Source organism: Sphaeramia orbicularis, chromosome 17 (genome assembly GCF_902148855.1).
Source record: "Sphaeramia orbicularis chromosome 17, fSphaOr1.1, whole genome shotgun sequence".
NCBI classification, from domain to species: domain Eukaryota; kingdom Metazoa; phylum Chordata; class Actinopteri; order Kurtiformes; family Apogonidae; genus Sphaeramia; species Sphaeramia orbicularis.
In genome coordinates this window covers 43,959,291-44,031,379 of record NC_043973.1, presented here as the reverse complement: position 1 = coordinate 44,031,379, position 72,089 = coordinate 43,959,291, and the positions used below count along the sequence as shown (strand labels likewise).

Genomic DNA, 72,089 nt, shown 5'->3' with positions numbered 1-72,089 from the left:
TCCCCTGCCTTGTGACTTTGTGTGCCAAAACCAGTGTTTTTCAACCTTGGGTTTGGGACCCCACGTGGGGTCGCCTGGAATTCAAATGGGGTCGCCTGAAATTTCTAGTAATTGATAAAAATAATATTCTCTTTGTTTTAGTACAAAAAAAACCATTAAAATATTACAATATTTACATTAACAAACTATCCCTTAACAATAAAATGTGAATAACCTCGACAAATAACCTGAGTGTATAAGTGTAATTTTAACAATATAATGCCTGTTTTGTACTTTTGTGGATCCAGTCCATAATGCATATTTATAAATTATATTCTGAGGCATAATTTTGTTAAAATTGCACTCATTTGTCAGTTTTTTGAGGTTGAATTGTCATTATTTATAGCCTATTATGCTATTATTTTACTGGTCCGGCCCATTTGAAATCAAACTGGGCTGAATGTGGCCCTTTAAATAAAATAAGTTTGACACCCCTGTTTAATCTGTTATCTGAATGATGTGATCTGATGTTTTGTCTGTTTTTTTAACCTGTGTTTTTAAATTTATTTTATTTGTTGCTTGCTTGCTTGTTTTTAAATGGACTCCTGAGTCTGGAAATAAAGGTGATGATGATGATGATGATGATGATGATGATGATGATGATGATGATGATGATGATGATGATGAAGATGATGGTGATGGTGATGAAGATGATGGTGTTCTTTTCAAACATAATCATTTGAGTTTGAGGGAAAACTCTTGTCTACGTCAGACCGTCAGTGCATCGGCCCCTCATCCCTCCATCCCCTCACAGGAACTATTCAGTGGAGATGGATGGAGGTGATCCTTCCTTCCCATCAACCACCTCATTAGTCCCTCTCAGCCATAAAGCCGTCCCATCAGGCCACGCTGTCATAACTCACTTTACCGCATTGATTTTAATCACGGCAAATGTAAACATACGTATTATCAATATCAATGCACAAAATAACGCTGTAATATGCAATTACCCAGTGGCATTGATTTTTCTTCCCCTCTCTTCCTTTTGCCCCCCCCCCCACTTCTCCCCACTTCAATGTAATCATGGGATCGTCCTACTTTGAACTGATTTAATAAGGTTGTTATATATAAATATATATAGCAGGGAGGCAGGCATGGCTGAATATTACAGAGATGATTTTCATAAATTTCAATGCAGGGATTGGAGTGTGAGTGTTTAGCCTGGAGGGAGGTGAAACCAGGACAAAGCAGGAGGACTTTATTGTGGCCAACAGGAGGACATGACAATCTCTGCATGCAATTTTCATTTTCTTTGTACTTTCACCTTTTGCATATATTGCAGTCTGTGTACACCATTATGTAAAATTAAGGTAAGATCAGCTGGATCACACAGTGATATGCAGATAAGTCAGTACATAGGAAGTAGCATGAGGCGATATTTAAGGCTAATAAAAAGCAGATAGGATAACAGTGAGTGTCTTTGTTTTAAATACAGAGCTGATTGATATTCAAAAGCTCGCTGGCAGTGACTGAGGATTACTTTTGGTTTTTGTTTATTTTCTGTTTTATTTTATTTCTCTTTAGGATTACTCTCCTTTGTCTTAATGTGCTAAGATGTTGACATACATCTTTTCATACAACTTGTCTGTCACAACTGAACACCTGTGCACTATGTTCTGGAAAACAAATAAAAATGCGTGTTTATCTAAAACAAAACAATAAAACAAAAAATATGGAGCTGATTTTCATTATAGAAAGTTCCAATGTGTTCTTACAGGTAGATTAGTCATTATTTGCATCCTCAGAGTTATCTAAAGAAAACAATTTAATTCGTATGTCGTAAATGTCAGTAGAAATTCAGTCTTTGCACTTTTGCTACTTTTGTGACATTTTTTTCTCTATATTTAACCTTTCTGAAGTGATTTATCACTATTTATTGTAATATTATCTTCTGTGTTTTGCATTGTGTTCGTGGAAAGACTAATATTTTCCTATATTTAATTCACTGATCATGTAGATGTTCATAAAAGCTCAGATTAAAGTTTAGGGTTATTAAATCAAAAACTTATTAAATTCAAAGAATTAAATTCAAAAAAATTAAATTCAAAAAGCAAAATCTACCATTAACTGAACATAAACCTAGTGTCTCCATCCATTATTACCTCCACTGAGGAGGTTATGTTTTCATCAGGGTTTGTCTATTTATCTGTTTGTTTGTTTGTTGTTTGTTTCTCTGTCTGTTAGCAAGATAACTCAAAAAGTTATGGAAGGATTTTGATGAAATTTTCAGAAAATGTTGATACTGGCACAAGGAACAGCTGATTAAATTTTAGTGGTAATCGAGGGGATGAGTGATCTGCCTTGGTGGAGGTCTGCACTCTGAGTGCTTTTGTACTTATATTATTTATTATACTTGTCCGTAATTTAGTGTCTACAACGTATAATACCTCAAATTTTGTATTAGTAAAGATTTGCTTTCAGGATTATGTTCATCATTTCAACAAGATGCCACATTTATTTATTTATTTATTTATTTGTTTGTTTGTTTGTTTGTTTGTTTGTTTGTTAATGTACTGTTTATTCATCAGGGACAGTGCACTACACATATATAAAACATACCAGACATGCATTTATGGTCCAGGTGAAAAGCAGGTTATGGAGACACCACAATATTTATAGAAACTTAAAACCTTCCACACAGAGATGTTACACATACATTGATGTATATGTCAGGGTAGAGACTGCGATCTGGTAGGATCGGCGATTCTACCAGTAGAAACTCCGATCAGAGTCTCTACTGGTAGAAACTCCAATCCGAACCCTAACCCTAACCCCTAACACTAACCCTTCTACTGGCAGGATCGGAGTTTCTACCAGTAGAGACTCTGATCGGAGTTTCTACTGGTAGAGACTACGATCGGAGTCTCTACTGGTAGAATCGCCGATCCTACCAGATCGCAGTCTCTACCCTTACATACATATAAGACACCAGTTACTGTCCCAGCAGCAGCAACGTGAATTAAAGCCAATTTCCAAATAGGAAACACACTATTAGCAATCCATAAGAATCAAATAATTCATCCCATGTGAAGTGATGTGTTCAAAAACAATCCTGATTATTTGACAATATATAAGGAAGAGATAGCATAAATTGATTATAGCAACTAGTGCCATCTGATCAAATTATCATGCATTTCACAATATTGATCCTACATCATACAAAGGGCAAAATTATTATAGACAAGTCAAAACCATGAGCTTTGGACAGGGTAAACATAAAACTGTTCTGTAAGTTACTGTATGTAATTTAAACACCTCAAATTTCTGATTAGTGACGAACATTTTTATTCATTTCGTTCATCATTTCAACTAGATGCCACATGAGAAACGACATGTTCAAACACAGTCTGGATCATCTGAAGGAATGACTGTGATCAAATTATTGTACATTTGGCATTATTAATCCTACATCATAAAAGGGCAAAATTATTATATAAATATAATTATTATTGAACATGTGGCAACACTGTCATCACCCCTGAAACACAATGGGCTTTATTTCCAATCCTCTTGAATTATACATTTATTTATTGTATTTTTTGATTTAATATTTTTAAATTTTGCTTTAATTTCTATTTCTGCACAGACATGGACTTACTGGCCACTTTATTAGGTACACCCCATACTAGCAAGTATCTGTACCTAATAAAGTGGCCATTGTGTGCAATTGCAACAATCACAGTTCATGTTCTTGTTGAAATACTCTTACTACTACTATTATTTACCACTTATTATTTTCTTTGATCGTCATATGATCATGAGGTGTTTGTGTGGACTATTTTGTCATTTGGTTCACAGACAAGGAAACATCAAACACGGTGAATCCACCTCACTCTGTGGATTGTAGTGGACTCTGAGTGGATCAATCTGTCACTATTTGTCACCGACCACTATCCAGTCCAGTCTGGTGTGTGTGTGTGTGTGTGTGTGTGTGTGTGTGTGTGTGTGTGTGTGTGTGTGTGTGTGTGTGTGCGTGCGTGCGTGTGTGTGCGTGTGTGGACAGACACTGTAAAACAACCTTTGACAGGTGTATTGAGATTTCGGTCTCCATTTCATTGTGCACGGTCTCTTCAAGTAAAGGCCCGATTGTTTCCTGTATCAGAAAAGAAAAAAGCGAATGAATGAACAAATTTATTTATTTATTTGTTTGTTTGTTTGTTTGCTTGTTTGTTTATTTGTTTATTTTGAACAAACATGTCTAAAATTAAGAAAAAAAAATCCGCCTGAGACCCGGAAAAGTGAAATTTTTTTTGCTTTTGTACATTAAACAATTGTCGTGATTGGAAACTGCATGATGCAACTGTTTTTTTCAGATACATTTTAAAAATAATTCTTATTTATTTATTTTAATGGAATGCCCTTTGCAATGGAAAGCATTTTTTAAGTAAAATTGTCAAACTTTGGTCCCTACAGAGGACAGAAATGCATTGCTGGGTCTCAAGAGGATACAAAAAACAAAAATAAAATAAAATAATAATATAAAAATCATCAAATCATAATATGAAGAAGTTTGAAAAAGGAGTGGGCAGAAGTATGCACTTTAAAAAAAAAAAAATTCCCACCACTTTCTACTCATCATGGTTTATATAGTATCTATCTATTTACTAGTAGTAGTAGTAGTAGTAGCAATTTATTCATCCATTTAACAGAACATGATATTTACATCCAAACAGTTTGGATTTCCATATTAAACATGGATGAAAAGGCACAGGCTGAAGCAACAGCTTATTTATACCTACCCTATTTACAAGAAGGAAAGTTGCAGAAACAAAACAAGATGACAAGATGGCATAGTTTTAAACAATAATACAAATAAAACAAATAATATAATTGAATCAAAGTCTTAGATTTATACTGGTAATTGGCTTACTTTATCCTAATATTTTATATTTCTTGAATACCTTAGTTTTTAACAAATGTAATGACTGATGTCCATGTTTTGAATTCTTCAATCAGCCTAAAAAGGCACATGTCACCCCCTCGCTCACTGATTTACACTGGCTACCCACTGCTGCCCGCATCAAATTCAAATCATAAATGCTAGCCTACAAAGTTCTCAATAGGTGAGAATGACTGGTGGTTGGTGGAACGATCTACCGAGCACTACCAGAACAAGGGCGTCCCTGCCTATCTTCAACAAGCTCTTGAAGACCCAACTCTTCAGAGAGCACCTCCTGTCCTAGCACTTTCAAACATTCCATTTTAAATGTAATATTATTGTTTATTCTATTGTGTTACTTGGTATTTTTATGTCACTGTTTTTGATTTTACAGCTGTTTTTATGTCGTTTGAATTTATTCTTGTATTTTAGTCTATCATTTTGCTTGTTTATTCTTCTGTACGACACTGTTTTTAATTGTACAGCTGTTTTATGTCTTTAATCTATTCTTGTATTTTATTCTTTTAGTTTGGTTTTTCCCTTGTAAATCACTTTGGAAAAATGCATCTGCCAAATACATGAATGTATATGTAATTCTTTACAAAGGTTATTCCCTAAATTACTCCAATTTCAGCCATGCATTTGCCACACTATATAACTATAGTATACTACATAATTATCCATATTGATATATATACTTCATACATATCCATATCAATAAACATACATGGCCTTTGCAGGGAGGATGAGGAAAAAATGGGAAAACAACAGAAGAGAAGTGAAGAAAACACAAAAAAAGGTGCACACATATAACTAGAAATGAAGATGCTAGCTGAATAAATGATTAACTACATCACAGATGCGGTTTTTATATGACCAATACATCTCTGCCTCGCTCAGAGCAAAATCCCGCACTTATGGAATGTGCCTAATCCATAACCATAACGGCGGCATGGCAGCATAGACTTATATATCAAGACATTTGCTCCGTATGATAATGCTCAATGTAGCTCACATATCACCAGGTCTACTGATCCCATACATATAAACAGATGCTCATGTCACAGCTTGGGTACTTCCTCTATGTCGTTTCATTTCTCCTCTTCTTTTCTCTTCTTTCCTCAGATTTATCCCCTTCCTTGCTTTGTTCTGCACAGTTCTAATGAGGACAAACTGCTCCCCGGTTGAGCCACAATGGCTCCGCCGACTCCGAAAAAGAAGTAAAATGGCTGAATGGAAATGAGAGGGGCAGAGGAGGTCAGACCTCAGCATCAATTCTCATATTACCACACGTACACACCACACGCAAACGCACACATCCACACATGCACAAATGACTATTGCACATTGAGGTGTCACGGACGCATAACGGTGACAGCAGCCATCTCTCTAACCATCCCTCTCGTCTAATATCATCATTTGAGCCCCTCTCTCTCCTTCTCTCTCATCTCTTAATATTATCATCTGAATAGCCAGCAGGTGATGGGATGTTGGACCACGGATCAAATTGAGAAAACGTATTAGGAAAAGTGGAATAACTGACCGGTAACCTTATTAGCATATCCCTGACAATGGCAGGCAAATGGTAATTTATTTATTCATAATTCTATTTACGCATTTCGCTGCTACATAAGATTGATAAGATGAACTTCACATTACAATTTACAGAGCAATAAGATACTTAATGTATATATATGCAGTAATATGTCACTGTCAAATTGCTAAATAGTATGACTGCATTTGAGACCAGTGTCAGTGTATTTTAGTCTGATTTTTCTCAAAAATGTATGTTTACTCTTGGTTTAATATGTGACATTTTTTTTTGGTGTAATTGAGCAAAAATTCCATCATTTTCTTTCAACATCTTGTAATTCCAGTGGTCCCAGAGGAAAAAAAAAAAGACTTCCACACCTTGTCGTGGCTCTGTTTATAATTATTTCCACCCTGTGATGGATGATTTTAGGGAGATTTTAGTAGATCACATGTTTTAGAGAAGTGGAGGTAGAATATGGTGACAGATTTATGACCTATTCACACTAAAATGTATTTTTTTCCCCCTTTATTTGGGTTTATGTTTTCTTCTCACAAATTATTTCCGTACAAACAAAAACAGGAAAAAATAACTGCAAATGCTCAGATACACCACTGTTTCTTCTATACTTTACACTGCAAACACTGTGGATCATATAATATCAGATATAACAGATAAGCAGAGGCAAAAATGACAAGTCAACTTAAAAAAGTTGAATCAGAAGTGTTCATTCAGGTTATTTGATGCGTAGTCTTGGCATTATGTAGATTTTGAAATACTGACAGCAGCAAGATTTGATCTGATTTGGACAAAACACGACTTAAATGGAATATATTCATCATATTCTGAAGATGGAAGTGAATAAATATTCATGTCTGAAGGGAAGTAGATTGAAGTCATAGTAGTTTTTTGTAATCCTAAATAATTCAAATGAATGTTTTTATGGTAATGTTATTTACATTTATATTATCATTCGACAGATGCTTCTCCAACAATCAGTTTATGTTGTACATGTTTACCATATTGAAAGGTAAATCCAGTTCCACTCAAGTCACTGACATTTGATATAGTTCATTTCAATTTAGTGTATATAGTACTGATCAAAATAATCAATTATCTTGAGGCAATTTAGAATAGAGGCAAATGAATAGTAATAGAAATAGAAAAAATAAATAGGTCACTTTATTTTCATTCAGACAAATTACATCAGAAATACACTGCAGAACGAAATGATGATGCAGGATCAGCAATAAATGGAAATGGAAATAGCAATAGAAATAGAAATCGAGATACTTTAATGTCTAATTTGTCTTGGCCCATGTGCAAATATCCATCAGGCACAAGGAAACACAAAGAGGAAAGGGAAGTTCATTGCACATGAAAACATGAAAATATAATCCATAGAAACATGAAAAACATGACCCATAACATGATGATGTCATTTTGCTACTTAACTAGAAAAACATCTAATTTCACCATAAAATAAAATCCATCCATCCATTCATTATCTTCCGCTTATCCGGGCCTGGGTCGCAGGGGCAACAGTCTAAGCAGGGATGCCCAGGCTTCCCTCTCCCCAGACACCTCCTCCAGCTCTTCCGGGGGTACCCCGAGGCGTTCCCAGGCCAACTGAAAGACATAGTCTCTCCAACGTGTCCTAGGTCTTCCCCGAGGTCTCCTCCCTAAAATAAAATAAAATAAATAAATAAATAAATAAAACAAAACGAAACAAAACATTTCATTTTGTATAAGTTAACCCTTTCATGCATAGTGGTCACTCCAGTGGACAGTTGTTCTCCAGATGTTCTTTTGTATATTCATGGGTTTTGTTGTTTTAGTTCCATATCAGCCAACAGAGTGGACACTTACGCACCATCCCAAACACTGCAGTTCATACAATTATTGTAACTTTGCTGTTGTCTTGATAAACCTGATCTGCACTATTTACTGATCTGCCTGATTCTACACTTTTTATCCCTGGGCTATAAGGCTTTTAAACAAGTAAACTTGGGGTACTACTTTTTTAAAAACTTTTAAACTTTTAAAGCTTTTAAGTTTTAACTGTCTTGCCTAAATATTTATTTTAAGATTTTTATTATCACTATACTTTTTTTTTTTTTTTTTTAGGTCTTATTTATATACTACTGTGTTTTTATCTTGTTTATGCTGAATTGCACTGGGGGGGCGCCTGCACAATTTCATTGTAACATGGAGTACAATGACAATAAAGTTTATTCTATTCTATTCTATTCTATTCTATTCTATTCTATTCTATTCTATTCTATTCTATTCTATTCTACTAACATGTTTTAGTGTAAATCAGTTGCTAATTGTTATTAGACTGTAATTAACAGTTTTCTGAAACAAAAAGTTTATTTTATTTATTTATTTATTTATTTATTTATGCATATCCTCCTGAGACCCAGCAATGCGTTTTGTCTTCTGTAGGGGACAAAAGTTTGACAGTTTTACTTAAAAAATACTGTGCATTACAAAGGACATTCCATTAAAAAAATCAATCAATAAATAAAAATTATTTAAAAAATGTATCTGAAAAAACTGTTGCATTATGTAGTTTCCAATCAAGACCATTTTTTAATGTAAAAAAAAAAAAAACTAAAACTGTAAAATTCCTGTGTCTCAGGAGGATATTATCTCCATGAAATGAGTAATAACTAATATTAGAGTATGATAAAATGTGAGAAAACCTTAGTGATTTGGCAATTAAACTTGTTTGGCATTTATGTGGCATTAAAAATGTTTTTATTTCATAGTTTTCACACAGTATATAACATTCTGATGATGAGTTTTAAATACATGTTTCTTTGCTTCAAAACTTAAATACATAGTGTCCAGCTGATGGGACATTTTTGTGACTCCACGAAAAATAGGTTCATAAAAAAAAAAAAAAAAAAAAAAAAAAAAGTCATTTGCATTGTTTTTTTCATGCCTAAAGAGGAATAACAACTCTAAAGAAAAAAATATTGACTAAGGTTCTCATAATTCATGCATGAAAGGGTTAATCATATATGCGTATTCATGTCGTGCTGAGTTTTTTGGGGTGAAACAGCGCCCCTCTGTGTTTTAATGTGTTCTCATCGCCTGTCAATCTATGTGGTGACAGATGGTATTGCACAGCGGAAAGTTAAATTTTCAGCTCGTCTCTGATTGGCCCAAAGTGAACCAGGTGACTTTATTAATTAGTTGGCAGTATTACACACCTGAGATAGTTTGACGAGACAAGAAATGTAGGAGTTATGAGGGCGGAAAACACGTTCGTAATAGAGAAGAAGCTGTTTGTGTTTTGAGGATAACCCTTATTAGATAACCACAACATACGAACACAGCACAACTGCTGCATGGAAAGGGAAATAATCAAAATGTGGGCGCTTCTGAGAAGAATTCCCCGAAATATAAGTGGATGTTTTCGATGGACAGTGGTGAAGAAGCGACTGTGGACGTAGGTGAGTCTGACATAACACAACCCTTCTGTTTGTATTCTTAATGTGTTTACTTTTTAGTAATCTTTATTTCTGTGAATGTTCCTCTTAGTTGTAATAGTGTTTGTTACAGTGTTTATTATGTATTTATCAAATACAAACACTCCATGAACAAGGCCTGCAGGGGTTTTGAAAGAATCAGAATATTCCCTATTTGACGTTTATTATTAACATTAACCCTTTCATGCACGAATTATGAGAACCTTAATCAACATTTATTTTCTGAGTATTTTTATTCCTCTTTAGGCATGAAAAAAACAATGTGACTGAAAATTTTCTTATGAACCTATTTTTCATGGAGTTAAAAAAAAAAATTCAGCTAGACGCCATGTGTTTAATTGTGGAAGCAAAGAAACATGAATTTACTGATTTATCATGTGAAAACTATGAAATAAAAACCTTTTTAATGCTGCTAATTGCTGTTTTCTCACATTTTAACATACTCTAATACTAGTCATTACTCACTTCATGGAAATAATACGCAAAAAAACAAACAAACAAGAGAACAAATTTTGTTAAAAAACAAAAACAAAAAAACTGTGAATTGCAGTTTAGTAACAATAACAAGCAGTTTATTTATTTATTTATTTATTTATTTTTAGTTTAGTTTATTTTGAATATGCAACAAGACAAAGTAATCTTACTCCGTCCTTAGGAAAAAAAAAAAAACAGGTAATAAGAGGTCATGGAAGAAAACAAAAAACCAAAAACAAAACTTATACATATACATGTCTTCTTTTGCACATTCTAAAAGGAGTGGAGGAAGTAAAATTTATTTAATCCTACCCCTTCAACACTCAAACATGTTAGTGCAGATCAGGTTTATCTAGAACAGTAAAGTTACACTAATGGTATAAATTTTAGTGTATGGGATGATGCGTAATGGGATGATGATATGGAACTAAAACAATAAAATCCATGAATATACAAGAGAGCAGCTGGAGAAGAACTGTCTACTGGGGTGACCACTGTGCATGAAAGGGTTAATAATGAATTTAATCAGTTAAGCTGTGGTGTGTAATTTGTTGTGGACTGTGTGTAAAAATATGTTTTAAAGGGCGTCCAAAGCCCCAGTTTTCATAGAATTGTAGTGTTTTCAGTTGTGTCGATTGTGTTTGATATGCATGATATTCGTTTGTGTGAATGAATATTTTCCAGTCTGTTCTAGTTAAGTCTTATGTCTTTCTAGTTTTCTGAGATATGTATCTGTATGTAGATGTATCTGGTGTTAAACCTCTTCTCCAAGTTTTTGTTAGACTTCTGAGTATGGATGGAGCCAGCAAAAATAATGCTTTTTCCCTCAAAACCAGGGGTGTCAAACTCATTTTTAGTTTAGGGGCAACATTCAGCAAAATTTGATCTGCAGTGGGCCGAACCAGTGGAAAAGTAACATAATAATATATAAATAATGTCAGCTCCAAACTTTCCTCTATGTTTTACGGTGAAAAAAGTAAAATTACATGATGAAATTGTTTATATCTACAAACTACCCTTTCAAACAAAGTGAATAACATGAACAAACTGAAAAAAAATTGTAATTTTAACAATATTATGGTTTAGTTTATCATTTCCACATGTACATTATAACTTACAGATCTCTGTGGATACACAAAAAAGGTAAAATTACACTTCTTTTAAGACATCAGATTGTTCATAGTTCAGATTATTCACTTTTTTTTTTTTTTTTTTACTAAAATATAGTTTGCAAATGTAAATATTTTCATGTAATTTTGCTTTTTTCACGCTAAAACAAACAGAAAAATTCAGATATTCTGATATTATTATTATTATTATTAAAATAGTATTTTACTGGTCTGACCCACTTTAGATTGAATTGGTCTGCATGTGGAACCTGAGTTAAAACTATTTTAATTCCATTGATTTTTCAGTATCTTCAGTGTAACGTTAACATTATTATGCTTTAGTTTATCATTTCCACATGTACATTATAGCTTCCAGATCACAGTGGATTTACAGATACACAAAATATTTAGTAAAAGGTGGAATATTATTAAAATTGCCCTTCTCTTAAGACATTTCAGGTTGTATTTACATTTACAAAGAGAAAAATTTGAGTTGAGAGAATGTCTGAATATGGAACCTGAACTAAGATGATTGTTAATATCTTAAGTGTAATTTTTGCATTTCACAAATTCATCCCAGGGGCCGTACTGGACCCTTTGGCGGGCTGGATTTGGCCCCCGGGCTGCATGTTTGACATCCCTGCTCTAAATCAATACAGCTTCACATTATTTTAGACAAATAGTGTCACCTCATTGTGTAGTAAAGGTGGAAAAGCTAGAGCAGATTTAAAACAAACCTCATCCAAATAAAAGTGGAATAAAACTTGCTAAATGCAACCATTAGATCTTGGAAGTCTTTTTTTTTTTATTTTTTAGTTTTGACGTTTATTATTAACATTAATAATGAATTTAATTTGTTAAAGCTGTGATGTGTGGTTTGTTGTGGACTGTGTGTAAAAATGAGTTTTAAAGGGTGTCCAAAGCCCCAGTTTTCATAGAATTATACTGTTTTCAATGAGAATTAGTGTTGTGTTTGATATGCTATATATATGTCAGGGTAGAGACTGCGATCTGGTAGGATCGGTGATTCTACCAGTAGAGACTCCGATCGTTGTCTCTACCAGTAGAAACTCCGATCGGAGTCTCTACTGGTAGAAACTCTGATCCTACCAAACATTTAATAGGATCGGAGTTTCTACTGGTAGAAACTCCGATCCTACTGGTAGAAACTCCGATCGGAGTCTCTACTGATAGAAACTCCGATCTTACCAATAGAATTGCCAAATGCAAAGTTAATGTTGAAATTCCAAAGGTTTTGAGAAAATTGTTGTCATTGTATATTTCACAAATGGTTTTAATATTTGGTGCTTTCCATAAATTATTTATATATTATGTGAGCGTGCTGAGACTAACTAAAAAGTCCAGATGTGGGTTAGGGTTAGGGTTAGGGTTAGGTAGGTCGGATCAGAGTTTCTACCAGTAGAGACTCTGATCGGAGTTTCTACTGGTAGAATCGCCGATCCTACCAGATCGCAGTCTCTACCCTGACACACACACATACATATATATATATATATATATATATATATATTTTTTTTTTTTTTTTTTTTTTTTTTTTTTCCCAGTCTTTTCTGGTTAAGTCTTATGTCTTTCTAGTTTTATGAGATATGTATAAGTCATGTATGTGCAGGTTGTTCTGAGGGCTTAGCCTATGCATTATGTGGTGTTCAACCATTTCTCCAACTTGTGAGTACAAATGGGGCAAGCAAATCATGCTTTTCCCCTATAAACCAATACAGCTTCACATTATTTTAGACAAATAGTCTCACCTCATTGTTAGTGAAGATGGAAAAGTGAGAGCAGATTAAAAAACAAACATCCCCACAAATAAAAGATGAACCAAAACTTGCTAAATACAACCATTAGATCTTGGAAAAGTCAGTTAGTTTTTATTTTTATTTTGGTTTAGGTGCTTAGAATGCCTTGTGTGCTACATAAGACGCTTTATAAAAAACCCTGTATCTTTATAAAATGTGCACCGCTTATTCTGAAGTGAACATCACCCATGGTAAAGATTTGACTGTTAGTACATGAAATATGCAACTTATATTTCTCTTGCAAAATGAATGCTATTGTCTTTTTGCATGTAGACTCCATGCACTTCTGGGTTTGAAGCTTATCTAAAGTCATGCCTTTCTCAGTAAATGAACTGTGCTAAAGTTGTTATTTGATCTAACGTGTTGTTTTGCTGCAGGCGAAGAAATAATGATAAAAATGACTATAAGTCCATTAGCTGCAGGTCTGGTGGACTGATGTGGAGTGGGTCTTATTTATACAGATGCGTGAGCGTTATGTTACAGTGTAAAATGTTTGTGATTCATTACAAAACTTCTCTACCACAACAGTCTGTGCAAGTAATGGACACTGCAGCTGTATATACACGAAACTGTGGACGAGTGTTTACATCATTTAGATATTAAACTACTAATATCGTAGTAATAATTTCAGTCTAAAATGGTGCAGAAATTCAGAATTTTTAGTCACATACACATAACAAAAGTCCATCACACACAGGCTAAACCTCAAAAATAGAGACAACTACAAAGAAAATGTATATTGTGGTTGTAACATACCACAATTTATCAGAGGTCAGAATATGGTGATCGAAATCATTGGGATTGTACCTCAAAATATCATCATATGATCCTGGCTTTTATAATTTTTGCTTTATAGAAGATGTCTAAAACGTTTGGCCCATTTTTTACATACATGTCTGACTTATTGCTTGTCTTATAAGATAAGATATTACTTTATCATACCATGGGGAAATTTCACAGTTAATAGCAGCAACATAAAATAGGCAAGTGCAGAGAAAGACGAGTAGAAATCAACAAATAAGTCAAAAATCAAATATAAACCCTGGTATATGGTGTTCATATAAATATTTATATAAAGTTGGATATATGGTCATGAGCTTTGGGTCATGACCGAAAGGACAAGATCCCAGATACAAGCGATTGAAATGAGTTTCCTCCGCAGGGTGGCTGGGCGCACCCTTAGGGATAGGGTGAGGAGCTCAGCCACCAGGGAGGAGCTCGTAGTAGAGCCGCTGCTCCTCCACATTGAGAGGGGCCAGCTGAGGTGGCTCGGGCATCTGTTTCGGATGCCTCCTGGACGTCTCCCTGGGGAGGTGTTCCGGGCATGTCCCACCGAGAGGAGACCTCGGGGAAGACCTCGGGGAAGACCCAGGACATGTTGGAGAGACTATGTCTCTTGGCTGGCCTGGGAACACCTTGGGGTCCCCCCGGAAGAGCTGGAGGAGGTGTCTGGGGAGAGGGAAGTCTAGGCATCCTTGCTTAGACTGTTGCCCCCGCGACCCGGCCCTGGATAAGCGGTGAATAATGGATGGATGGATGGATAGATATAGATTTTAAACTTAATGTTGGTTGAACACTGCTTTAGCAGACATGTTATACCACAAATTACAAGGTTTTAACAAGTCCTATTAAATTTCTAAATATCTGTTTCCATTCACATTTTACTTTTCTCAGATTCCACAGTCATTAATTTAACAGCAGCTGTATTTCTACCATGTAGAGCCCAAATAGTGGATGTAAAATGCAGCATGTCATCTAATAAAGGAATCCAGTTGTGTCAGTGAGTGAATAAAAGACCCCAAAGGTAATGATTGCAGTGCAGTAATGATTCACAGAAGTAAAAATAGTTCATACAGCTCCTTGAAAAACTTCTTGGACGGTTCATATCTGGGAAAAAGAACCTGCTTCAGGCTCTAATACCCTTAGGCTCCCTGTGTTTTCTCCATTTACGCTGGTCAGTGTTTCCTCGGCCTCTCTCTCATCTGTTGTTTCCTCTGAGGAGTGCTCGCGAGCGGCAGAGGAATCATAGAGCCATCAAAGGCTGCGAGGTGGAGGAAATGTCTTCATTTGCAGCGTGCGATCCTGACACCTGAGCTCCAGCTCCGGCATGTGCCTGCTTACATGTGTGTATCTGCATGTATGTGTGTTAGACTGATAGTCAGCCATCCCAGCTCCCAGCAGGTCTGTCTTTAAATTGTTTCCGTGTGTTTTATAGCTCTGAGTGTGTGTGCGCGAGTGTGTTGCTGTGGGCCTGTGCCCCATCCATCAGCATTAAGATGGCACATTACTGTTAATGAATGATATTTGTGTTCAGCGTGTATGTCAGGAGGGAGGACCAGGGAAGCAAAACAAGCTCTCCCCAATCACCTCAACTACAGCCTCTCATTTTCTTTGTCAGCCTCTGGCCTGTTTTGCATTTTAGGAATGGATTCAGCTGAGTCTCAGACTAACTTATCTGAGCTGTTGCACTGAAACAGACATTTCAGTGTTTTTCCTGTGAGAATCCTAAGGTATCAGGGCTGTTCATGTAGAGTAGATAGTTCCCCTCAGAAACAAGAGTTTTAAAGGGACACACCGGTGGTTCTGCATAACACACCCCATGTGCAGGTAATTTTAGAACGATAAGTCGTAGATCTATCCCCTTCTCCTGTCAGTTCTTGACACTTTGTCCATAAAAAACACACAATATTCAACAGTTGTGGGCACTTAACTGAGATTTTGGACACTTAAGGCCATTAGACTTAAGTCTGATTCGGACGGGATTAGTTTTACATAGCAGTGTTCCCTGTGGAATTGATCTCTTACATACGGGGCGAGTGCACGGGGTGGTGCGGTCCGTGTCATGCGTACCTCACAATGAGTACTCGCAAAGTGAAAGTGAAACTCCTCTACATCTCCCGCTGTTGTGAAGCTCATTTACCGTTTCCTTACCTCCTGAAACTTTGCAAACTTTCATTTGAGAGGGCAGGACTTTTGTTTATGGGGGCACTACCCCTCTCTAGAACCGGCCTCGAGGCCTATTATATATTATACATATGTATAATAAGTCTAATGCGACAGTGATGATTTTTTTGTATCAAAGTAATAAGTAAGGGTAAAGTAATAGTTGCCAGGGATTTTAGTCCCGTCCAAATGTGCTACGTCAGTAATCATTACTGCACAATGTCAGTAAAGATTACAGCAACTTTTACCTTCTGTAAAAAGGGTCCAGAAAGTGACCCCAGGTAATACTTTCCTGTGCAAATAGACCAGTAGTTAAAGGTGCGGGAGGCTTTCATGACCAATTTTTCATCAGATCTGTAAAACCTCAGTCATATCCTCAGTATCACGAATCTGTAAGTCTTTCTGTGATTACTCACCTGAATCTCTTGCATTACGGTGAACAATTTAGAAGTGCCATCCACCATAAACAAACCGTGTGTTTACATTCAGAGTCGGGAGGTCACTCGGGCATCTTCAGAATTTTTTCACGATGTGCATTGTGGGAAAGGGAAGCTCGCACAGCCACCTGACAGCAGCAGCTGCTAAAGAGACGATGCAGAAACGGCAGGAGCCCCCTTCCCTCTATGCATATTCAGCTGTTTCTGGGTGTTTGTTTCATCCATATAATATATGGTCATGCTGCCACTGTAGGTGGCTGCGCGAACCTCCCTTTCCCACAATGCACATCGCGACAAAATTCCGAAGATGCCTGAGTTACCTCCCGACTCTGTTTGTAAACACATGGTTTGTTTATAGTGGATGGCACTTCGAAATTGTTCACCGTCATGCAAGAGATTCAGGTGAGTAATCACAGAAAGACTTACAGATTCATGATACTTTGGCTGTGACTGAGGTTTTACAGATTTGATGAAAAATTGGTCACGGTAGTCTCCTGCACCTTTAATATGTGTGTAGATATTCCATCATATCCTGTTTACAAGTGGTTTTTAGCAGATTTTCAAGCATGGAGGCTCTTGATGAAGCACTCAGTTTTCCAGTAGGCAGTCGGACAAGTGCATGTGAAACCTCGTGTACTTTCAGAATCGGTGTACGACAAACTTGATTCAGAAGTCAAAGAAGGTCGAAAGCACTTGTTAGAGGCACGGGACTTCTGATTGCTTTAGGTAAGCTATGCAGCGTAGCAGGGCTATGTGGCTACTAAAAAAAATGTTAGTAGCTTAATCATCCGGTTGCTGGACAATATTAATATTAAGGAAGTAACGTCATGCACATGATGACAGGAGGGGACGGCGGTGCTTGAATGGATTTACCCCTCCTACTTGTAGTTTTACTGATATTTCTTATCCCATTGCAAATTGGCCATTAATATTACAGATGTCCTGTGGTAAAGTGGCATTACCCCACATGCCCATGTCAAACGAATCCAGTCCGAATAGTGCTTTAGAGATGAGGGAATGTTGTGCATCTAAACTATTCATACCAGCAGCGTTGCAAGATTTTCACAGCAACATCTTGTGAGATTGGAATAGATTTACAACAGCTGTCTTCTTGATAACGATAACGATAAACCTTATTTTGAACATAAGTAGGACTAAAATGTAAAGGTGGCCAAAAATGGAACACTCCAGAATACTGACGAGAATAAGTTAACCAAAAGAGAAAAAAAAGTCACACAATGTACAACTATTTCATTGTGGCTCTTTAACAGCACTTTCTGTTCTTGCTCTTGTCTTGGTTAAAGTAGTCTACAGGTGGTGGACTACAGTCTTCAAAATGTCCACTATATTCTGGGTAATGTACTGAGTGATTTTGGCCCTAGTCCTTGACTATTTTTATCCTCCATCTCTGCTTCTCCTATAGAGTTTTTGTCCTTTCACTTTGGCAGGTTTCCATCCCAGTCTATTGGACATTTTAACCACATCTCAGTGCTTTCCACTAGGGCTGTGCAATTAATTGAAATTCAATTACGATTTCGATTATTACACGCAACGATTACAAAAATTATGTAATCGAGAAAAAACGATTATTAATTCGGAGTTGTTTTAATTCACGCGCACGCAAGCTACCATGAGCTGCTCTGCCCCGCCCCCCTCTAAGCTACTGCTGCCAGCTAGCCGGCAGGTCCACCCCAAGAGGAAAGTTGTACCTAGCGGTCTGGAAAAACGGCAGGAGAATCACAGCAGAAGTGCTTGGTAAACAAAAAAGGCAAGTCAAATTCAATTGTATGGAATCACTTTGGGTTTGATGAAGAAGACGAAGAACAAAAACACATCACATGCAAAAAGTGTTTCGTAGTTGTGTCCGCACTTACCGGTAACACAACAAACCTTTTCAACCATCTAAAGTTTAACCACCGCCACCTTTATCATAATCTTATGAAAAACTAAAACACATAAAAACAACTCCGTCTACAACTTCGTCCGCAATGCAATCTTCAGTCTCCGAATCTCTTTACGCTGCAACTCCCGTATTAACCTAACCCTAACCCGTATAACCCTAACGTACGTATTCTAGATGGCTGATGTATACAGAAGGCCTCAACTGAAACCTCACGGCACGCCACTGAATGTACTATGTTTCATACTACATTGAACATACTTGAATTTATAATTTGCACTTTACGTGAGTTTTTTTTTCATTGCTACAGTTCTATGGCAAGTCTATAGCAGTTTAATTACAGTGCACTATTTGTTTACAAAAGGAAACATACTTGAATTTACAGTACACTTATTTGCATTCAAAGATTTTTTGTTTCGTACAAAAGTGAACATACTTTGTTTTAGTGGTTAAAGCTTTATTTATGTTTAAAGAGTATATTTTACATTGTTTTGCAAGAAAAAATAAACAACTTTAAGGTTAACAAATAATCGTTTTTAATAATCGTGATTTCAATTATTGCTAAAATAATCGTGATTATTTTTTTTTCTATAGTCGAGCAGCCCTACTTTCCACTGAGTTCTGCTCTATTTATGGCGCCGGGCGAGGAGGAACATGGGCCGGTTTCTGTCATTGTATTAGACACAGACTCAGACGGAACACCTGTCGCCTTGGGAACTTGTTTACTGATTGGCTGTTGTGACTTTGTCTGTGGAAAGACAAACACAAACATTAGTAATGCTACTGTTTTTGTTTGCCAACTATAGGAGGAACCGCTCAGTTCACAGTAGGACTAGTTTCATACTGTAACATGGAAACAGAGGTTTGACAGAGGTTATTTTGATATGTGTAATACTGCTGTGAAATGGACGAGTTTATTGTTGATATGTGTAATATTTTGAGTTTTGTGCAGGCTTGGGCAGAATTTATTTTAATATGTGAAATAAGATTTTTGAGGTTATTTTGTGGAGCTGGCGTGGGACTTTGTGGTCAGTAGAGGAAGACGTGGTAAAGGGGCGGGAGTATGTAAGTTGCATTTCATCACACTCCTTTTTCGAATATGATTTTTTTGGGTTGTTTTTTGTTTTGGTGATATTGAAAAAAATCAATATATCGCCAAGCCTCTAGCTATGAAGTATGCAAAGATAAAGGTAATAGTAGAAGTTGCATTTGATTCATGCAGCCTCCATTAAAGTAGCCTATGTAATGCAAGGGTGTCAAACGTACGGCGCGCAGGTCAAAACCAGGCCCCCAAATAGTCCAATGGGACCCATGAGACAAGGATGTTGAATTGATTTTAGTTCAGGAGCCCAATATGGTGTCAAGTAAAATAATAGCATAATATCCGATAAATAATGACAACTTAAAATACTCTACTTGCTTTAATGCGATTACACAAAAAAAATTGCATGATGAAAATATTTACATTTTTCACAATAAAATATGAATAACCTGAACAAATATGAACAACCTGAAATTTGTAAAGAAAAAAGGTGCAATTTTAACAATATTCTGCCTTTTACTAAATGTTGTGTGCATTTGTAGATCTGCTATGATCTCTAAGTTGTGTTAATAATAAGCTGAAATTGCACTTATTTCTCTGAATACATTTCAGGTTGTACATAATAGTTCAGGTTATTAAAATTTTCTTTCTTTTTTTTGTTACTTTATTCTTATTGTTTGAATTCTGTACTATACAAACATGAGGGACATTTGGGATACATTCACAATTGTTGGTTCTAGTAATGTGACGTTGAAATGCAGGTTATTCACATTTTCATTGTGCAATTTTACTTGTTTTTCATTCTAAAGCAGAACTAAAATGAGTTTGACACCCCTGATGTAAAGTAAATGTTATGTTTATTAGGTAAAATATGAGGTTTCAGATTTTACAGAATTTTATGGACAATGAAATAGCCAGCCTTTCCCATCAGTCAGTTGAGTTAAGGAGTTTCAAATAAGGACAAGATCACAATAATGTGGTGTTTTACTGATGGGAAAATGCTTTCTGTACTGAGAGGTCATAGGTCAGGATTGGCTGTAGGGTATCAGCTGTGGACCTGCTGGTTTATTCATCAGTTACGTCACGAGGAGCTGGTACAAATATTACTTTAGTAGAAGAAATCCAGAAAAAGACATTTCCCTATTAGATAAAATTAAAATTCCAGTTCATAAAACGGGCATTTGGCAGTTGGGTACAAAGTGTTATCAGTCATTTTGTAGTAGAACTCACATTTACTCCTAATTTTGAGAATCTTGCTTTAATGTGGAGGAAAGTATATGAGAGGTAGGTCTATATTGCAGCGAGGAGAGATTAATGTCACAAACCTTGTTTTTCCAAGACGCAAATGAACGGTGATAAATCGGTGACAATTTGCATTATCAAAATTTTTGGTGCAGCGCCGACATTGTCACCCATTAAGCGGCGAAAAGAGGGGAAAGTGGAGATATCAGGTGTCAGGAGGCACCAGTGGGAGTGTTACTGTGGGAAGAAGCTCATAATCCACTGCTCACAAATTGTTATGAGGTTGAGTGCTGATGTAAGCAGAAGCACTGGGACTTTATGAGTGAAATGGGTGAGTGAGACGTCTCATACTGGGTGTATTGGGTATTATTCTGCTAATTACTCCATCCCCAAGCAATTATAGATAGAGAAAATACAAAAAAAAAAAAAAACTATGGATGGAATTATTATTTTTACACCTCATTGCCTATTTCAGCTTTTAGAAGTTGTAGGAATTTGTCTCTGATGTGACTTATTGTCGATTACAACTCACCTGCTGCTGGGCTATTAGTGGAGGTCAGAGGCAGGATGGATGGATGAATGAAGAGACGTCTTTTCCGAGTGTCAGCCGGGGTGACAGCGCTCTGTCACACGGGCCCCCAGCAGATGTCACTCACTCATTAGTGAATGACGGCCGAGCCACAGCCAGCCAGCCATGACAGAGGAGTCAGAGCGAGCAAACATTTCCTCCCACCTAACTGATAATATTAACTGTATCTGTCATTTTTTTTTAGTTTTTTATTTAATGACGCTCCTTTTTTTACTTTATAAGATACAGTGACTGATAACTGTCAGCGGTATGGATGTTTTCCTTTTGTTTTGTTAAACCCTGAGACAATATTTCAGTTCGGCTGTAGAAGCGTCATAAAAGCTGCTGTGGGTGCATGCTTGTGTTCTGCTTTAACCTCCTAAGACCCAGGAAATGTCAGCAAAGTACCAGCTTTTTTTGGTTTTTATTAAATAAGTGCCTATATTGGAAACATCATGATGCAACAGTTTTTTCGGTTTTTAAAATTTTTATAGAATGTCCTTTGTGATGGACAGTTTTCTTTTTTTTTATGTAAAGCTGGGAAACTCTTAGACCCATGACCCATAGCTGGGTCTTAGGAGGTTAAAGATCTGGCAGTTGTTTTGCTTTACTGCAGTGGTTCCCAGCCTTTTTTGACTTGTGAGCCCATTTTAACATCACAAATTTCTGGCGACCACAGACGTTCAAAATGGAGACATTTTTTTGCTAAAATTAATTTGTTTTTGTTTGTAATTTGTTTCTGTTTATCTTTCAAATGTTCATTGTAGTCGGTTTCAGATGCTGCAGCTCTTTCATAATTCATATTTTGAGTTCTTGTTTGTTCAGTATTAATTGTCAGCCTTGTAAATCCAAGCTGGACTGACTGTACATATCCTGACCAAGGAAAATCAAATTCTTGTTATGCCCCGGCCTAGGAGTTCACCAGGGCGAACATAATATGCTCACTTTTGTCCCCTCCCAGCTCCCAAGCACTCACGTCAGTCGAAACTCACAATATTTATTATTATTATTTTTTTTAAACAACTAAAGGAAGGTTAGGGAGGACACGGCTAAAACAACAAACAAAATATCTTCTTTACAGTTCAAACTAACTTACCTAATCAAAAATAAATGCACAAAATAAAATACAGAAAACTAACCTAACTCTCTAACCAAAAACAGGAGAAAACGGGAAAAACAAAAGAGCCGACCTCCCCTACCAGAAAAAGATCAATTTCCAAAAACTATTTACAACTATATACAAACTCGAATTAACACAATCACACGCAGGCTGACAGTCACACATGCAGGAACACAGGGTTGGACGCTGGCAGGAGGCAAAGGAGAGGATGAACTGAAGATCAGTGCCATTTTTAAAGGGGCCGGGCAATCATGCTCCACCAATCAGCGTCCTGCAACACAAACAGACACAAAAAGGGCACAACACACCTACAGGACGGGGGAGAACACACAGACTAAACAGAAAACATATACATGTCGAGGCCCAAAACGGAATCTGTCCTGATTCAGAATCGGGCCGGCCCGATTCTGAAGCGGGCCGGCCCAAAATGGAATTCTATTTTAGGCCGGCCTAGAATGGAATCTCTATAGGATTCCATTCTGGGCCAGGTTGAGTTAGGATTCCATTCTGGGCCGGCCCAATTCAGAATCAGGCCAGAGCTGTGGGAGCTGTATTTTGAATAAATGCCACTGCAAGAAAGCTGGACTCAAGTGTTCTACCAAGTGCCACGTGAACAACCAGGGATGCCAGAACAAGTTCTAAGACTTCAGTGCAAGTTTGATTGCATATTCAACAATGTGACAGTTTTGGTCTATTAGTGCTGATTTACATTTTCAGTCTTACATACCTTGAGTAACTATTGTCAATTTCAGTCGATTTCACTGTACCATATATTGGCTGGGAGTACCACTAGGTTCTATTTGTAAATAAAGTGTATTATAGTTTACAATTAAAATGTTGTTTCATTTTTTTTTCACATATTTGCAAATTCCATGTATTGATTTTTGTAATAATTTAGATCATTTGCATTAAACATGGTATAAAAATAACATTATAGCAGCAGGATTCCATTCTAGGCCAGCCCAGAATAGAATTCCAATCTGGGCCGGCCTGATTCTGAATTGGGCCGGCCCAGAATGGAATTCCAGGTTGAGTTAGGATTCCATTCTGGGCCGGCCCAGTAATCTACACCTGGCTTTTTTGCCTCCGTCCATAACAACATAGATTATATAGACTAAATGTCATCTAAAATTAACATTTATTTGCAACATAGTATAGCAAACTATTACATGATCAAAAAAATAATAATTTTAGCAAAGAAATGTCTCTGTTCTGGGGTCACCTGAAATTTGTGATGTTAAAATGGGGTCATGAGCCAAAAAAGGCTGGAAACCACTGGGCTAAAGGGTTCAAACTAGTGGAATGTAAGATCAGTCATATTTCCACTTTATTCACAGTCATACAGCAGAAACGGACAGGAAAACAACAGAACGGGAGGAAATGACAAGTGGTTGACTACATTTTGACTCGTGCCATTGTCAGGAATGAACACATGGATGTGCTTTTTACCCTCTGTGAGCTGCAGCGCAACCTCTTGTTAACCCCCGATGTCCACGTCCTGCTCCGTCCGCCCATGTTTACGGGTTTCACCTTGACCAGCGTCAAAACATTGTCTGAATGTGTCAGATAGGAAGCTGACATTACGTCATGCGACTTCCTAAGACCGCAGAGAACCGTTAACAAGCCCAATAAGGCGGCTTGAATATAGCTGGGAAAGTTGTGGAGAAGGGGGAGAGACGAAGGTGAGGATGATCAAAGAAGGAGAGCAGAGGTGCATGTCTGAGGAGAGGTAGAGGAGGAGGAGGAGGAGGAAGAGGAAGAGGCAGGGAAAGCAGTGGAGAGAGTGTGTAATGGCTGAGGTAAAGTAGATGGTGTAAACATCCTGCGGAGTTCTGTGTCCGTGTTTGTCTTTGTCAGTATCAAGCAGCTGGACATCTGAGCAACAACAGCGGAACAGTGTTGATTCACTGTCTGGAAACATTTCTGGTGTATGAGAGAGAGAGGAAGAGAGCGAGAGAGAGAGAGAGAGATAGGAGAAAAGAGAGAGAGATGTCTTCCTAAACCTACTCATGTACTAGGTGTCGCACTGTGATCTACACACTATGTATAGATATAGGTCTGTGATGATAGATAGATAGATAGATAGATAGATAGATAGATAGATAGATAGATAGATAGATAGATAGATAGAAACACATAAAAAATTCTAAATCTGTTACTAAAATTTTAAATTGTTACTACCTTCAAATCCCATCTTAAAACTCATTTATTCAGACAGACTTACTCAATTCTGTAATTTCACTTTAATCTGCTGCCATTTTATGTACCTTTGTGTTTTATATATGTACATGTGTAATTTTAATTGTGTTTTATTTTAACAACTTTGAACGGTGACCTTGAGTATCCTGAAAGGTGCCTGTAAATAAAATGTATTATTATTATTATTATTATTATTATTATTATTATTATTATTATTATTATTAGATAGATAGATAGACTTTATTGATTCCAAACTGGGAAATTTATTAATAATAGTAATAATAATATTAATATGGCAATTTTGTTATGTGTTTAAGCAGGTTTTAAATGTTGTTGTGATTGTTACTGATAAAAGAACAATAGAAATAGCCTAGAAAACAAGTGGTACAATAGGTAATCTAAACTTAGCATGGTTCAGACTTTTATTAGTTCAAGTTTCCTTTCATGTTTGTCTATTAAATTAAATTGTTTATGTCAGAACAGCCTGTTACATGCAGCTAAAGAGGCTAAAACAATGAAATGAAAGTAAAGATTGAGACACTTGAATATCAGCAGAAAATAATGTTTACATAGGTGGATCAAAAAATTCATGACAAAATTAGTCTTTACCAATAAAGCCAATGTTAATTATTTTGATCATATTGCTCTAAAAGTAGCTCCTATGATATTGGATGTTGCAGAGACTATGAGGAACACTAAGTCCTGCTGTTATTTAAAAAAAAGTACATTTAAATTCTTTAAACTTTTATTCCTGTAGCGTTTTTTTTTGTCTATTTCAGCAGATTTTACAATATAATCACATTATATTTCCTCGTATACGTGATTGTAATAAGTCACAAATATTGAGTCATTACCCCTGTATCATATGCATTACCTTTCTGATATAAAGCCCTAGAGGTTTAGCTTTTTTTAAAATTTCCTTTCCATTGTGACCAAAGTCATATTGAAATTTCAAGCTGAAATATACAGTAATATTTATTGACAGTTTTAATTCCTGTTGATATTTAAGGTCTAACACAGGATTTGAATTAAACCTTAAGATAGGCTATAGCTCTTCAGTTGCTCCAAAACGTAAAGAAATAAACTCATTTGTTAAATGACAGAAGTACAGATTCAGAAAAAAGTAGCTCCTTCAGCAAACTTCTTTATTTTTTCAATCCAGAATTCTTTTACAGAAAGAAGGTGGAGGTAGATAAAAATACAATATGTGCAAAAACTAGTACAAATAAGAATAAATACACAAAAACTGACAAAAACCAGAACACAATAATAGAATAAACAGCATCGAAAACACAAGCAGAACAGTAAATAAAAGTCACACGCTTGTATTAAAAGCCGGTGCAAATAGGTGCGTCTTTAAAATACATTTAAAGTGCAAGAAAACAATGTTCTTCTGTGCTTGTATCAAGAGGGAAAAGTCACTTTATGGCCTGTAAACACACATTTACTGGAGTGTGTGACATGCCAGTTGAGTTTTCTCCGGGGCCTGATTCCACGTGGCTCAGCGGGCAGGAAGTAGCGGAGTCAGAAACAGGAAACAGGAAGTTATTAGCCAGGATGATCTGAACACACTGGACTGTGGAGTACATCAAGAGAACAACAACAGATGCACACACTGCACCTGGCCTGGTGTGTGTGTGTGTGTGTGTGTGTGTGTGCGCAAACGGAGGAAGAGGAAGGCATTAGATATAGACGCAGATCTTTGACCAGGCTATCCTGATACCCAAGAACCGGTGTGTTTTATGTGTGTGTGTGTGTGTGTGTTCTGGGATGACAAATATCGTGAGAAGTTTAGAGGATCTGACCTACAAAGTGAGGACGTTTTTGGCTCGTCCTCACTTTAGGATGGACGTTCAGGCGGCTGTTGGAGGCTCTCAGCTCTGAGGGTTAATTTAGGGCGTGCATTATGTCATCACAGTGCTGTTTGGATCATAACTTCAGTGTCAGTGCTGGGACACCTGCAGAATCAAAGTCCTCCCAACACTTCCTCAAAACATCGCGACACACAGGTAACATCCGAAATGTAGGAAATAAAGGAAGCACCTGAATAAATACTAGAATCACAGTGTTGAACATTTTCGAGCATTATTGTCCTGTTAAATGTGGAATAGTAATGTACAACTAGTAGATATGATAGGGCTTAAGCTAAGACAAAACATGGCTATGTCCTGGGAGGAACAGTGAGGAAAAATCTGACATAATCTGCTTTAAACATGTTATTCAAAAATCTGTTAGATTAGATTAGATAGAACCTTATTGATCCCTTAGACAGAGCCCTCAGGAAATTGCGGAATATAAAGTTGAAAATATAAAAATAGTAAAACAACAGGCAATTCTAAATTAGAAAGTAGTAGTGGAACAACAAATAATAAAGTAGTAATTATAATAATATATTTTTTGTTTATTTGTCTCAAACTTTGAAGTAAAAAAAAAAAAGAACAAAAGAAAAAAAGAAAAACAAGAAGTCAATTACATATGCACCCATCAATGGTCATTAATCACAAAAAAAGTAACAAAATACAATAATTTTAACATAAATGTACATATGAATCAACTCATAAGCACAGTTTGAGAAGGGACAGAAATAATAATAATAATAATAATAATAATAATAATAATAAATAATGACAAATAACTAATTATGTTACAAGACTATATATAGTATGTAGTTTAATAATCACAGGATAAAAGTTATGATGAAGTGATAATAGTAAAAGTAGTCGTAACGATAATTTTTAAGTAATAAGTTATTAGTAATTGTAATAAAGGTAAGTATGTAAATAATAATGATAATGATCATAAGCAATAAGTAAAATTAATTGACAACAATTAAAAAAAGCATTCCACACTGGATAGACCATGTTAATTTATGACTCAGGATGCAGAGTAAAGCCTTAACACCAAGAGTGAAAAGATTTCTTTTCATCTTGACCTATAAAGACCCAAACAGCCACCGACGACCAAAACCAACTACTAATCTGAAATGTTTCATACATTCTGATTCACTAATCCTATCAATACATGTAAATAATTGGTGTAAAATACAGTTTTTCATCTTTTCATGGTCATCAGATATGACCCATTTAGACGTTCAGAGGCTCTTTAGTGAGTGTGAAAACACCATCATCTTCTACAGCATTGATTCACCAGTAAAACATGGAGTTGGATCAATGACAGTGGATGAACACACTTGGTTTATGTTCAGTTAATAATAGATTTGACTGAAAAACTCACTTTTTCTTTAGTTTTCTCTGTTTCTGATGTAATAACCCTCAACTTTAATCTTTGTTTTTATGACTATCTACATGATCAGTGAATTAAATATAGGAAAATACCTGATGTTCATTGAAAAAACGCAAAATATAGAGGACAATGTTATGATAAATGCTGTTAAATCACTTAAGAAAAGTTAAATGTAGAGAAAAATTTTTTTAGAACTGCCACAAAAGTAACACTGGGTCTTTATGGGTTAACAAAGATTGTAAATTATTTTAGGAAAGTGACGAAATACAACAAGTCATTTTTTCAGATTTTTCAGAAAACACAAAAAATCAATTCAGTATTTGATGATTTAGGCAAAAAAAAAATTTCCTCAAAAAATTGCAATTATTTTTAAGAAAGTGCTGATTTGATAGGATGTACCTGTACTTGTTTAACTAAAGTTTGTTTTGTGGTGACTTGTACATGAACTTAATGGTTGCAATTAAAAAAAAAGAAAAAAAAAAAAAAGAAGTGGAAATTCCAACTGAAAATTGGGTGTTTATCTGCCAAATGAGTATTGCTGAAAGTTATTAATATCCTATTGGATGAATAAAACCAGACCTCGAACAAAAACGACATCAAGAAGTAATGCAGTGATCTCACTGGGGGTGAAATTCTACAACAATAATATTAAGAACAAACAAACTGACTCATGGGTTTCATTGTGCGTCTGGGTGGTGGTCTGTTGCCTAATGTCTGACTGATCAGCTGGCTTTTAAGTAATGCTTACACAACTGTTTCACTGTTCTTTCAGATGACATATAGATAGACCTTGAAATAATATGCACATACACAGCGACTCAATGGGATCCTGGACATTCCCACTTTCTTTAAATAGATTTCTATCAGGCAGGTGTTTCCCTCGATGGAAAGATGGGAAAGCAGACTTGGACTGGACTTGCACTAAATGTGTGTTTGTGTATCCAACGGGGCCTGCAGCCAACACACACCTGCGTCCTCTGGCTTCGGCTTGTTGTTTATCTGTGTGTTAGCTGGCTGTAACTTCCTGTTAACACGTGTCTGTTTGACCGGCAAAAACAAAAACAATCCGTGTATCATTCATTCTTTTCATATTCAATTGAGAATCCACAACTGGAAAACGAAAAAAATGACTCGTTTCGTTATTCATGTACAAATCAAAAAACGAGTTGTTTTTCATTCTTTCGATTGTATGCACAAATTTAAAAACTTGAAATAAGCAAATGACATATGCAAGCATACTTTGAGAACTTTGAGAACAACTGGAATGCATTCATAACTTTTTAAAAACATAGTTGAAGACCACATATATCATCAGAACAGAACTGTCTGACTCAGCATCCAACTTCCACACCTCACTCTTACTCATTAACATAATAATTATACACACACACACACACACACACACACACACACACACACACACACACTTATGCCAATGCAATACATCTGATCAAAATAAATATCTCCAACAGCAACCACTTAGTTTGTCTGTCCCACTGTCTTGTGTCTGTCACTTTGTTACATCCTGTCCCTGTACAGGGTGGGGAAGCAAAATTTACAATAAACATTTAGTTGTTTTTTCTCAGCAGGCACTACGTCAATTGTTTTGAAACCAAACATATATTGATGTCATAATCATACCTAACACTATTATCCATACCTTTTCAGAAACTTTTGCCCATATGAGTAATCAGGAAAGCAAACGTCAAAGAGTGTGTGATTTGCTGAATGCACTCGTCACACCAAAGGAGATTTCAAAAATTACGAGAAAGTCTGGAAGTGGAGGAAGCAACAAAAAACGTACCAAAGCTTTTATTAAAGCTCTCAAATCCAAAATCCTAAAGGATCCAACCAAATCCATGAGAAAAATGGCAATTGAACTTGAGGCAGACAACAAGACCGTTAGAAATGCAGTAAAATATGATTTGAAGATTTAAATTCTCATGACTTTCAATAAACTAATTGGTCAAACACTGTCTTCCAATCCTTGCCTCAAAATATTGTAAATTTTGCTTCCCCACCCTGTACACTTGTCTATATGACCCCTCCCTCTATGTATATGTGTACTAGCAAGGAATGGATGACAATATGAGTGTAAAACTTGAAAATGTTACTTGTTACGTGTTAAGCACAAGCTGTAATTAAAAATAAAGTTGTCCTCTGAAGAAGGTGGTAGTGGTGGGTTAAAAAAAAGAAAAAACTAGAAGCACTCGGAGAGCGTAGACCTCTGCCAAGGCAGAGCAGTGCCCTGGATTTGGATGAAAATTTCAGCAAATGTTGATACTGGCACAAGGAACAAATGATTAAATTTTGGTGGTGATCGGGGTGGGGGGGCCACTGATCTGCCTTGGCGGAGGTCTGTGCTGTCTTCACTAGAAAAGGACTCGTAGAGTGCAGACCTCTGCCAAGGCAGATCAGTGGCCCCCCCCACCCCCCACCCCTGATCACCACCAAAATTTAATCATTTGTTCCTTGTGCCAGTATCAACATTTGCTGAAATTTTCATCCAAATCCGTCCATAACTTTTTGAGTTATCTTGCACACAGACAAACAGACAGACAGACAAACCAACGCCGACAAAAACATAACCTCCTTGGCGGAGGTAAAAAGGAAATAAGCAAATGGACAAAATGTTGACATTTTTGATATCCGATTTTGGTATGACCTGGAAGTTACTGACTTCTTCGTGTGTTAAACAAAGTGTCTTCTACTTAGATTGTCTGCCATGGACGCACTGTATTAGACAAAACAACAATACCTGGAAGATCCTGCTGATTTTTTTCAGTTGTCATGTCGTCCTTCTTCAGAGTAACACGTTTGCTGCCTCTGAAAACACAAAATTGTCCATTACTGTAGAATGCATTGGACAGAATACTAGCAAACCTATGATTGTCCAGCTCAAAACATGAAGAAGTCAGTAACTTCTGGCTCATACCAAATTGGATATCAAAAATGTCAACATGAAACCTGACATTTGGTCCATTTGCTTATTTCCATTGTTTAATTTGTGCGTACAATTGAAAGAATGAAGAACAACTCATTTTTTGATTTTTGATTTGTACATGAATAACGAAATAAGTCATTTTTTCGTTTTCCGATTATGGATTCTCAATTGAATATGAAAAGAACATATGACACACGGATTAAAAACGTCCAATGCTCACAGCTGTAACCAGGCTAATGTGGGGCAACTAACACAAGCCTGTCATGTTTTGCTCATCGCAAGTAACTCCCCATCTCACTTCACTTTGCTCTTAAATTGCAAAAAAAAAGCTTCGACCACTGCTAGTCCCTTCAACTCTCACGTGAGATAGACACCGAAACGATCGAAAATCCAGACCTTGAGAGTAGGTGTCATGGATAGTCCTTCTCTCCCCTCCATCTTTTTCTCCCTCGCTGCCATCCCTCTATCCATCCCCTCTAATCCTGATGGTGTTAATTGAAAGTCAGGAGAGGGCACTCTTGCGGTTTCATTATTAATTTAACACTCAGGGTAACTTAAAGTGCAATTTTCACCCACATGTGGAACAGAAAAATCAATGGCCACAACAGCAGCAAGCATCAAGGTTGATTACTGATGCACAGGGAGAGACGGCCAAGACACCAGCTCCTCGAAAAGAAGGAGTGACGTGTGTGTTGGGTGTCTGGGTGGTTTTTGCTAAGTGTTTCAGATGCGTCAACCCTGTTTTGACACCTCTTTCAGTAACACAATGCACTGTGTAAACACAAAGACATTATCAGCTGATTAAAAACGGCATCTGATGGTTGTGTGTGTTTGTGTGTGTGTGTGTTTTCATCACACCGACAGCGAGGGGTGTAAGAAAATATTTCATTTCACAGTACTGCATCGATATTAAAAAGTACCGTATTGATATTTTTAGGTATTTATTCAAATGAAGATATGGCAGAGGTTCATTTTTGTTTTTTTATTTTTCTTTATTGTTTTTATCTTACTTATTATTATTTAACACTGTTTTATTAGATAATGGTAGTCCCTTTGTTGCGATTGCAAAAAAATAATGTTATGTTGTTAGTTCTGAACTAATAGAATATGAACATTTAAGCAGGATCTTAATCTGTAATGTCTGTAAAACATAATTTAAGTTTTAACACTGTTAAATTTGGTGATACTGCATTAGATCCTGTTGGGATCAAATAAAAATGTGTTTAGTATTTGTGCATATTTCTGGTGTAAATCAGTTCTTCCAGGAAATAATCATTTTTAAAAAAGAAACAAACAAAAAAATTGCCTTTTTAACAATATCATGATATATCATGATGTATTGTGTCGTGATTTGTATCGTATCGCCAGATTCTTGCCAATACACACCCCTACCGACAGCACACGGGCCATAAATTGGAATCGCACTTGCATGTATTTGTCCATTTTTAATTGCGCACATACATGACTTGTGTGTTATTACCTCTCTTGCTGTGCTCTGGTCGGCCCCTGCGCTGAGGATTAAATGGAAGAAATAAAGGTATATTGCTCAGTAATGCAATCTGTCCTACAAGTTGAGAGATGAGCAGCCTGCCCTTTACGCTGAGCGGACTTGCAGATGATTTAGAGCAAGCAGATGGAAAATTCTAATATGTTAGCCTAACCCCGAATGGCTAAGAGCTAATTTATTTCAAACCCCCTGCTCAAGAATTACAGTTTCTTCCCGAGATGCCTCATTTTTTCCCCCGCTCTGTGCACTCACTTTGCATCCTTTTCATTCTTAAACGCGAGGGAGAAAGCACAAAAAGAGCACGAAGTCGGCCACAAGTTAAGTGTAAAACCAAAGTGTGTTTAACCCACAGCGAAGCACTATGTTGTAGAATTTATGTCTCCACTGAAGTCAGAATTAAACTCCATTTATGGCGCAGCAATTAATTGAAAGTATGCCACTCTGAGGTGAGCTAAAAACACTGCAGAAAAGGGATAAAATGACAATTTACAGTGAGTAGATTCTCTGCCAGGAACATTACTCTCCTCATCCACCCATGATGTATGCCTGTACTTTATTTTAGGCAATTTCAAGTACTTTGCACGTTAATTTGGTTATTCTAAATTATGACCGGGACATTACGGAGCTGATAGCCAATTTTCTTTTTGATGGAGGACCACTAATAACCCCTCTCTTGCCGCATGTAAACTCAAACATGCCTGGTCTCACCAAAACAACATACAGAGTACAGTCACAGATGCATGCCAGGACATGTGCACACACATAATTTTTGCAATAATTAAGATAAAACGCACAGGCTGAGGTGCACATATATCCACAGCTGACCCCTCCCCCTCGTTTGCATCCAGCTAGATGAGGAATTTCAGTGTGATCACCCCTAAGTGGACATGTCTGTCTTGATAAACACTTTATGCAGATCAGCTTCCACTTGTTTTCTCTTTTTTAAGAGCGGGAGAGAGAAAGAGAGAAATAATACCTCTCTAATTGACCCATTTGGCTGCTTCTTTGCCCACAGGAGGGGGCCTCGGCTTTTAATGTTTGATCGGCCTAATTTCCCCAACACATCATTAGTGGCCATCTTCAGCCCTGACTCTTAATAACCTCTTTATGAGGCGAATGGATGCTGTTAAAAGTCTTTGTCTCTCTCATCTCTCTCATTCCTCTCCCCGACCCTCCTCGTCTTCCTAATTAAGTCAGATGTTTCAAAATATGGTAATGGGTCCTGAACCTGTTTGAATTGAATAAGCGAGCATCTCCTGGACTCTTGCACCATTTACATAATTTCATTATCAGGTAAAACACACTAATTGTTGAGTGGGCCTGCTTGTGTGAGTGAGCGCCTGGACAGGGTGAGCCAGCGGTTCTTGGCAAAAATGCAGCACTAATTACAAAGCAAGTGGCTTTGCTCCAGAGCCAGGCAGCATAAAAGCAACAAGCCATTTACACAGAGGCTAATAGATTCCTGAGCCCTGGCCAGGCCATTCCAACGGTGTAGGGCAGCATTTTCAATGCAAAGCTGGTGGTTTATTACACATTGTATCCTAATAATAGGTCAGCGCTTAGAATCTAATGTGCAAAGCAACACACCACTTATTCCCATTCATTTAACAACAGTGGCAACATCATATGCTGATTGCAAAGCAGCTCAGAAAAGTCAGTGACTGTGGATCGACTGCTTCTTTCATCATGTCGCTCAAGAATACGTAGAAAAACACAAGTGACAAATAAAAGCAAAGACATCTTCCTGGATGATGATACTCTGCCCATAGTTCATGAGGGCTTACTTAATGGTTTGAGGACTATTAAAACTAGATACATCATATATTTTTACAGCCACAATCATCATTAAAACACTAAATGAGGAAGAATGCTGTTCATTCCTCCACTATACAGTAGCGCTTTGAATGCCCAAAAAAGCGCGATAGAAATCTATTATTATTATTATTGTTGTTGTTGTTGTTGTTGTTATTATTATTATTATTATTATTATTATTATTATTATTATTATTATTATTATTATTATTATTATAAGACCAAGCAGCACTGAATTTGCTCTGTTGGCTCTATGTTTGCATTTTCTTTATTTCTTCATCCATCTGTTCATGAAAAAGCGTCAAGTGGCAGCATTTGCATGGATCATTTTACACATGACAAACCTCAAATCGTATGTTTTGAGTAGTTATTTCATGGTTTACACTAGGGGTGTAACGGTGCACTCATTTGTACCAAACCGTTTGGTTTCGGGGCCTTCGATACAATACAGAGGTGTACCAAATGAATACATGTAGCCTATGTGAAGAGCGCAAACACTGGGGAAGCAGAATGGACACAAGCAGAACCAATGTGCAGGGTTTCCTCTATATACATTCAGCAGCGCCGTTGCAAAAACAAAACAAAACATGACAACAGAGAGTATAAAAGAGGCACAGAAGCATGTTCGAAGCATGTGAAGTGTCATTTTCAGTTTTCAGTTTGTTGCAGCTTTGTGGCACAAGAGTCCACGGGTTCCTTTATAGCAAAAAGGTTTTTATTTTTTAACTCAAGTTGGCAAAATCTAATAAACCTGCTCCTCTTCTCCTTCACCGTGCCTCCGCTGTGGTGTTACTGTGAGGTCATGTTCACAGCACCTCAGGGAATACTGTGAGGCGTTCAAAGACACTCAGTAAATTACAGTGTTTGCCATTTGTAAACATTGAACTCTCAAAAATACAAAAATACAAAACATGGGGGGTGCCTGTCAACGCACAAATGACTGAACAATATTTTGTAGAAATGTCCTGTGCCCCACAGGTAGTTACGGAGCGCACCCCCCCCAATACCCCCCCCTACACTGGTCTCCTTCACTGTACCGAAAACATATCAAAAGTGTATCGAACCGAAGACCTCTGTACCAAAAACATACCCAAATTTTTCTATACCATTACACCCCTTGTTTACACACAAAAATCTCAATCAGATGCAACGTGATATCATGTATTGTGTACAGATAATACGCCTTTTAATTGGCGCATTATAAGCTTTTAGCATGTATAATTATGCCGTTTAAAATAGCAGTTAGGGTTAGTGTTTAGGGTTAGGTTTAGGGTTAGGTTTAAGGGTTAGCGATTAGCGCAATTAACAGTTAGGGTTAGCGATTAGCAGTTAGGGTTAGCGGTTAGTGATTAGCGCGATTCGCAGCTAGCGCATTGACACGCCATCAAATGGCGTTGAATAACACGCAAAATGATGAAAATGCTTACGTATAGCACACCAAATGCAATAAACTGGCGTCACATGCAACGCGATTTCATGAGATTAGTCTGTCAGATGACAAAATGAAAGTAGAATATTAGCGTATCGACTGAATCATTTCCTGAATCCAAATAACAAACACAAATGTCCACATAGAATTGTAACCTCAATGTTGATATTATCCTCAGAGACATATTCACACGACTCAATGAGCAGTAACACTGTTTGTAAAAAAACACATTAGATGGTGTCTGGTCAACTGCCATCTAATAACAACATGTTGACATCCTGCTTATGTTGTGTGTTTGAGTGCATATATATGTGTGTGTGTGTGTGTGTGTGTGAACCGTGCGCTTCCTTTGTCGTGTCTCCTGCCGAGCAAGATCACACACAGCTGTGACCTCTCCCTGTATCACGCTACCGAACTTCCCTTACGTGCCGAACAACATAATCTGGCTTGTTTTAGACCTTCAGCTGATAATTACTGACACAGAGTCCCCAGGATACAGCTGTGTAAAGGGATGACGGCCACACTCTGCATACAAAGGCCTACAATGAGGCTGGACAGTGCAGGGTTGAACAACAATATGGAACGCTTGGTTGAGTCGAGAGAAGACAGTTTCAACCTCAGATGATTCCCCAGTTAGTCGTGCAGGTCAGACATCTACAGGGGTTGGACAAAATAATGGAAACACCTTAAAAAATCAACAAAATATAATTTAATATGGTGTAGGTCCGCCTTTTGCGGCAATTACAGCCTCATTTCTCCGAGGTATTGATTCATACAACTTGTGAATTGTTTCCAAAGGAATTTTAAGCCATTCTTCAGTTAGAATACCCTCCAACTCTTTTAGAGACGATGGCGGTAGAAATCGACGTCTTATTTGAATCTCTAAAACTGACCATAAATGCTCAATAATGTTGAGGTCTGGGGACTGTGCCGGCCATACGAGATGCTCAACTTCATTAGAATGTTCCTCATGCCATTCTTTAACAATTCTAGCTGTATGGATTGGGGCATTATCATCTTGAGGTGAAGGTGTTTCCATTATTTTGTCCAACCCCTGTACTTGCAGAAACTAGATTTTTTACTGGACAGAGAAAGTGAGATACTAGGGGGTGTTGTTATAGCTCAATAAACTTAACACATAAACATCCAGTGCTACTTTTTTGACAATTCCCAAATTAATTTTTCTCTAGATTTATTTATTTATTTATTATAATCGTGTATTTTCCTTTGTATTTAATTTAGTTGTTAATGAAAACTCAGAGTAAATTTGATTTTTACATTGATTTGACAGCATCATGTTACGTTCTCCCTGCCCTCCTTACTCCGATTCACTTAATTTATGCGAAGTGTCATGTTTTTGCATTTGTTGTACATATCTCTCTTATTGTGTTGCTTCTGTTTTAGTGTCTTTACTTGCATCTTGTATCCTGCTGTTGTGCCCTTCTGCTTTGTCTGTCAAAGCACTTTGTAAACTTCGTTTTTAAAGGAGCTATGTAAATAAAGCTATTATTACACTGGGTTACAAAAAAATGTTTTTTGCAAGTTGTCTAGGTTTTTTCAACTGAATTAGGACCATTTTGCACCGCTAAATCCAAAAATGATATCTGTTTTTCTCAGTCAGGTCAGGTTTTTTTGCTAATTTGATTTTGAGAAATTTGATCTTCTCACAAAATTGATTACATTTTTGTGACTTTATCAGTTGATTTTTTTATGTAGTTCTCACCCAAAATAGGTTTTAAGAGAAAAAAAATCATTTTCTAACAGGATGTATTTATTATTTATTATGTATTCACCGCAGATGTAGCAGAATACGTCAGGCTTATTTTTACAAGATCTTCTAGTCGAAGCCATTTCATTCACCTGTAATATTAAAAAAAACATTAGTCATAAATTGGCAAAAGTCAAATCTTCAGAACCCATTTATTGGAAGAAATATGACAGAATTTTGTATCATATGATGTGAAAATGCCCATAAATGTAAGCAAAAATGTTAAAAAGCCAATATGTAGCATAGTTCAGAAAGTTGACCTGATTGAGCAAAATTAGTGTGATTTTTGGATTCAGCACAGCAAAATTATCCTAAATCAGTTCAAAAAACTTAAACAATAAATTTGTTGTTGATCAGTGTTGTTGGTGTTATTATTATTATTTTTATTATTATTATTATTATTATTATTATTATTAAATTCATTTTATTGTAGCAGAACAGAGAAAACTGAGGAAAAAGGGACTTTTTGAGTCAAATATATCAATAACTGAACATAAACAAAGTGTCTCCCACTAGGGTTGTAATGCTGTCATGGTGTTACAATTAACTGCGATTTTAAACGTCACGGTTAATTACTTGTCAAGGCTGCCAAAAACTGTCTCATAAAGTACAGTAGATTAGGAGCGGAACCGAAGACACCAATATGCGCTTCCCGCATGGAACAAAAGTAATGTTACACAAGCACTGCATTCAACATTCCACGAGTGAAAACGACAGAGAAGGAACCAGCTCACCGTCTGTCCCAGCGGGCGGACATATTTCTGAATTGTCTTGACTGTTAATATATTTTTGATCCGAGCTCACTTTCGTTTCCACAGAGTTTGCGTCTGCTACCGTCATTTACGCAGCTTCAGGTTCACATTGTCCAACCCATTCACAGTAATCAGGCTGCATAGCTTTCACACAGTAAGGCCGTTCTTCTCCAGCAGTTCAGACTGTCATACAGGCTTCAGGAGGTTTAACTTATGAATTGATGCAGTAAACACACACTGTTTGATCATAAGGCAAACTGCATAAATAATCTGATGCACCTAATGGCCTTCCCCCTCCTACCTGTCTGACCTGATCCACCCCTATGCCCCCTCTTGTGCTCTCAGGTCAGCAGATCAGCTGCAGCATGTAGTTCCAAAAACTAAAAAGAAGCTTCTTGGGGACCGTGCTTTTTCTGTTGTTGCCCCAAAGCTGTGGAACCAGTTACCTTCAGGTGTTAGAAAGGCTCAGTCTCTGCCTGTCTTATATCACATCTAAAAACACACTTTTTCTCTTTGGCTTTTAATCAATGAGTGAGATGTTTCTTTCTGATATTTCTTATGCTGTTTTTTAATAGATTTTAACTTGTCTTTGTTTTTATGACGGTTGCATTTTGTTGTTCTTAGCCCGCTTTGCACCCTGTGTTATCACTCTTTTTACTTATTTATTTAATTCCTTGTTGTATGTTTCATGTACAGCACTTTGGCCTGCTGTAAAGTTCTTAAAGTGCTTTATAAATAAAGTTGGTGTGGTATGGCCTGTAGAGCAGGGCTGATTCTCGGGGGGGCAAGAGGGGGCAATGCCCCTTAAACAAACGTCCTGCCCCCTTAAATGAAAGTTTGTGAAGTTTCAAGAGGTAGGGAAAAGGTAAATGAGCTTCACAAGATTGGGAGACGTAGAGGAATTTCCAACACGTGTTTAGAACTGTATGAATTGAAATTCGAGCCCGACCGATTAATCGGCTGACTATAATGTACCACTGATTAATCAACATCGGCCAATATGTAACCGATTTATTAACTTTTTTGCTGTGGAGATTCTGTCGCTCAGTGCCCCTGTGTTTGTGTGTGTGTGTGTGTGTGTGTGTGTGTATGTGTGCCACCCAGAGAGTTAGAGGAACAGTAAAGCGTGTCAGTTTCACTTTCCCTTCTGCTCAGATAATCACACTGTCACCCCCACTCACACACACACACACACAATCACCCCCCCCCACATGCCCTCCTACAAGGATGAACCACTAACCCACCCCAGTCCAAAAACCACAGACAACACCGCCCCCCCCCCCGCCCCCCCGCCATTTGCCGATTTATTGGGTATCGGATTTTTTTAGCCCCCAATATCAGTATCGGCATCAGCCCCAAAAATCCCATATCAGTCGGGCTCTAATCGAAATCAGCCAAAATTGGCCATGATCCCCATCCCTAGTGCTAAATTTCCACTGCATCCCTTTAGTAGATTTGTTACAGCAGTTTTTTTTTTTTTTTAGCACCAGATAAGGGTTTGTGCTGGCAGCAGTAAATTTATCCTTATGTGTTTTATTCTTTCTCACGACTTGCCTGATTGAGCAAGTACATTTGTAGATCTGCTTGTCCAATGTGCTGTTTTATATACTCTGGTTAATCCTTATGGTGGAACCCGGACCCTCTGTGTTGAAATCTCAATTTACAATCCCTGTTTCTGCCTTTGATACACATGAAGTTTCTTATCCATCAGTGTTTGTGCCTTAACTCCTCTCCCTGACAGCGAGGGGAGTGTGTCTGCGTTTGTCTAGATGGGCCTCAGAGGCCAAACACAAGATCCATTAATACCAAATGGTTATTAATTACCAGACAGGAGGAGACCGGAGGAGGGGCCAGCTGATCGAATGCTGCATCTTTATAGTAGAAAACATGTCAACTTTAAGCAGATGTTTAATCCTCTACTGGGCCCAATGGAGGACTATTTAACTACAAATGTTATGTCTGAGAAAAGTGAAGGAAGAAAAACATTTAGTCTAAATAATGATCAAAAATATGTTGTGATATCAACGTCATACTCGAATTGAATCTTGAAACCAGTCAATCTTCACATCTTTACTTGTAATTGACTGTCAAAAGATGGATGTTTTGTTATTGAAATATTAACGTTGTGTCGTAGGTCACACAGACAGCACTAGTAAAAAGATGCAGCTGATTTTATTGCAGTTGTCTGATTTACGAAGTGACGCAGAGTTCAGTTTATGCGACTGCTTGTATTAACTCTAAAACACCTAAACTTCCTCCAGCGAATGAAACCAACTTTTAAAGCACTAATCCTATCAATACATGTAAAATACAGTTTGTCATCTTTTCATGGTCATCAGATATGACCCATTTGGACGTTCAGAGGCTCTGTAGTTACTATGGAAACACCGTCATCTTCTACAACATTGATTCAACAATAAAACCCATGGAGTTGGATCAGTGACAGTGGATGGAAACACTTGTTTAGTTAATGATATATTTTGTTTGAAAGTCACTTTTTCTTCCGTTTTCACTGTTTATATAGAATAACCTTTGAATTTACTCAGTGTTCATGAACATCTACATCAGGGGTGTGTGAATGCCTGATTTCCAAAATAACACGGACTTCAGTTTATGCGACTGTTTGTATTAACTCAAATACCTAAACAGCCCCTAAACTAAACCATCTACTGATCTAAAATGTTGAATAACTGTCGAGCTGCTAATTCTATCCATCTGTTGAAATAATTTAGGTGAAATTCAGTTTGTCAGCTTTTTGTGGTCATCAGATATGACCCATTCGGACGTTCAGAGGCTCTGTAGTTACCGTGGAAACACAGTCATCTTCTACAACATTGATTCATCAGCAAAACCCCTGGAGTTGGATCAATGACAGTGGATGGAGATACTTTTTTTAATGTTCAGTTAATGACAGTTTGCTGAAAAAGTGACTTTTTGTTCCGTTTTCTTCTTTTTTATATAATAACCTTTGAATTTACTGTGACCTTTTATGAACATCTATGTGATCAGTAAATTGCATACAAGAAAACACCTGATATTTGAGTGAAACATGCAAAGTGCAGAGTATAATGCACATGTTTGGGTGTTGGATCAATGACAGTGGATAGAGAAACTTTTTGTTCCGTTTTCTCTATTTTTACATAGTAACCTTTGAATTTACTCCGACTTTTTGTGAACATCTACTTGATCAGTAAATTTCATACAGGAAAATACCTGATATTTTCACTGAAATATGCAAAATGGAGAGTATTATGTTATAATAAATGTTAATAAATCACTTGGGAAAGGTGAAAAATAAATTTAGGAGTTGCCACAAAAATTCCCCAAAGTTCTAGTTCTCAACTAGGCATAGACGATTTGAGAGTTTGTACGTGTGCTTGAAATTCTTGAAAAGGCTTGAATTTCAGTATTGTGTTTTCAAGGTCTGAAAGTGCTCAAATTTTACTTTAAGTCCATGAAAGTGCTTGCAGTTAGTTTAGTTTATTTCAAATATGCAATAAGTAATCCTACTTAGTCTTTACAAATTAAACAGATTATAAGAAAACAAAAAGCAAAAACCTGTACATATATACATGAAAACTAAGTATGACTTCATTTGCATAAAAGGAGTGGGAGGAAGTATAACTTATTTAATCCCACCCCTTCTCCACAAAACAGTCTATCATTTAGCTTCCTATCAGCATAATATGAAAAATCAAGTCCCTTGGATCAGTTAACCTCATTTGTCATCTTCACATACTGTACATGCATACATACAAGTTATAAATTATAACTGTTTGATGTGGTTTATTTATTAATATTTAATTTAATATTAACTCTTGCCAGGTTAGATGCCAAGCCAAAGCTACTTACAGAGAGATGATACATTTTGAAAAATAAAACTTTTTGTCAAAAAAGAAAATTATGGGGTGTTTACAGGTTGACTCTAGGTTCATTTTTATCTTAATCTTTGGCTCAGTTTGAGTGTGTCTGAAGAATGCCAAGTGGCTTCCCTGTTTTTTTTTTTTTTTTTTTGGATATACCTTTGTGTTCTCCTTTACTTTTTGCTATTATGATACATAATTTTAGATGTTTATAGAATGATACAATGTACACTGTCCTAAAAAGTGGAAAAAAAAAAGAGTATATGCATTCCTGTAGATATTTGGCTTTGGCTTGAGAGTCTGTTTCGACCAGCTCTCTCTCACACTCTCTCTCTCTCTCTCCATATATATATATATATATATATATATATATATATATCGAGGCCCAAAACAGAATCTGGCCCGATTCAGAATCGGGCCGGCCCAGAATGGAATTCTATCCTAGGCCGGCCTACAATGGAATCCTGCTGCTATAATGTTATTTTTATACCATGTTTAATGCAAATGATCTAAATTATTACAAAAATCAATACATGGAATTTGCAAATATGTGAAAAAAAAATGAAACAAACAACATTTTAATTGTAAACTATAATACACTTTATTTACAAATAGAACCTAGTGGTACTCCCCACCAGTATATGGTACAGTGAAATCGACTGAAATTGACAATAGTTACTCAAGGTATGTGAGACTGAAAATGTAAAATTATGACAAATTATGGAATTATGGATCATTTGCATTAAACATGGTATAAAAATAACATTATAGCAGCAGGATTCCATTCTAGGCCGGCCTAGAATAGAATTCCATTCTGGGCCGGCCCGATTCTGAATCGGGCCAGATTCCGTTGTGGGCCTCGACATATATATATAGTGTCATGACATAACTCGTTATGATTTGGCACTATATAAATAAAATTTGATTGAGTGAGATATGTATTTTACCTCAGCGATAAGGTGAAAGTGACCCTTAAAGTGCTTGAATTTGACCTTGAAAAATGTGTACAAACCCTGAACTTTGCTTCTAGTCTTTGTCTCAAAATGCAAAAACTTCCTCTTCAAGGTCAACCCATGCCTATTCATTGTGATCTTAGAGCCATTTTGTCCATATTCATCCACTTTAACTCCCTTTCACTTGTCCTCAAAGCAGCTGGATCAAATTCCAACTTCAAAACCGCTAAGAGGTAGACTACCTTTATCAGTGAAACGAGTGTTGAGTTGGAAAAATCCCATTGATTTGCATTGGAAGTGGAATTACCTCAGCGTCTAGGCAGCGTTTTTGTAAAATCCGATTTTTAAAATGTGCATCTTGCGCACACTACTCTTCTACCTCTTGTTCCTTTTTTCCTCATCACGTTCACACAATAGCCTGACATCGCATAGCTCTTCATCAGGTGCTGGCCGTCAGGGCCTCTTGCAGACGATTACCTTGTCCCCTGATTGCCACTATACACGGAGGGGGAGGCTTTTTTTCCTTACAAATTAGTGGATAAATAGATACCCACCACCACCACTCCACCCCCCTCCCATCTACCCTAGTCCACCCATCCACCCTGTGCCTAATGACGGGGGCTGGGGAGCAGTAATGAAAAACTATACATCACAATCAGCCGGACAGTCCTATTCATGGCTATGCATTATGCTCACTAGTCATAATCATCGCCGCTGTGACAGAGGGAGAGATGTAGACCGAAAGAGGAGAGGTGGCGAACGGAGAAGAAGAGATGGTGTGAAATGAACTGGAGAGCAGGAGGAATAGTAGGAAGGAAGGGAAATGAGAGATGTCGCAAAAGAGGAAAGGTAGAGGCAATGAAGCTCATTTAGTGCAGAGTCGGTGCTGGTCTCTCTTTATCTGCTTGCTTTTTTAGCATTACCTCCGTAATGAATACACTGCACTGAGCAACACTACTGCAGCACTGCACCAAGCATACCTGGCTGAAAGGGTATTTTTTTTCCCCCCTCATTATGGCCATAGCAGTAATAATATGAGATGTTGAGGGATACAGTAGGCAGCTCCAGAACCAAATGAAAATATATGTTGAAGAATAGGCTTCTGTAATCGCAGCACAATAGTTAAGGGTGGCTTCAAGCTCCAAGTCTGCAGCCAGTACATTAATATTTTGCAGTGGTGGATTTACTGTCAGTACCAGTGTTCTGTGCCAGCGCGGATGGTAGTGTGTCCCGGCAAAATTAGGAAAAGTAAAGACGTGGAGGTTAGTGTGTATAGTGCAGTGGTTCCCAACCTTTTTTGGCTCGTGACTAGGGGAAGAAAACATCGGTTCTGCAATATATCGCGATATTTCATTTCACAGTACTGTATTGATATTAAAAAGTACTGTATTGATATTTTTAGGTATTCATTGAAATGTAGATATTGTGGAGGCTCATTTTTGTTTTTTTGCTTTTCTTTTTTGTTTATATTTTATTTATTATTATTTAAGACTCTTTTTTAAATAATGTTAGTTCCTTTGTTGGGATTGAACTAAAATAATGTTCTGATGTTAGTTCTGAACTAATAGAATACGAACATCTGAACAGGATCTTAAACTGTCATGTCTGTAAAACATCATTTAAGTTTTGACACAGGAATTTTTTGTGATATAGCATTAGATTCTGTTGTGATCAAATAAAAATGTGTTTAGTATTTGTGCATATTTCTGGTGTAATTAAATTCTTAAAGAAAATAATCATTTAAAAAAAGAAACAAACAAAAAAATTGCCTTTTTTAACAGTATCATGATATATCGTGATATATCGTATCGTGATCCTAGTATTGTGATTTTCACCAGATTCTTACCAATACACACCCCTACTCGTGACCCCATTTTAACATCACAAATTTCTGTCAACCTCACATTCAAAACGGAGACTTATTTCTCTTGTCTTAGCGGGGCCAGGCGGGTGAAGAAATCTTTCCATTCTCTGTTCGGTCCAGTTTCGACTGTGTCCAGGCAGGTTGAAGCGTAATAACACATACGGTTAGATGATTGGGTCTATCAAGATATGCCCTCTCAGATATTATATCCTGCATTTTATTTGAACTTGAGTTTTATTAGGAAAAATGTATGGTATTTTAATTAAAATGAAACATATATTGAATCATTAAAAAACATTTTTATTAGTAATTTATTTACATTTTTGTCACGGGTTCGGGTTCCCAGATTAAAACAAAATGATGGCTCAGTCGTCAAACTATTTTCTGTGATTTTATTCAGCACCACTTCAACCAGAATAAACGTGAAAAATTAATTACAATACAAAACTAAAGTATATACAAGGGGAAAACATCCACCCTCACCAGAAGTTCACAGCGTCACAACATGGAGAACGAACCCTGTCTGCCCGTCTGACAGAAAAATCCCTCATTAAATACTCTTAGCCCCTCCCCCGGGCATACCAAATTAATAAAAAAAAGAGGGTTTTAACAAAAACTTCAAACCTCAGGAAAAATAATTTACCAAATAATCACATCCAATAACAGAAATATTATACTAACAAAATGCCCTCCATGTGGCATTTACTTTCAATGTAAATATCATGAAAAACAACATAATTGAATAATTAGGAAAAAAAAAAAACTAGTCCAGGTCACCTGACCTCCAACGGCGCACCACAATGCGCCATAAAAGGGCTAAGCAGGAAGTGCCCTGCTTCGCCACCCAGAGTGGTGAACAGAAGCGGAAGATACGGCAGCATCAGCGTCTGGTGGGTCTGAGTTTGTGAGTCTAAGTGTAGGTGTCGAGTGTGCACCCTCGACCGCACTACTCACGGGGAAAAAAAAAAAAACAGTTCAGAACAGGGAATGTGGGGAGAAACTACTTTCCACGTCCATCACGTCCATTTCTACGTCCATTGAAGCAGGTCTCTGTGGGACACTGGCACTCTACACACGCCGCCTCCTCCCACAGAGACATGGATAGAATGCACCATGCGGGAGAAAGTGACGTGGCATCTACGGCCGCTCCGTCACAATTTTTTTTATCAATTACTAGAAATTTCAGGTGACCCCATGTGAATTTCAGGCGACCCCATGTGAAGGTTGAAAAACACTGCGGTAATGTGTCCCGGCAAAATTAGGAAAAGTAAAGACATGTAGTAGAGCTGCTCAGTATATCGTTTGAGCTTCGTCATCGCGATGTCCGTGTGCGCAATAGTCACATCGCAGGTCCTGCAGTGTAGGAGGCAAATGAACTCAACATGTTCTCATCTAATTTCAGCCTGGGTACCTGACACACACTGCGCACATCAAACCACCAATCACAATCGTTCTTAATTAGTTTGCTGAAACAGACCACGCCCCTGCACATTGAATGAGGCGCTGGTAACAACATTGAAACATATGATGCGCACACTTGAAAACCCTTGGCCTGACTTATCAGTGCATGCCAAAGTTTTAGGACGGAGGGACGGACGACCAACTGATGACAGAAATGAGCAACGAACAAGAGAAAATCACCAAACACGAAGACTCGGAGCCCTAATGAAAAGCAGCGTCAGTTATCTGGAATTATTTCAGCTACAAGAAGGATGATATTGAAACACGTGTTCTGTGTCGACAGTGCCTTCCACCTGTCGACACAACCAGAGGAAACACAACTAATTTGTTTGACCATTTATGTCGGCACCACACAGCTATTATATCCTCCTGAGTATTTTTTCATATCGCAATATATCCTTCTGAGACCCAGGAAAGGAAATGTTTTGGCTTTTTTTACATTAAATAATAGAGCTGCAACCGATTAATCAATTAGGTGCTTGAAGCGAATGCAAAAATTCACGAATCGATTAATCAACTCGAATTGATAGAAGGGAAGTATTCTATTGCAGTTTTCCTGAACTGAAGCTTCTTTGTGCGTCACAATAAGCATCCGTGTGAAACACAACAGTGGAATCAATGTTTAACCGCAGAGAAATGAAGGAAACAAAGCTTTGATTCAGGAGAATTGTGGTTGAATGATTTTTTTGGGATCACTTTGAGTCAATTAATCGGTTGCAGCTCTATTAAATAACTGACTTGATTGGAAACAACATGATGCAACTGTTTTTTCCGATATATTTTAAATTGTTTTTATGCCTTTGTCCTTCGCTGTGGGCAGCGTTTTTTTTTTGGTGTTTTTTTGTTTTGTTTTGTTTTGATAAATAAAGCTATAAAACTCTTTCCCCTACAGAGGACAAAAATGCATTGCTGGGTCTCAGGAGGGTATATCGCAGGGTTAAAAAAAAATTGCAATGTCAGTTTTTTCCAATATCGTGCAGCCCTAACATGTAGGTTTGTTTATAGTTAATCACACATTCATGTAAACAGAAACCCTTATGACTATTGTTAAATTTATAAGAACAGATTTCATAGTGTTAACAAGTCCTATAACCTGAGACCTGAGAGCTGATAAGGGGTGTACGATGTGACAATATTAGATTGGGAAGGATTAGAAAGTCACTATTTAGTGTGACCTCTGACACCATGACAAAACGCAGAACAAACAATTAGAAACATCCAACATGTGTTGAATTAAACCTGATATAAAAAATCAGAAAATTAATGCCATAAATCTTATATTATCTGAACAAAAGGGTTAAAGACATGAGGTCACACTAAATATGACCACTTTTGTTTATAGAAGCTGTTTTTTCCCCTGAAACTTTAGTTTTTCCGGCTGTACATTTCACATACAGTCGCGGAAAAAATGATTAGACCACCTTTGTTTTCTTCAATTTCTTGTTCATTTTAATGTCTGGTACAACTAAATGTAAACTAAACTTTTTCTGCAACTTTAAGAGCTAAAAAAGTTGGAAAAAGTTTTGAATATCATCATCTCTTTCATAAAGTCTTCGTTCCTCTAGAAAATAAAGCATGTAATAGAGTAAAAGTACAATATTTGCCTCAGAGATGTTGTAATGTAGATGTATGAAGAAGCATACAGTTGCGGAAAAAAATTATTAGACCACCCTTTTTTTTTTTTTTTTTTAAATTTCTTGATCATTTTAATGCCTGGTACAACTAAAGGTACATTTGTTTAGACAAATATGATAACAAAAATAGCTCATAACAGTTTAATGTCAGAGCTGATATCTGTCCATTTTCCATGGTTTTCTTGATAAAAACCAAAATCACTTCAGTTCTTACATCAATATCTATGGCATTGTATTGTCAAAATCAGTGCTTTTAGACATTTTTTTAGCCATGTTTTCTTTTCTGTTTTGGTCACATGATACACACAGGAGTGAGTACTTGAATGCATAAGCATTGTTTTTGATGACTTTTGATGGTCTAATAATTTTTTCCGTGACTATATCCTGATTGGTTCATAATACAGAGACTGACAAATGCAAATGAGGTGGTCAAAACTTTACTAAACCAAAAAAGCATAATGTTTGACTAATTCTTTTACACATTAAGTCTGTCATCTGCACACAAATTTATTGAGGTTTCCATCACATTACATCATGTTACACAGCACATTTATCATTTTTTTCCTATTTCTTTGGTTATTGAAGACATTAATTTTTTACAAATACACTATTTTTACAACCATAGTTTTGACCCGATAACGCTTGGCCAGCCTTCAACGCTCCCAAGAAGAGTCTCGAAAAAGAAAAGTCTTAAATAACATCTGAGAGGAGAGCACAACAACAGAGGCGCTGCCGGGATGACAAGAGCAAAATTGAATTTTTCCCCCCCCCCCCCCCCCTTCAAATACCCCACAAACCTGCACACAAACACAGAGGCGCCCTGCGAGAGCTGTGTTTCTGCTGCTTGTTAACCAGAATATCTCTTCTACACGCGCTTGTTTAGCTGCCACTGCACGCGGGGCCTCTTCTGCCATCCGCCACACTCAACACATTGCATCTGCTGTGCACATTAGAATACGCGGTCGCGGCGTGTAAGTGCGCTCGCGTGGGGTTTGCATGTGTTTGGAAGCAGCGAGAGCAAAGAGGATTGGCAGAGAAAAAGAGTGACAAACTCAAAGCCGTGAAGTGACAAAAGGTATGGCCGTCTCACATACACACATGCACCCAGAATCCTTTGGGGGATGCTTTGTATTAGGACAAAGCTGTGCAATAAAAGTCCGATCGCATAATCACTTTGGCTACACCAAAAAACTAGACTTGCTAAAACACCCAGGGGACAAATAATAAGGTTCCCCCATCAAATATGTTGAGGCCGTCTGTTGCCAGGTGTATGTGCACAACCATGTGTGTGTGTGATGTGTTCACCTCAATAACTTTATACCCACAAAGCAATGCAGTAACAGCGGAAATGATAGCACAGAAGCATTTATATCTTCCAGGCACACAAAGACACACACATACACACACATACACACACACCTCTCCTCGTTGGTCTGTTTTTATAGACTGGTCGCTTACAAGCCACCAAATGTCACCGCTGTTGTTAATCCCATACAGCCCGCCTAATGAGACCATACTTCACACTCTCCCCTTTAAGGGCCTGTGTGTGTCTCTTCACTCAGTATGTATACGTTAACGTGTCTATGAGCGGCGACGCACGCATGTTCGATGTGTTATATGTGTGCGTGCGTGTCACCCCTGACCTTGTCCTCACCCACATCTCATTCCATCTCATTAAATATGTATATCTTATCACACAACCTTCCCACAAACCTTTCTCCCAAACACTCACAGGAGCCTATTTGCATGCAGTAAATTCCAGCAAGGGATGGAGACGGCAGAAGACAGGCCCGCTAATAGGTTTGATGAGAAAACGGCAAAAAAAGACAAGACTGAAAGAACAGAAAAGAGGCCGTTTTGACCTCTTTTTCCTGTCGCGATTCCCTCCTCTCCCTACTTAACCTCTCGGATCTTTCATTTATTTCCGCATGCCTCTCCCTCTCTCTCTCTCTGTCTTTGTGTACAGTGAATCTTGATCGAATCTGGCCTAATGAGAATGATGTGCTACAGCGATAAAACACGCTGTGGCCTCTGTAAAACACAGAGCATCCCTGGCATTAATTATTGACCGGGCCGGGGCGCCGCTGGAGGGGTTTACAAGGGGAGAAAACATTACTCTGACCACCAGCATAGTTAATCACCACTGGACACTGAATGGTGCTGGGAGAAAGGGGAGCGCATAAAAAAAAAGCATGTGCATGGAGGGTTTGGTAATTTTACCCTTTAGCCAAAGAAAATACTGACAAACATCATCAGCAAGTCCATGGTGGAAGTAAATAACTATGCACTTAACCCATAAAGACCCAAATATACACCAGTGACCTACAGCATCTACTGATCTAAAATGTTTAATAACTTTAGAACCACTAATCTTATCAATACATGTAAATAATTGGTGTAAAATGCAGTTTGTCATCTTTTCATAGTCATCAGATATGACCCATTTGGACGTTTAGAGATTCGGTAGTTACCGTGGAAACACCATCATCCTCTGCAACATTGATTCACCAGTAAAATCCATGGAGTTGGATCAATGACAGTTGATGGACACACTGGGTTTATGTTTGGTTCATGATATATTTTACTGAAAAAGTCACTTTTTCTCAAGTTCTCTCCATTTTTGGTATGATAACCCTCAAATGTAATCTCAGCATGATGAAATAAAGTATATGATAATTTCATTTCATTGAGTTTCATTGGAAAAAATTGCAAAATTAAGAGGATAACAATTTAGATTAACCAATCAGTGAATGTCTTTGGATGGTGGGAGGAAGCCGGAGTACCCACGCAGACAACATGCAGACTTGACACAGAAAGATCCCAACCCCATTAACTGGTGTTGGAATCAAACCCAGGACCTTCTTGCTGTGAGGCATGAGTGCTATCCACTGCACCACTGTGTTGCCCACCTGCCAATCAATCGAATTTTATTCATATAGTGCCACATGATAACAACAGTTAGGCTGTCTTATGATACTTTATACCTAGAGCTCAGTGGTGTAGTGGTCCCTGGAGAAGTGGGTATACTCTCAATTTTTGGCTTTTTTTTTTTTTTTTTTTTTTTTTTTTTGAAGTCCAGAAAAACGCTGTTTTAGAAACAGTGACATGTAAGACTACTCTATTTAGTTTACCCAAAAATCCATCAGTAGTATTTGCTCACTATTATAAAATGATCATGACTTGATCAGGAGCAGTTTGTAGGTTTTACTGGTCACACAAGCAGCTGCAGGAATGGAAATGTATTCAACATGAGGCAAACATAGGATAATGTTAGTCTTTCATAACATTAGCCTTTCATAATGTTAGCCTACTCACACAGTTTAACTATTGGTGACAACATCTCTTCTCCTCTAAATGGCCATTTAGTTGGCCATTATGTCCAGTAGTTTAAAACAGTGACTCATTCTGAAACCACCTTAAAACTTACCTCAGAATTCTGTATTCCATCAAAGTAGGTTCTCTCAATATGTGTCAGTCAGTTGAAATACGTTTATTCTGCCTTTCTTGTTTGCATTTCCAATAATCAAGCATCTTTCAACGAGACTTGCAGTGACCTGTCAATCAACTGGGGTGGAACTGGCACCTGAGGTGTCCAGTCAGGTTCCAGAGGTGGTCAGCACTAGTTAGCAATATTTTCCTTAGCATAACCTGCCCTACTCTGCCTCTGATTGGCTCATCAGTCCTCATGCCTAAAGTTAACCAGTCTAATCAGTGAAGGCAGCGAGTACTAGCCAATTAAAAGTAGAGTAGAGCGGGTCATGGCTTCACCATCCTAGGGAAAAGAATGGACAGTTAGCTCAGATACTACAGAATGTGCATATCAGGGGGATTTAGAAGTGGGTATACACAATGCTGACTGAAAAATAAGTGGGTATACTCTGTATACTGCCGTATACCCTGGACTACACCTCTGCTAGAGCTGGTCTAAACCAGACTCTAAACCTGTTTATAGTTTAATGCTGACTCTGCACACAGACATCAGAGCTATGACATGAATCATGATGAAAAAGTCCACCTTAAAGCCATCTAGACAAAATGGACATCTTCAATCTGAGTCTGAACCTGAAGAATTTATGAATAAACATGACCCTGTGTATCAGGTTGGATGATGATTCTGACTTGTTTCGGGACTAAAACCATCTTTTATGCAAGTAATCAAACAAGTTTTGCACACAGAGAAAAGACCAAGGTGACAGGTGGCGGCAGCAAAGCCACGATCGATGGCCAAACATGGAATCAGCTTGTGCAAATGTGTGTGTGACTGTGTGTGTGAAAAGCCAAAGCCAAAACAATGGCCCATCAGATTGAAACTGACTTCACCTTGTATCTTTTGGCCCCGGCTTGCGACAATAGATTGGACAGGAAATCCAATGGCAAGCCGAGACTCAAGGAGATGAGGAGAGGGGGATGGAAGAAGAAAACAGATTGATAATATGCTGCTGTTAAGGAGGAGTGTGTGAGTTACTGTATGTTTGTTAATGTACGACGGTGTCATGACGCACATCAAATACAAGTGTGTGTTTTCTTTCAGATTTTTTTTTTTTTAGTGTGCTTTTGGTTATGCAGGTATGTGCATGTGCTGTGGGAAAAAAAGAAGTGTGTGGGTGTGTGTTTGTGTGTGGCGGGTGACCTGGCCCATTTTAATCTGTGGCAGAGAGAAGATGTGGTGAAAACCATTATCACCGTCTCCCTGTCGCTGATAACAGCCTGCTAATCTGTTTGCTGGAGGTATTGAACAAATGCATTTGTGCCACGGACGGACAGGGAGAGAGTAAAGGGAGGGGGTGAATGGGAAGATGGGAGCTGGTGTGTACGTGGATTGGGGTAGGGGGATGGAGGGTGGAGGGTGGAGTGTCAGAGAAGGGCTGATGAAAAATGAGAGGATGAGGATGTTGGGAAAACTTCCCCGACAGCGGTGGCCTCCCCGTGACAACAAGGAAGAACGAAAAGATGAGGGAAAGAGAATGAAAGAGAGGTAAAGACAATGTAAGAAAGATGAAGGAGACAAATTGAAGTAATGACAGAGACAGATGAAAAGAAATGAGAAAGGGAGAGACCGGATGAAAAAACAAAAAAAAAGGGAAAAGGGAGAAAGGCAGAGGACGGAAAAAATCAATGTCACAAGAGCGTCCTGTGATAAGGAATGAAGAGGAAGAAAAGTAGAGACAGTTCAGATGACGAGGGGGTCACGAGGATGGAGCTGTTGGATACAGAGGGTGAATGATCTGGTCAAGTGGTGGAGATTATTTTTATACGTCACCTGACCTTGACTGAGACTTTTGAGGGTAATTGGACAAAAACTGATAACTGTTAACGTTCTGGTGAAATCAGGTTTACATCATCAAATCACCAATAAAACACCTAATGCTCCTTTCTTATGTTACAATGAAGTTCTTTTAATATAAGATGATATAAATTTAACCCATAAAGACCCATTGCTACCCTTGTGACTGTTTGACATGAATTAATTTTTCTCACTATTTAACCTTTCTTAAGTGATTTATCACAATTTTTTTGTAATATTATATAATATTATATAATAAGCTTAGAGTAAAGTTGAGGGTTATTGTATCAGAAACAGAGAAAAGTGATGAAAAAGTGACTTTTTAAGCCTAATATATCATTTACCCTTGTGTAGTGTTCAGATTTTTGTTATTCAGTCAGTGGTGGACCTGTTATATTTGTGTGTTTTAATTACAAGCAACATAAAAAGCATACAGTATATATGTTTAATATTTGGCCTTTGTCTTTGCTAGATCACATTTATGAATTAAAGTGCTACTTGTTTTTAGTTTGTTTTTTACCTCAGTTGATACTGGCATAAAGAACAAATGATTAAATTGTGATGGGGGGGCACTGATCTGCCCTGGCGGAGGTCTGCGCTCTCCGGGTGCCTTTCTAGTTTTTAATAAAATGTAATGTAATCAAGATATTAGAGGAAAAATGCATCAAAAAATAACTACTCATCATTTTTCTTTTAGTAAAAAATGAAAACAGGTCCCACAGACCCAAACACCATACAAGGTTTAACTGAACATAAACCCAGTGTGTCAATCAACTGTCATTGATTCAACTCTATGGGTTTTACTGGTGAATCAGTGTTGTGGAAGATGACAGTGTTTCCATGTTCACTACGATATACAGTCTACTCTCGTTAAACCGCCCACCGTTATACCGCCATTTTCGCTCACTGCCGACCAAAACCATTGCACAAAAATCCCCAATGCATTATTCCATTAGCTACCGCCATTTCCGCCTATCGCCATCCGCCAGCCCAGTTCCATGCACAAACAACACTTATACCATTGATTTCCCGACCGTTATACCGCCAGCGTGATTGCCATCGAGTACACATAAATTTTAACAATGCACTGAAACAAACGCGCCAGACGCTGATCGCGACAAGCTACGAGTAGGTCTACGGAACGGCCACCGTTCATTTATCGCAGAACACTCAGTAGGTCAGGATGTCGGGAAGAGGACGTGGGATTAAGCCAAAGCCTCAAGATGATGGGGTGTCATTTCCCGACACGGTATAATAATGCTTAAAATGTTTCCCCACTTTAAATGATCCCTTACAACATAACAGAATAAAGATTTATTTAGAAACTCAATTAGAACGGGTTAACGGAGGCAGCATAGACACCATATAGTAAAGACATGCACATTATGGACGCAACCCGTTGTAACGCCATTTTCGCTATACCGCCAATTTGGCCATGAACAGAAGTTGGCGGTATAACAAGAGTAGACTGTAAATGGTAAATGGTCGGTACTTATACAGTGCTTTTCCACACTTTTATGGTGCCCAAAGCTCTTTACAAAGCTTCACAATCAAAGAAAGTGACCGATAAACGCTACAAGAAATGTTGTTTAATACAAATATCTGCTCTTTTTGCTTCTTATCTTTACTTTTTTTTTCTTTACCTTTTTTTTTTTAACCAGAAAGTCCCATTGAGATTAGAAATCTCTTTTGCAAGGCCCAAGTTGCAGCCATACAAAGTCAAAACTATATCCTCCTGAGACCCAGCAATTCATTTTTGTCCTCTGTAGGGGACGAGAGTTTCACATCTGTATTTAAGAAAATACTGTTCACTGTAAAAGGACATTCCATATAAAAAGTATCTAAAAAAACTGTTGCATCATGCTGTTTCCAATGAAGTCAATTATTTTTTGTAAAAAAGCCAAAACTTTTACATACGGGGTCTCAGGAGGATATAAGACACATACATGATACATAATTAACAGTAAAATAATTACTTACTGAACTTACTGAATTTTTGGGGAATTACGAATTTTTATTTTGGGTGCCTGACCAGCATTATAAAAATTTCACAAAGTCAAAACTATATCCTCCTGAGACCTAGCAATGCATTTTTGTCCTGTAGGGGACAAGAGTTTCACAGCTTTGCTTAAAAAAAAAAAAAAAAGAAAACACTGTTGATTGTTAACGACATTCCTTTAAAAAAATAAAAAATCTAAAAAAAACTGTTGCATCATGCCTTTTCCGATCAAGTCAATTATTTTGTGTAAAAAAAAAAAAAGCCAAAATTTTTTCATCCGGGGTCTCAGGAGGATATAAAACACATACATGATGCATTATTAACAGTAAAACTAAGTTACTTACTTACTTTACTTACTGAATTTTTGAGGAATTATGAGTTATTTTTATTTTGTGTGCCTGACCAGCATTACAAAAATATCATTTTACAGTAACACAATAGAAAACATCCCATGGTGTACAGTATTTCTCTAAAGATATCATATAGGGCAAATGTTAGCTCAGAAAACCCCATCAGACATGAGCCAAGATCAAACACAGCAGCAAAGTTAAAGTCCATCTTCAATATATTGAGTATAATTTTAATTACATTATTTATACATTTAATAAATTCGCCCCCCATAGGTGTGCATGTGAGAGTGATTGTTTGTCTCTGTCAGCCCTGCGATGAACTGGTGACTTGTCCAGGGTGTACCCCACCTTCACCCATAAGTAGCTGGGATAGGCTCCAAGCGACCCCCGTGACCCTAGTGAGGATAAAGCGGGTTCAGAAAATGAATGAATGAATATTTATACATTTACACAGGTCTTTTTTCCTTAAGTGTCTGTCCTTTTTTTTCTCAATTATCTTTTTATTAGGACACATTGTCAGTATACATGTCCTCGCAGCACAGGTATAAGCATGTTCAATTTTCCCATTTTCCGAAAACCAACTAACAGCAAACGAAAAATTAAAAAAAAAAAAAAAAAGGAAAAGTAGTACCCCACACCCACATTGGTCCACATTCACTTAATTACAAGAATTACAAGTGTTATAGCTATTCTATTTTGTTATGTTTGCTATAGATGTTTTATCAAATCTCGAGGGATAGGATTAAATAAGTTGATACTTCTTCGTACTCCTTTTCGACCCTGCAAAATTCAGACTTGCATGTACTTGAAGATAGATTCTGTTCACTTCAATGTTATTTTGGTTTTGTCTTAATTTGCTTCTTTTTGTTTTATTTTGTTTCTTTGCATGTTCTAAATAAATAAATAAATAAATAAATAAATAAATAAATAAAAATAAAGTAAGAGAGGAAAGGCTTCCATGTAATGTCAAATTTCTCAGTTGATCCTTTGAGAGAAAATTTGATCTTTGCCAGTTTCAAGAATGACATTGCGTCTGTTGTGTCTGTACTTTTTTAAAAATTATAATTTCTTGTCTTCCTCCGTCATTGATGAAGCATGACTAGACATTCCACTTAAAATTTCCACCCAACTGCCGATTTTCAGACGCAAATGTCTGAACAGATTTTTTTTTTTTTTTTTACAGAATTGACCATAATCTGAATAACTCCCATGCTACTGAATTATGGAGAGACATTTGTTTCTTTATTCATCAATCAAAAAGAATGGATTTGCAATTAAAAATAATAGATTTGCAACCAAAAAAGAGATTTGAGAGCAAAAGACAATAAGTGGAAATAAAAAAAAACAAAACAAAACAATCATCTTCTGGGAGCTATTCTGGTCTTACATAACTGTGACTGACAGTCAGCAGGATGACAGCTGAACTACTTCCCTCTTGTATTTATTTATTTATTTACTTAATTATTTATCTATTTTATTTTATTTGATTTTTTATTTATTTATTTTTTCTTGAGAACTTCCACGCTTTGTAGCATTTTTTTTTGACACTTTCATGTATGTACAGAAGCCCTCATTGTCAACATTAAGTAAAATTGTATGAACGGCGTGGTCCAAGTGAAAACTCTAATAAAAACTTGAATTATACAAAAAAAAAAAAAATGCTTATAAATCAGTCCTCTGCTTGTGAGTTAAAAACTTTTGCTTGACACTAAAAAAGTTTTGCTTGAAAATCACTTCTCTTTGTTTGCAACTTCAATGGTTTTACTTGCAAATTTAAACTGCACTTGATGGGCGGGGCCTACGCTGATGGATGACAGAAGGGTTTCTATTGGTGGGTTTGACCTGGTTCCAGTGCTGGCTCCAGGACTGATTGATTAGCAAAATGATCTTTTTTTTTTTTTTTTTTGATCGCCACTTATTGTCTTTTGCTCTCAAATCTCTTTCTTGGTTGCAAATCTATTCTTTTTAATTGATGAATAAAGAAACAAATTTCTCTCCATACTGAATGTACCATTTGTCAGTGGAAGCTGGTGCTGGTGCTGGTGAGGGAGAGAGGGGGTGGCGGTGGCGTTAGTGGTGGTGGGTTGTTACCGTCGGCCCCTGAGGCTAGCAGTTAACCTGAGCTCAGAGACCCTTCCGCGATGAAACGCTGAAGATTGCAGCAGTGTAAAAAAAAAAAAAAGAGTAGAATAGGTGGGGTGGAGTACGGCGGTAACACCATGAGCGGTGTGTCAAACACGAGTAGGACGCGTCTCCACTTACTCCACTCCGTCCATCTTTGTTTAACTCAGCCGCTCTCTGTCTTTTGCATCAGATTTCAGCTCCACATTTCCATTTTTTTTTTTTTTTTGAGTTTTTACCACCTTTATCTGTCTGTAGCTTCCTCCCTCTCCGTCTCTTGTGTCATCTCTTCACCCCCCCCCCCCCCCCCCCCCCCCCCCCGCACCCCCTCCCTCCTGCTCTTGCCGAGGCCCTGGGGCACCATCCGACTGTAGCGGCTAACCCTTGTATAAGTTTTCCAATTCCAATTCCTGCTGGATTATGGCACGGTGGTGACGAGGGGACATTTCCTCTCTGATTATATATTTGATTCAATGGCTTGATTATTGAGGCTGTGTGTGTGTGTGTGTGTGTGTGTGTGTGTGTGTGTGGATGGAGAGGGTGATGATGTTGAGTGGGGACAGAGACCTTGACCTCACCCAGGGGACAATGGACATTCCAGTGCTTGCTCACAGCTCACACACACACACACACACACACATATATATATATATATATATATATATATATATATATATATATATATATATATGATCGTGAATGTTGTGAATGAATAGAGATGTGCGCCGTTCGCTCAAATCCATGCTTGTAAATTGCTACATGCACACACACACACATGCACACACACACACGCACACACACACACACACACACACACACACACACATGCACACACACACACGCACACACACACACACACACACACACACACAGCCCTCTCCCCCTCTAGCCCTGAGGTTAGGGTCTGTAGATGGCAGACATGGAGATTGGTTTTTAGTTAAATGTCAGTGGAGGTGAAAGTACTGCCCAAAGGCACCCTCACCAACCCCCCCCCCCCCCCCCCACCCTGTTCCTCTGGATCTGTCTCACTCTCCCAGTCACTCCTTCTATTCCTCGTTCCCTGTTTCTCATGACAGTCTCCGTCTTTGTTTCAAAGCTGCTTTCTCTGTCTGTGTGTCTGTCATTTTTTATCAATATCTTTTCCTGTCGTTTTTTTTTTTTTTTTTTTTCCTATGTCTCTGCTGCTTTGGATGTGGATATTTACAGTAGATTTTGGCATTAATGAAGCAAGATCCAACAACTTTTATGTACGTTTTAATGCATCAGTGACGATAGAAATGTAAATCCACTGGATTTTTGCCAGAATGAATGTAAAGATAGCTTTGCAGCACCTGGAGGGTTCAAATTCAAACTTTTTGAACTATTAGTGTCCAAATACACAAGTAAATGAACCAAAGACTAATAAAAGTGAGTTTAGCAAAATATGACCCCTTTAAACAGTGTAAAAGGCAAGTAAAGTGTAAATATATAAAGAATTTATCATGTGTCATAAGGCCCCCTCCTATTACCTCCTCCTAAATGCAGTCACTGGTCTCATTTGAGTATTTAATATGTGTGTTTTCAATAACAAATGCCTATAACACAATTATTATTTTTACAAAATGCACTGCATATTCCCTCAAGATGTAAAATGAATGTTCTTCTGATTGTTAATAAGGCCTTTTATCGTTGAAAATGAGTCCCCAGAAAAAAAACTTTTGGGAAATAGTGTGTTGTTGCAGTTTTAAATATGTTTTTTTTGCATATGTATTAAACTGCTACTGTCATCTACACAAAAACGATTTAATCTGTATACATACAGGGTGGGGAAGCAAAATTTACAATATTTTGAGGCAGGGATTGAAAGACAGTGTATGACCAATTAGTTTATTGAAAGTCATGAGAATTTATTTGCCACAAGAAAATTGACATAATAGAAAATGTTTTTATTCTATGTGTCCTCCTTCTTTCTCAATAACTGCCTTCACACGCTTCCTGAAACTTGCGCAAGTGTTCCTCAAATATTCGGGTGACAACTTCTCCCATTCTTCTTTAATAGTATCTTCCAGACTTTCTCGTAATAGTTTTGCTCATAGTCATTCTCTTCTTTCCGTTATAAACAGTCTTTATGGACACTCCAACTATTTTTGAAATCTCCTTTGGTGTGACGAGTGCATTCAGCAAATCACACACTCTTTGACGTTTACTTTCCTGATTACTCATATGGGCAAAAGTTTCTGAAAAGGTATGGATAATAGTGTTAGGTATGATTATGACATCAATATATGTTTGGTTTCAAAACAACTGATGTAGTGCCTGCTGAGAAAAAACAACTAAATGTTGATTGTAAATTTTGCTTCCTCACCCTGTATATATGAAATCATGTGTGTAGATATGTTTGTATAGGTGTATGTATGAGTATCTCCCCTATCCAACCTGTGGCATGATCAGCATGTGCACAGCTGTACGTAATATTTACAGTTTTTTTTTATTTGTCTTTATTTGCTCTATTTTGCTCTTGTGTGCTTTGTTTGTGCTCCACTATTACTGCTGTAAATCTGGAATTTCCCCTTGTGGGATGAATAAAGGACTATCGTATCTTATCTCGTCTTATCTCATTTTCTCTTCTCTTTTCTCATTTTATCTTACCTTGTCTTATCTTATCTTATCTTATCTTTTCTCATTTTATCTTTTCTTTTCTCTTTTCTCATTTTCTCTTACCTTATCTTGCCTTATCTCATTCTATCTTTTCTTTTCTCATTTTATTTTATTGTCTCTTTTTTCTTCTGTCTTTTCTCATTTTATCTTACCTTATCTTGTCTTGTCTTATCTCATTTTCTCTTCTCTTTTCTCATTTTCTCTTTTCTTTTCTCTTTTCTCATTTTCTCTTACCTTATCTTGTCTTATCTCATTCTATCTTTTCTTTTCTCATTTTATTTTATCTTTTTTTCTCCTCTCTTTTCTCATTTTATCTTACCTTATCTTGTCTTGTCTTATCTCATATTATTTTATCTTATCTTTTCTCATTTTATCTTATCTTGTCTTATCTCATTTTCTCTTCTCTTCTCTTCTCTTCTCTTCTCTTCTCTTCTCTTCTCTTCTCTTCTCTTCTCTTCTCTTCTCTTCTCTTCTCTTCTCTTCTCTTCTCTTCTCTTCTCTTCTCTCTCTCCTCTCCTCTCCTCTCCTCTCCTCTCCTCTCCTCTCCTCTCCTCTCCTCTCCTCTCCTCTCCTCTCCTCTCCTCTCCTCTCCTCTCCTCTCCTCTCCTCTCTTCACCAGCTGCAGCTCCTTGTGAACACCTTGTTCACCTCTTTCAGCCTGTAGTTTTACAAACATTCTAACCTATAAAAGTGAAAATGCAAAGTGTGTGTTTTCAATGCATAAAAACAGAACCAGAGGAATATTTGAGTGACGTGACCAGCGGAGATATGACAGCTGGACGGTGCCAGAGACTTGGCATGAAAAGCCACTTCAGGTCCAGAATGAATATCTGAATGGTTATGTCTGTTTGAGTGTGTGTGGTCTGTCCTGTTGAAACCCAGATGTGTCAGTCAGCTTGGGGTGACAGTCCTCACGCTGAAGGGACACACACACACACACACACACACACACACACACACACTGTTATTCAGAAATCATGTCCTGAAGGGTTGTTATTGTCCTAACATGGGCCTTACGTTGTCTGTCCACCAATCTGATCACACGGACCACTAAACCTCCACATGGACCTTGTGTGTGTTTACTGCATGACTGTGACTGACAGCTGTCACAAGGACTGAGGAGCAACAGACCGTGTACGCACCCTGTCTGTGTGTGTGTGTGTGTGTCACTCTGTATCTGGGATGGACTGAGTGTGTGTGTGTGTGTGTGTGTGCACGCCTCTGGACACAACAAAAGGTCAGCATCTGCTAGCTGTTTAGAGCTTTAGCTGTTTTTTACACAGGGCTGATGTTAAACTCACACATGCTGAACAGCTCTGATTGTTGCTAAAGTGGGAACACACACACACACACACACACACACACACACACACACGTACGTACAGGGTGGGGAAGCAAAATTTACAATATTTTGAGGCAGGGATTGAAAGACAGTGTATGACCAATTAGTTTATTGAAAGTCATGAGAATTTATTTTGCCACAAGAAAATTGACATAATAGAAAATGTTTTTTTTTCTATGTGTCCTCCTTCTTTCTCAATAACTGCCTTCACACGCTTCCTGAAACTTGCGCAAGTGTTCCTCAAATATTCGGGTGACAACTTCTCCCATTCTTCTTTAATAGTATCTTCCAGACTTTCTCGTAATAGTTTTGCTCATAGTCATTCTCTTCTTTCCATTATAAACAGTCTTTATGGACACTCCAACTATTTTTGAAATCTCCTTTGGTGTGACGAGTGCATTCAGCAAATCACACACTCTTTGACGTTTGCTTTCCTGATTACTCATATGGGCAAAAGTTTCTAAAAAGGTATGGATAATAGTGTTAGGTATGATTATGACATCAATATATGTTTGGTTTCAAAACAATTGACGTACTGCCTGCTGAGAAAAAAACAACTAAATGTTCATTTTAAATTTTGCTTCCCCACCCTGTACATGTTCACACCTGCTGATGTGTACACACTAAGGATGCACCAATCCGACTTTTTCAGTTACGGTGGCGATACTGATACTGGAGCCTTGCGTATCGGTCGATACCTGATACCTAGGGATGGGTGATGTGGGAAAAAAAATCATAGCGCGATAATTTTTTTCATATCAGACGATATCGGTCTGTATGATGAGAAATAAATGCATATGTTGTGAAACTTAAGGAGAAGTCCCTCCCTTCACTCTATGAATTATTCCCCCCTCTGCTGTTTTGTATTATTCCCTCCCGAGGGAACACTCATTACCTCCGGCTGTGGTCCAAACTTTAGCGTGTATGCTGCAGCTGCTCACACGCTTGTGCTGTGTGCATCAACCTAACTTGACTTGGCTCTAATGTGATTGGTTCGGTATGGTACTACTTAATTAGGATTGGCTGTTCTTTTGTCTGTCAAAACATGGACGAATGAATTCTATCGAAATTGTATCAGGCATGTCTCATATTTCTATCGAGGAAACGTTATATTGCAAGATATGTTATCGTTTTATCACCCAGCCCTACCGATACTGAACGGAAATAATTGTTGATTTGGAGCAGAGGTTCTCAACTGGGGGGGACACTCTCCAGGAAGGCCTGAGCACATGGGGGCGGGGGTCTAACACAGTCTAAGCTTTATGCTCAGTATCAAACTGATGGATGTTTAATAGATGAGAAGCTCCTCACTGCATCAGTTTGGGTTAAAAAAAAAAAAAAAAAAACTGTGGAAGGAGCTGAACAATTTGCTTAGTTCAATCCAGGTGGTGTTTTTTTTTTTTCCTTATTAGGTCAAATAGTGTCTAATTATTCTGTTTGCGTTATTTACAAAGAGAAATGTATGGAAAATAGATGGATGAACAGGACAGTGAAGTGTATTTGTATGTACATAAATATATGGTCTTGTTTTTTCTTGTTATTTATCATCTTAGCTCTTTGCCAGTATTGTTTAAGAGTAGTGTTGGACAGTAGATGGAGTCTAAGAAGTATTTTTTTCGAATACTTTTAAAAGCTACTTTTAATAATTTTCTGTTAATAGCTAGTAATAGCCACACACCAATGTATTTCCTCATTAGTTACCCAAAACCTGAGTGGATTTTTTTTTACTTCTGTGACTTTGATTATTTACTATTCAAAAAGATGAGTCATTGTGATGATGCAATGTGGATGTCTTCGCTCTTTATTGTTAGTTTTCTTGTAACGGCAACCATAACTTCTTCAGGTCTGCAGATGAGTTCCTGCAGCAGAGGCCAAATAAGTGTGTGAACAATTTTTTCCCATGTACAGTGGCTTTATTTGTTCCCCGATATGATAAGAAATGGTGGTTTGTTTTAAAATGCTTGAGCCATTTGGTTAAAAAAAGCCTTTTCGTATATTTTGGAGCATATTGCCCAGTTCAGCAACAAGGCTCAGTGATGTTTCACTTGTTTTTTGACAACAGAGGAGCTCCTCAGCACAGACGACTAAGCCTGATCGCACCCTTTGAATGACGAGTTCGCAGCTGCCAGACTTATCTTTTAATCATGTAAAAATGTGTAGGCTTCAGTTTTCAGACATACAGTAAATCACTGGAGTATTTCACTGTTATTATTACTGAGACTCTTTAACGTGGGTCCAGTCGCCTTCCTCAAGTGCAGTGTCCATTTGAACCGGAGCGCCACGGGAGCGGAATGGCAGAGGAGAGCAGCACAGGCAACAAATGAGCCAATTTGGAGACACAAATGGCCTGGCATAACACTTTCCCATAGTTAAACCCTACAACAATGCACAGAGGCGGAAAGCGAATGTGACATTAGTGGTTTGGAGTGTATCCCTGCAGGCCAATACGCTGTCTATCTGCATATGTGTGTGTGTCGCCGCTGTGAATAAGTAAGGCAGTAAATATGCAAGAATAAATGTACATAACTCTGGGAAACACTCAAACTGTGTTGGCGCACATAAGGAGAGGCTTGAATAAATAGTAATTTCTAGTTACGCGTCATTCATTGGAGAAGTAGAGTCATTACAGCAGCACTGGTTCATTACATCCTCAATAAAACAACTACTTCTGCTTATTTATTCCTAAGTGAAACTGAAATACTAATTATTAACAATACTCGTACTGGTTAAAAAGAAAACAAAACATGTCACAGAATGTTAAAATCACCGGCACATTCTTGCTTGCAGTACATACAAACACACCATTACCACCTCATCTTTTTTAAAGGTGAGGACCTGTTTAAAGGTACATTTCTGTTAATTATAGCAAGTTTTGGTTATAATTCTTACCAAAAAGTAGCAATAAATACATTAAATGTTGTAAAAAAAAAACAAAAAAAAAACATAATTTTATTTTTCAGCTTTGTTGTCGCTTTTCGGTCAGTTTTGCATCAAAAAGATACTGGTTGATTTGTTTTTCCGATTAACTGCTACATTAACGGTTTTAAATCATGACAGTCCCATAGAAATGAGCAGTGGAATGCATCCTCTGGAACTGAGATCTGTAATTGTATGAATCAAGTTGTATGCTTGGTTCCCAATCGATTCATTAATTTAAAAAAAAAACATCCTGCATCGATTCAGAACCGATTCGCAAAAGAAAAACGACCCGAAAGAATCGCGCTAGTTAAAAGAATCGGACTTCCCAACGCTAAATTTACAACAAAATGTGTGTAAATCCAAACCAATACTGTACAGTAGATTAGAAAATGTAATTCTGGAGTTGAAGCATTAAAGTGACACCTTACTTTAGATTTGACACAATTACTTTGGATTTATTAGTATGTTATTTTTGCAATTAACTGTAACATCTTTCTGCATTTAAATAATCATATTTTGTGGAACAAATCGAATAACATTTTTAATTAACCCTCCGGTATCTGGGTGTGCCTTTTACACACACTTTGCACTTTGTTTTAAAAAACTTCATATTATTTTTCACAATTTAAATAAGGTTAGAATTCAAAAGTTATTCATTTTTGTATGATCTTTAAAATTCTGGCCACCAACTAAAATTTGCACATTGTAAACAAAAGAAAATTACAAGACTAGCATCTGTCTCCCAACTGTGCCTAAAACGCACTATTTCTTCCATTTGATATGTATGATTAGGGCTGACCTTGATTTACAAAAATAAAATCAAATTAGAGCAGAAAAATAAATCAATAAAAAAATATTTAATAGTTTGATTTATAGGTGTGCATTTTTGGCACACTTGGTGACAGATGCTAGTATTTTTGAATATTTGACCTAGCACCAAAAATAATAATGCAAATTAACCAGTGTTGCTGTTAATCATTGGCATACGCCAGGATGAAAAAATCAAATAATATGCGATCCACTTTTTATGTAGTATATTGAAAAAAAATTGTTTTTTTTTTTTTTGTTTTTTGCATCCAAAAAAAAATGGTTTGTTTACATTACAAACACGGCATTTAAAGGGTTAAAAAATGTGACAATTATTGAGTATTTGGTATTTTTATTTATGGCTCAAGTTGATGAAATAGAAAAAAGTGTAGAGGAATTAAAAACAAACTGTATGAATTTTTTTTCTACATTATTCCACAAGTGTGCCAAAAAGGCGCACTTGGTGCTTAGTAAGGGCCTTGCTGGACGGGATACCGGAGGGTTAAAAATGCTAGTGCAGATCAGGTTTGTCAAGAACAGCAAAGTTACAGTAATGGTATGAATGTCAATGTATGAGATGATGCATACGCATCCACTGTGTTGGCTGTTATGGAACTAAAACAACAAAACCCATAAATATACAACAGTTTTGAATAACTGTCCACTGTAGTGACCACTACGCATGAAAGGGTTAAAGACATGAATGTCTCCCAGTGTCTCAAACCCAAACCTATGGTAGCGTATTGTATTTACATAAATTTTTTAAAAATTGTCTCTGTTTTTCTAAATTAACAAGATAATTATCTTGTAATTACAAGAAACTACTTTGTGAAAAAATAAAAAAAATTGGCTGTATTTCAGAGCTGATTTTTTTCCATGTGAATGCAATACACTTTCATACTAATTCTGTTGATTATTATCTTATATTAATAATAAATAAAAAATATAATATTATTATCTTATTATTTTTAGTACTAATCTTATTAACCTTTAAAGACCTTGTGACATCCAAATGTTTTTTTTCACCACATATCCTTTTTTTTCTCCCAAGGTTATTTTTTTATTGTTTTTTTTTTTTTTTTTTTTTTTTTTTCTTACAGCGATAGTGCATTAAAAAAAGTCTAAATAATGGGAATTGTGGTTTTTATTTTATTTTGTTGGAGTGTGTTGGAGTCAACCCTAGTGGCTGTAAGAGGTATTACATCTTTTAGAACATTGACTTCATTGGTAACACCTTACCAGATAGTGACATGCCTGTTGGATGAATGGGTAAAAAGTACAAAACTAAGGCCAAAGTTGAGTAAAAGTATAATTTCCCTTTAAAAGCATCCTCCTAACCCTGCAGCCCCCACCCCCCCTGCTCTGCCAACATGGCCGCCGCCTGATAAATGGCCGTCCCTTGTGCCTATAAACAACATTCTCTCTTTTACCCACACACAAACATACACAGAGGGGGCTCTGCACTCCACTCTAGCCCACTAATTCCTATTCATTTAATAGCGCCACCCGGGCACAGCGTAGCCTAGCCCGGCCCCAGACACCAGCCATTCATTATTCAGCTGCTTGCTTTATGAATGGCTTACAGGTGGATCCTACAACAGCAACTGAGCAACACCGCTCGTAAATCAAGACACATATACCAATACACACTTCCTTTTTGCTTCTTGCTTTTTTAAAATACAGTGCCCGAGGATGCAGAGCTGTCGTCACTTTCCCACCGTGTGCCTTTCCGGATGCTGTTTAATTAATAATGAGGACAAATATTTGTTTATTCCTACAAAGAAAGGAGGAAAAGAGAGAGAGAAACCACCGAGCTAAATTAGTTTCCCCTCATTCTCTGTCAGAAACGAGCCGTCTTGTGGTTGTTTGCTCTTCATAGGCAGCCGGTGATGGAGACGGCCGCTGTACGGAGTGTGTGAACATGTGTGTGAAGAAACGCCAAAACACCAGGCAGCTGTTTAACATAGTCCGTGGTATAACTAATAGATCACACTGTGTTGCATTTGTCAACATGACACTTTTTCCTATATTGAGTTACACTCCAGGGCTCTTTCCTTCCACCACCTCTGCACTCTTCTTCTTCTTCATACTCCTCTTTCTGTCCATCTCTGCTCTCTTTAACCTCCTCAGTCTTTCTTTCTCGGTGCTTCTCGGTCCGACAAACTGGTCTCAAATGAGAGAGAGTGAGCGAGGTTTGCCTACCAGAAAGATGCGCTGGTCTGGTCGACACGTTAGACGCCTCCAAACCATGATGGATGACAAGATGGACTGTGTGTTCTTTGAGAGTTTTGGCCTTTTATACTCTGGAGTCTGTGCTTTTCTACAACTGTAACTCCCTGCTGGAATATTTAACTTTTTAGACAAATCTGTAGACTTACAATTAATGCTGCTGATTCATCGATAAACAATAAAATCATGACGTGACATTAAAGCTGCAGGAACTGAAAGGGAAAATACACACCATCTTTATGGACTGTACAGGGGTTGGACAAAATAATGGAAACGCCTTCACCTCAAGATGATAATGCCCCAATCCATACAGCTAGAATTGTTAAAGAATGGCATGAGGAACATTCTAATGAAGTTGAGCATCTCGTATGGCCGGCACAGTCCCCAGACCTCAACATTATTGAGCATTTATGGTCAGTTTTAGAGATTCAAGTAAGACGTCGATTTCCACCGCCATCGTCTCTAAAAGAGTTGGAGGGTATTCTAACTGAAGAATGGCTTAAAATTCCTTTGGAAACAATTCACAAGTTGTATGAATCAATACCTCGGAGAATTGAGGCTGTAATTGCCGCAAAAGGCGGACCTACACCATATTAAATTATATTTAGCTGATTTTTTAAGGTGTTTCCATTATTTTGTCCAACCCCTGTATATACCAGTCATGTAAAATTGGCGTAGGACAATCTAAGCTCTACTTCTTTCTACTCCATTTCATACAAAAGTGTTGTTGAGGAAACTTGCAGTACGAGTGAGCTTCATACTGTTCACTCGCTCTGTTCACGCTTTCATCACGCAAGAGAAAATGCGATCGCGATCTCATACAAGACAAAAGGCCAGAAATTGTTTTACCTGACATTTAATGGAGGGAGATTCTCATTCCAAACAATAATCCTCCTCCCCACTCCACCATCTTCCTCTTGCAGATGTAGGTCGTCTCATCTTGAAGATAAAAAGTCAATAAAACCAGTTTATTTCTTTTGAATTCTCTTTTAATGTGTCTTTATAATTGTTATTTTCTTTCTAACTACACTTTTTCTGGTTTTAAAAACCCTTATAAAAGGACTTTTGGGTGTTTTTTAGGGGACTGGAATGGATTAATTATACTTCAATTCATTTCAATAAAGAAAACTTACTTGCGAAATGAGTAAATCGCAGAACAAACTTGGTCATTGAATGAGTTAAAATTGTACTGCAAGGTTCTATTGTATTTTCTGCAAACTAGAGGTGGATGTACGTCAGTGTATTAGACAAAAATGGAGGAACAGAGTGTGTAAAACAAACAAACAAACAAAAAAAAACAAAAACAGGGTGTGTGATATTTAGGACTAAGGGGTGTATGTGTGTGTGTGTACTGACAATGAATTTACGCTTACATGGGGTCTTTATGTGGGGTACCGGTCCAACCACTTGTATTTCGACATGGTAATACCTGTGACAAGGCAAGAAAACAATAAAGTGATAATTAGCACGGATTTGAGCAAGCCATGCACCTTTTTTTTTTTGGCCGTGCTTTTTGAAAATTTACCGTGCAAATCACAGGTGCGCGGCTCGCTGCCTAATACACTGATGTATGTGAAAATCTCTATATATCAGCTGGCGATGTAACAATTACCGGTATAATGATAAACCACGGTAAAATTGCCAACGGTTAGTATTACCATTTAAATTCTAATTATCATGATAACCGTGTTTGATTACCGCACTTTTAGGGGAAAAAAAACGATGTAAAGATCTGCTTTTATGTCAAATATTTGAGTATAGTTTTAATTTATTACAATTTTAATTTCATATACCTGATATTTGGAACCAATATTCACTTTTAAAGACTTTGAAAAGGTTCGTTAAGCATCTTTGTGTTATTTATGCAATAAAGTATATACATTTTTCAAATCGGATTTATATTTTTTTGTGTTTTCTGTCCTTTCGTGTTGATATAGTAGGTTAAAGTGAAAAAAAAAAAAAATAGACAGTTGATGTTAGACAGTTGAAGCTGAAAAAAAAGATACCAAACATGGATATAGTAAACATTTGTTTATATAGTATATAAAGGCAAAATCAAAGTACTGAAAAACAGACAAAATAGGCTCAGACCACTAAGGGTTAATATGTGAATGTTTCTGCCAACAGAAGGTACATTGTGCCAATAATTTTATTTTTATTTTTATTTATTTATTTATTTATTTATTTATTTATTTATTTTAAACACAACTTGGTTAAAGTATTTCAGTGTGTGTATTAGTACTTTTTGAACATTTTGAGCACAATTTCAACAATACCGGGATAATAATGATAACCGTGATAATTTTGGTCACAATAACCGTGATATGAAATTTCCATATCGTTACATCCGTAATATCGGCATATCCATGCACTTTTGTGATTTTAATATGTTTTGAAAATGTTTCTCACTAAAACATAATTTACTGCAAATTATACCTTCATTCATTCATTCATTCATCATCTGAACCCACTTTATTTTCACTAGGGTCACGGGGGTCGCTTGAAACTGTCTCAGCTACTTATGGGCGAAGGCGGGGTACACCCTGGACAAGTCACCAGTTCATCACAGGGCTGACGTATAGAGACAATCAATCACTCTCACATTCACACCCATGGGGAATTTAGATGAACCAGTTAACCTATCAGTGCACGTCTTTGGATGGTGGGAGGAAGCTGGAGTACCCGGAGAGAACCTCATTCATTTATACGCTTATGAAAATGAACTTTTCTACTTGACACAACAGGTACAATCTCAACCAAAAGAGTAACCACGCAAGTATAAAAGTACATAAAGTCAAGTCTATGGGAAAAAAATAGCAGTTTTGAAAAGTCTGGAAAAAGACTTGAATTTTTATTTGGATAAATAGCAAGCACCCTGTTTAATGTTCAATTCATGATATATTTGACTGAAAAAGTCAGTATTTCTTCATTTTTTTTCTGTTTTGATACCATACCCTTTGATTTTACTTGGAGCTTTTATGAACATCTCCATGACCAGTGAATTAAACATTGGAAAATAGATGATTTTCACTGAAAAAATTTGCAAAATGTAGTGGATAATACTATAATAAAAAGTGATAAATCACTTATGAAAGGTTAAATGGAGAGAAAAATTAATTTGGGAACAGCCACAAATATCACACTGGGTCTTTATGGGTTAATGAATATTGCTGAAAATGCAAGCAGTAAAACATGTGACACCCGTATGGACAGAATCGGGTCTCGTTAGTAACTGGACCAATCTGTCCCTCTTTGTGTGTTTGATGTTACAGTGTGTGTAAGTAGCGACATTGCAGTCATTACTGATCGGCTCTTCTGTTTCCTCCAGATGCTTCAACTCGCCTTGTCTGCCACTGCCGGGTCTGTGATTCCGTTTCACTCAATCACTCACTCGCACAAACACACCTACGCAGTACGCACACACACATACACACACACACACACACACACACACACACACACAGTGATGTTGTTTGCAGTTTGTCAACCACACACATGAAGGCAGTGTGTGGCAGTGCATCTGACTTTGCTCTCAGTCGCTGCACACAAACACACACAGCGCTACACAATATTGTCTTTTTTTTTTTTTTTTTTTTTTTCCCCAAGTGACCTCTTCAAGAAAATAGTTTCAGGTTGTGTTGTGCTTGCTGTTGTCGGGTGCAGATATATATATATATATATATATATATATATATATATATATATAAAACTCATAGTTATGATGGTCTGTGTTGGTGTGTGTACATGTCTGTGTGTGCTCAGCCTGGGTTTAGATGTTTAGGCCTAATTGAAGTTTTTGATTCATGTTCACTGTAGTAATCGCTTACTTTGTAATGTGTGTGAAGAACTGAGACGAAAAAAATAAAGAGTTGAACAGTTATTTTTGTTTTAAAGGAAAATTCCTATTGATTCTTTGGAGGCAGAAAGTAAAGGAAAGAAGTTTTGAGAACAAATGTAATGGGTTTTGTTATGATTGAACTCTGCTCTGTTGAATCCTGTTGGAAACGAGAGTTATATATGGTCAGTTTGAGGCTGTTTGCACGAAGCTTTGGTTTTCTGATATTTAGTTTCTTAGGCTGTATTCACACCTACTTTGTTTGGTCAGTATAAAAGGGACCAGAGTTTGTTCCGCTAAAAAGTCTGGGCTTTTTTTTTTAGGCGTGAATATATACATGCAAACTCTGATTCGAATCAAACAAGCTTCCAAATAGTGATGTCCCGATCTGAATTTTTTTGCTTCCGATCCAATTTTTTTCGGGATTAGTTTTGCCAGTACCGATCCAATACCGATCCGATATGGAATTTTTGCAATGAAATTTTGATTTAAATTTGGAGTCATTATTTATAGGTTATTATACTGTTATTTTACTT

General features: G+C 37.3%; 1 long non-coding RNA gene across 1 annotated transcript; it reads left to right on the top strand.

The window, feature by feature from the left end:
* Positions 1-24,173: 24,173 nt before the first annotated feature.
* LOC115436885 (uncharacterized) lies at positions 24,174-46,345 on the top strand. Its single transcript, XR_003937880.1, has 3 exons — positions 24,174-24,185; positions 36,696-36,698; positions 46,217-46,345. It is a non-coding gene; the product is annotated as an uncharacterized LOC115436885 (long non-coding RNA).
* The last annotated feature ends 25,744 nt before the right edge of the window (positions 46,346-72,089 follow it).